The sequence below is a fragment of the Cupressus sempervirens genome, chromosome 11, assembly GCF_028749045.1.
Source record: "Cupressus sempervirens isolate cs-2001-9-10 chromosome 11, ASM2874904v1, whole genome shotgun sequence".
In the NCBI taxonomy this organism is placed as follows: Eukaryota; Viridiplantae; Streptophyta; class Pinopsida; order Cupressales; family Cupressaceae; genus Cupressus; species Cupressus sempervirens.
In genome coordinates, this window is record NC_143128.1 from 140,431,604 (window position 1) to 140,503,692 (window position 72,089).

Genomic DNA, 72,089 nt, shown 5'->3' on the forward strand with positions numbered 1-72,089 from the left:
CTAAGGGACGTAACTCAAAGATCATGTATGCTATTAGTGAAATTTTGAATTCTACATGATGGTGATACCAAGGTATAAGAAAAGAGCTCTTAGTTTGGAGAGATCACATTATGTTTGGATTTGGCACAGTGATATCTCTCAATGCCAAAACTTGTAGTGTACCTTAGTTCATTGGTGCAACACTGTGTAACTTTCAAAGTTTGCACATCATGGCACCAAATTATAAAATTCATTAGTTCTAGATGGTAAGATGAAACCTAGTAACACACATATTCTAACCATAGAGATCCTCAAACATCTATGACCACCTTATATCAAAGCATTCCTAAGATGCTTCAATTGTATTTCAAGATCAATCTTCTGAGGGTTGTAACTCAGAGCCTGTACAAGCTATTAATGAAACATAAATTTCTAAAGGATGTTAATACCAAGGTCTACAATATTATTTTTCAATTTGGAGAAATAACATTCCATTTATATTTGTCTCAACGATCTTGCCTATTGCAAAAAACTTGTAGTCTATCATAGTTTATTGGTGCAACACTATGTAACTTTCAAACTGTTGATCATGGAATCAAATCATTAGTACCATTAGCTCCTGATGGGTGGGTGAAAGAAAGTGACACACCTATTTTTACCATGGAGAACCTCAAACATTCATGTCCACCCCATTCTGAAGCACTTGTAAGATGCTCCAACTACATTTAGAGATCCAAACAAACTCAGGTTATCAAGAATTCACTTCTGCATATGATATAAAACTTTTCATATACAAATTTTACATATTACTTAAAAATAATCTCACAATATATGTTTTCATAAATACCATGCCTTTACACAAATTGCTGCTAGATTGTGATGGGACTCAAAATTACCCTCCCAATTTGAGTACCATTCCAAGCTTTTGAGTCGTGAAAGTATATTTAATGCATGTGAACCCCACTATCCTTTTGAGGCCTAAGAAGTGTTTAATTTTTCTAACACATTTCATTTAGCATATTCATGTTTTCCACTAATGAAAAATTATTATTCCAAGTCATTTTGCAAAGTTCCATTTTGAGTAATGTTCAAATCTTCATTTTGCATAAGTGTCAAGCAACGATAGGAAACCTAGTTTGCATGTGAATATCTCACACCCAGTAATGTTTCATGAATCACTACTTTGGAGTGTTTAGAATCCATATTAGAGAACCTATGTTATAGATTTCAAGTTGTTTTGACTAGGTTTTGAATCCCTCAAAGCTGGTTGTTTGTTATTGTCATGTAAATTGTTCAAAATTTTGGGAGGCCCTATTTGAATTGTTATAACTTTGACTTAGTTGACTAAAATGAGATAATTCCTTTTGTATTACATTCTAGAGGTCAGATACTTTTTTATTTTTTTTTTAGTTTATGAAAAATTTGTTTGATCAATTTTTGAATGCAATTCCATATGCAATTTTTAAAGTTTTACTAGTGTCAAGAGATGTAGATTGATCGGTACCCTATTCGAAATGTCATAACCTTGAATTTCTGATAGGTGAGATTAAATATATTGTATCATTTCATTTTACTCTAAACATTCTTTAACTGTGTTAGTTTTCAAGTCTTGAAAAATCCGTCTGCATAGTTTCCCAAGTCCATTCCATTTGCAAAAATCACTTTTCTGCCAGTGCTCCCAGTTTTTGAAATCCAAGTAGCCCACTTTGATCACTTGCCAAATGTGCCTAGTTATTTTTCATGAGAAAAAATCCAAAATTTATACTCTCCTCATGACCATAAACTAATGTCCTAGTTTCTGTGCCCCCAAGTGTCAGTTTGACCTATTTTCAAAGCTAAAATTGAATGTATTTTATGGTTTTCTAACATGTTTGCTTACAGGTAGTTTCACAAAGGCAACTTTGATAGTCAATATCTTTTGACCCCAAATTCATCATGAGATGAGATCTAAAAATGTAAGATAATGTGGAACAAATAATTAGTATTTCTAATTTCAAGGCATGGATGTTAGTTTCAGTTAGTTTTTAAAGACAATCAATGGACGCTTTGGCATGAAATTTATAGTTTGTCAAAGGTTAAAAATTGAGTTAAAAAATGATTCTTTAGTGGTTGATTTTGATTTGAATCAATATGATTGGCTTAGTGGATTAGTTTGATATGTCAGTGGTTTCAGTTCAATTTTTATTTTAGCCAGACCCACTTGGGCACTAGACTAGTTTCGTCAAATCAACGAGATTTTGAGGTAGAAAATGCTATAAATCTCAAGGTCTATAATAAACCTAGTGCATATGTTTGAAGAAGTTCAACATCAAAGATAGTATTACAATCATGATTATAGTGACAAAGATGTACTACAAGGTATCCATGATCACATTTGTTATTTGAAATAAAGTAACAAGGATAACCATGCACAAAAATCATGAAAATATTGAGGACAATATCCCCAATAGGGAATAATGTGTTATCAAATAAAAGTGGAGCATTATTTAAAATTGTTTTAATGTGATAATTTAGTATATGCATTTCATTGATCTGAGCTTTAATGAGTATGCAAGATTGCACTTTGAATGGCAAGTGAGCATTTGATTGCAAGGGCACATAATTTGTAGTAGAGATAGGTATCCAAGTAGGTCTCCCCATTTATTTCCATGAAATATTTTCAAGCAATGAAGAGATGAAGGAGGTCCACTTTCCATGCAAGGGGTCTATTTGAAGACTTTCAAATATTTTCTATGAGTTTAATAGAAAGCCAAGAAGTAGAGCATGAAAGTGGGAGGGCTTTGCTAGTAGGAGTGTTTTGATGTAATATATGAAATGGTAGGGGATTGGCCAGCTCCTCTCCTCATGTATGGATCTATTGATTGAGCATGTTTGGATCATCAATCCTCCACTTTGAGTAGCTCTTATTTAAAAACTCTACACTTGAACGGGGAGCATAATGTAAGTAGGGTCCCTAGCTTTGTCCATCCTGAACTACAGGGAGTAGTGAAGTTTGAAGTGAGGGAGTAAAAACTATGACCCCATAGAATTGTAGGGTCTCTAGCTTTGGTAGCACATCTAGTAGCATGGGTAGTTGCATATCTAGTAAGGGATCTAGATCCATAAGATCCAATGCCACCCGCAAGAGTCTATTGATCCATCACCAATAGCACTAGCTTATCCAAATATGAATACACATGTAGAAGTATAAGAAATGCATGTTATTTTCCAAAACTACCATATGTGATAGCTTCACTTCCCATGCTTCTTGTTTGCTAAGGGGGTTAAAGGATTAGGAAATTATTTCAAGTTGATCCTATTCACTATGTCACAATTTTTGGCAAGGCACGCATTCAGAGATTGAGACCATACAAAGCTAAGTTGGTTTTACCTTTTCAAGAAGTGCTTGCAAGTTTTAAGGATGAACAATTGTCCCTTTGCATTTTGGACCATGAAGTTCATCCTTTTCATTAGGTGATGGAGAATAGAGATCCACCAAAACACAGAAGGAATTTGGTCCCTAATTTGTATAAAGACAACTAATTATTTTGTTGGAAGGTGTTAAAGGTGGAGAAATTAGATCACCGCTCAAGGCTCTTTGATATGTGCAAGTTTTTATTTTATTTTAAGAAAAACCTTTGTCTTTCTTTTCCACATTCACGAGGCTATGAAACCTTTCAATATTTAAATACCTCTACTAGATACAGAAGAGTCTAACAAGGCAAGCACCTTTTGAAGGTAGATCTCAAGTTTCATGTGGGGGCACACCTAGCTAGATGATAGTTGGAGGCAACAGTGAACCAATTTTGAATGAAACTACAACGTGGAAACAAAGGAAAGGTGAAATCACCATGTGACATGTAACATGCAAGAACTTTCTCATGGTGATAACCATGTAGTTAGACCTAACTGTGGTGATGGAGCCATGTAGTTAGCTAATTGCCAGGTGGCGTTTCATAGTAGTTAATGCCAAATCAGTTGGAATAGCCTTGATGGTGCAAAAATGATTATTTCATAGTTTTGCACAAGTTAGCCATGATTATCCAACAAGGGTTTTGAAGCTCCGAAGTAGGATTAAGCACTTGTTCGTAGGATTCAAAGTGTCGTTAAGGGTTAAAAGTGTGATGTTGTGAAAAAACATGTGACAAGGATCAATGAGGTGGCATCAATGACTATGTAGGAGTAGGTCAATAAAAAGCTACCACATGGTGCTCAAGTGATCAACTAGGGGTTTACCTGGATTGAAAATGGGGCTAAAAAATATGAATTTGGGAAATTAATATTTTATGAATTTTTCTGTCAAGTTTTCACGTGCAGTTTATGAAATGAAAAATTTGAGTGCATTAAAAAAAATTTCTATAGTTTTAACTATAGAATTTTTTTATTTAAATGCTCTGAACTTGCAATGGGGACCTAATTTTCAAATGCATATGAACTAGGAGAAGATGAAATTTTTGAATATGGGATCAGAATTTACACAAATATTCTCTAGTACAATCTATAAGAAAATTTGTATTTTTTGAGGCATTCATAGTAGAATGAGAAAAATTCATCACTAAGCATCAAAATCAATTGGAAGATAGATATGGAAGTTTTTTGAGGCTATAATTTGAGTAAACTGACTCTAAAAGCTTTATCTTTCCTCTAGAAGTCATTTGACAGGTGTTTTTCCCTTGCATTGGTCTCATATTGAGCATTAAAATCCATTACACTTTCAATCTCTGAAGATATTTTTCAAGTAGCAATGCAAATATCTAATGTATAGTTATAGAGAGAGTAGAGAGATTTTTTTCATTTATAGATGGAGATTTTCCAAGTGGACAAATGGTAGCATTTGATCTAATCCAAGATTTCTTCCTTTCTATTTAGTCTCTTCTTTTCTCTTTCTTAAGGGTCAGTAGTTTTCACTATGAGACCAGGTTGGTTGGTTGGTTCTAGTTTGTCTGTGAGACCACATTGTTGGATCTAGAGATGTGATTCCACCACATCCATGCAACATTTCTCTTGTAATGAACAACAAGTAATAAGAATGTAGATAGTTCTAATCTATTAGGCAGTTTTATGTTTCAATTTCATTCATCCTTTATGTATTTGTTTCAAGGGAATAAATAAAGTGCAACAACAAGTTAATCTTCTATTAGAATTTGGTCTCATGTTCATGCTATTTGTAATCTTTTGTGATATATGTACACAATGCATATCGTCCAATTGCAATCTATTTCAGATCATATATGTTGATATTATTTTCTTGTGATTCAAGGAGATATGTAAATGCTTAGTTTATCATTGTAGGGTTGCAAATCCCATGAAGGGATAAGTCAAGTATGAGATTCAAAAAGATGCAAATTTCAAATGAATGGATTAGATCAAGAAAGTCCTGATGTATAGGATATGTGAATGAATTCTAGGGATGTGTATCATGGGTTTGTGGGATTTCTCAATAGATAAGACACTGATCAGCTACAAGATCAAGGTGTTATGTTTTTCATAACATTGGTTATGTTGAAATCAACATCATTAATCAAATATCTTTTCTCTTTAATATTGAAGGAACTAAAAACTATTGCCCTATCTTGGCTTATCAAGTTCTTAGGTAATGTTATTAGTTATTTCATGTCTAGGATCTTTGCATAAGAGTTAGAAGATTAAGAGTTTTATCTACTTTGTTAGATTCAAGTGTATGTTTTAGCACTAGTACTATATAAATGAATTTGAGGTTCATCCACCTAGGTTTTGCAAAGCCTAAAGTAGAAGAAGGGTCTAGCCTTATAGTTAGCCTAGTGTCTAAAAGGGTATGTTGTAGATGGGAAGTTGTTTCTCCTAGATGTATTTTGTTCTCATTAGGGTAATTTGATACCATGATGTTTCAAAACACCACCAGGGCAAACTAAGACCAAAATAAACATTTCAAACTTAGAGTAAACATCTAGGATGTTGTCCCTAATTGGTCAAGTAATTATTTTGTAAAAAAAATAATTCCTTTACCTTTCATTTTGATGTTCTTGACATCTTATACATATCTTTTTTGTATTATTTGTACTAATGTCTGAGGTTATAAAAATCATCATCAACATGTATACTATCTCCATATAGCTTCTCTCTCAAGAATAACATCGTATAAACAAGTTATATACAAATTTCCATACTTAGACAATTTTATAAGTACCAAAAAGCTAAGTATCTTTATTTCCTGAGGTTTACCATAAGCATGTACATCATATGTTTCCATTACTGACAACATTTACATATCTACATATAGCCAATTATCAACAATCTATGTGCACATAAATGAAAAAAAAATAAAAATAAAAATACATGTATCCATAGATAAATTATGAAAATATATATCAAAATACATAGATCTGTAAACAAAATGTGGTTGATCATGCCATCAAAATGTTTATAATATCAAAGTTTCTATATACAATGTGACACTAGCCATCTCAAAATGTCTCATGAAACATCCTATGAAAACTATACTATCCTATGTTGTTCTTGGATCATCAAAATCTAGCCTCTTTGCTACACTATGTGGATCAAATGCCTCCTACATAAAGATATAAGAAAAACCCAAAGTTCTAATCTATTGAATTTATATGATTCTACATATCTAGCATTAAATTAGTCAAATACATAATGATAATTTTTTTAAGAAGATTTAAATTTTTTAAATTTTTATCATTTAACTCTCTCTTGACCTTCTATGGCAATTAGAAGTCCTCTCATATATCCTCAATGATTCTCAAACCTCTTTAGTTGCGGTCTATATATATGCTTAAGTATGGTTATGGGATGGATTTATGATTTAGAATATAACATTATAATTGATAGAATACTAAAATTATAACATATAATAAAGAATTCAAACTAAAACTTACCTCTTTCAACCCCTCCTCTAGAAGCATCAACTACATTAGCAAAGACACATAACTCTGATGTCTAGCCTCCTAGGAAAAAATTGTTTCCTACAATATACAAAAGCCTAGTTGTTAATATCATGGAAATTAGTTTTGAAAATATTTAAGAAAATAAGGAAAATAACAAATAAATTATATATATGCATACAATGAGGCTCTTTCTATGAATGGAAATGTTAGAGGGTTTGCAATGGGGAATCTTCATGGACTCATCACTAGTAGCCAAAACCTATAAAATAAATAACGTAATTACATTTCATTGGCACACACAAGCTACTACAAGTATGCATCAATATTTAATCACTTAAAAAATACCTAATTACCTTTCCCTTGTCAATGTACATGTGATACCTACAAGAGAAAAGAAAGATTAGAAACCATGTATGTTCTAGTATTAAAAAGAAAAGAAACAAGAACACAACATATTGTATCATAGATGTCTCAAGGATAAATGTACTAGCCAAGATTATGATATCATCAACCTATCTAAGCTCCTTCTTAGTCACCAAGTGAATGTGAATTAAGATTACATGCATGTATAAGTCAATATGGGTTAAAATTATTCTACTATAAATATTACCTTTACATCAACTATGTCATGAAAAAAAAGTATACACTTATCGACACAAAAGAAGCCCATGGCTTTGTGTGCCCCCCCTCCTCTCTCACCTCAAGGTCTATAGTATTTTTAGGAATTTCTTTTGTATCCTCCTCCCTAAATAGAAACTGATATTCATAATTATCACCAATCATACCAAAAATAATATTCTTGCACATTATGCAAGTATGAGGCACAAAAACATGTGATGTGCTCACCTATGATGAAATCACACAAGAATCATCAACATGAGGAGGAAACATTGACCTAGTTTGGGAGATCAATAGGCTACTCAATATATGTATGGCTCTAATAGTTAGAGATCTAGTCTCTACAATGGTATCAGGATGATACACTAGAAAAAGGGAGGACACATCAGTAGGGGGGACAAAAGTGCTAGCTTTCTTCTACTAGGAAAAGGGTCTATCCTAGGAAGTGTTCAAAATTTATTGGAAAAGTGAGATACTAAGAAGGGGGGGATGAATTAGGATTAGTTAAAATTTTATCCTTCAATGAAGATAAAAAGTTAAAGTTATATTCACCTCTTAATCCATCTCATATCTAGATCATGGTAATATAACTTTAAACTTTAAATGTTGAAATAAATCTAGCTATTCATCACATCCATAAGCTTAAAGATAAAAACATAGCACAAATGATTTTGGTTACCTAGAAACCCTCCAACATAAGGTAAAACTTGGGTGGGGATGACACCCAAAAATCCTTACTACTACAGTAATAATGTTTTCCTATTAAGGCTACAAATGTGATCACATCTGATGAACTACCCTTTTAGGGGACTGTTGTGGTTCCATAACACATGCCCCATTTCATTCATAAGGAAATAGGGGACCCCCTACTCTTTCTTTCCCACTATTGGAGCACTAGTTCTAGGTTTGAGTCCCTTTTTGAGATACTCTTGGTGCCCTAGTTTGCATTAAAACTCGATTGAGTAGCCCATCAGTCCCAAAAAGCTTGATATTTTAAATGGAGACCCTTTGATTAAGAAAAAAATGGGGTTGCACCAGTGAATCTAATTAGGTGCACTGATGTGCCAAATTTGAGAGAAATTTTTTTTTCACACATGCACAGTTGTACAACCGCGAAGCTACAGACCTTAGTGCTAAGGGCCAAAAAAAAGGGGTCCTATAAAGCCCCTTTCACTTTACTTTCTCCTCACTTTTCTCTTACACTCACCTCCAACCACACCTTAAAGCTCCATAGTGCACTCTCTCCTTCTACTAGGTACACCTATTACCTACATGAAACATACACCAAGTCATAAAGTATTGGTGAGCACTGGCACACCTAACTTGGTGTACGAGTGCACACCAATACCCATGTTTAAAAAAAAGTTAACACCAAAACTTAAGTGAAACAAAAACTTTAGGTGTGCACTAGTGCACCTAACTTGGTATGCTAGTGCACACCTGAAATATCAAAAATAAATAAAAAGGGCATAAAAACTAAAAAGACCAAAAAAAAATACAAAACACAAAACTCTAGGTGTGCACTCATACAACTAACTTGGTGTGCTAGTGTGTACTTAAAAGTTTTGGTAGAAATTTTGAATTTTAAGAATTGTTGTGCATCAGGCGCACCTTCCTGGTGTGCCTGGTGCACTATGTTTTTGTTTTGGAAGTTTAAAATATTTTTTTTTAGTTTTCAAGAAATGTCGCTTTCCAAATTTTGTGCGACTCAACTTTAGGGTTTCAATTTATCACATTAAAAAGTAATGGGTGTCCCTTTGTATAGATATAATGGCATCCTCTTTAGCTTCCATGGGCAAGAAAATGGTACCAAAACCTATGATCTTCAAATTCCAAGGCATTTTGCAAAAGTCAAGGTTTCAAGATTAATACTCAGAAATCAAAGATACAAACTTGGGGCATACTGATTAGGGGGAGTTCCTTAGGATTTGTAAAAAACCCACTCAGAGGCCTTTTATGGTCTCTGCACTGATCCAATCAGGGCTAGTAAATGTAGCTTCTCACCCAATGTTGATACAATCTTCAAAGCTCATAATGACACTTGCAGAATGTTTTGTCTCTGAGGAGAGAGTTGTGAAGAGCATTACTGGGGAAATTGTTCTTGATCTCCAACCCACCAACATTGAGAGGGTATTCCATCTTCCACATACAGATCAATTCATCAAGCTTACCTGTGAACAAGCAAAAAGGTGGTACCAAGAGCATATTAAGGAAGCCTTGTAAATTATTCAGTCATCTTATCTTATTGAGAAGACTCCTATAGGAAAGAAGGTTGGTAAAGTTGCCATGACCAGAGGATATATGAAAGAAGACATTGGATATGCAATTATAGTTTTGAGTAGGGTTATGGGTTTTCCAATAGTATGACATTTGAATATCTTTATGGTGAATTTTATCAAAACTATCAAGATTGCAAAGATGCCACTTGATTGGGCCTCTACTTTGAGTGAAATTTTATGTGAACAGTTGGAGGCAGTAAAGAATAAAAGGAAGTTTTGTATGACTTCATATATAGTGTACTCTTTAGCTACAAGGGAAACAAATTATCTAGGGTTGTACAGAAGAGGTAACTTACAGGATCCAAATGCATGGCCATACATCATCTAACCTTAGTTGGTGAAGAAGAATCTCTTAGAGCAAAGAAAAGAGTACTAAATTGTGAATGATGCATTCATATTTTCCATAATTAGATTCATAGAAGGAAATTATCTAATGATGTAGTGACACAGATAATGATAGTTGGAGCATATTATAGTCAATTCAAAATATTTACATATCTAAGGGTAGATGATACCATGGTCAACCCAATGAAGCTCCCAAGATACCCTTAGGATAGACTCGTCCTCTTGGAGATTTCTTGACAAATTGTGTCTACATATGATAGAGTCAAGAAATAACATAAACATTGTTGGACATGGCCTCTAACCATAGGACCATTTGGAGTACTTTGGAAATAAGATATTTCATCTTTTGAATGTGAATGGGATCAATATCCCTTAGAAGAGTACAATTCTTTGAGGCCATATTTTGATAATATCGGGAGACTAAAATATCTAGCAAGCAAGGAATTCCAGCATGAAGAAGTCAGTGAGGATCACTAGATGAATGCTAAATATGACTACAATAACTAAATAAGGGATTATTGTAGAATTACTTTGTACTTGGTGAAAATGGCCTTAAAAAAATAGATCCCATTGAAGATATTACAACAAGACTTAGTGGAGCTTCTTGATCCTCTGTTCAACATAGATAAAATTAGGGAAAACCCAAAGTGAATGATAAGGTTGACAGAGAAGAGAACTCTAACATTGACTATAAGGTGAGGCATGTCATTAAAATGATGCAGGATTGGATCAAGAAACCATTTAAACTTATCCAGTACTCGAGACATTAATTTTCCATGCACAAGCCCTCCTAGCCAAAGGTAGAGGGAAGAAAGTCACCATCCCTAACTTTGTAGCTCAATGACCAATAAGGCCTAAAATGGTATACCAACTTGACCAACTAGTTGGATACTATCACCCTGAGGAGAGAAATGAAAAGGGAAAAAGAAAGAGGAGTTTTCCCCAAAGAGCCAAGCCAGAGGAAGGTGAAATTGCGACACCCCCATAACAAGAAGAAGTAAATGTATAGGGGTCTGAGGATACTAGAGCATCCCAAGTTCAAGATGACTTGCAATTGCCACTAGTTGCTACACCAAACCAAATGGAGATAGAAGTTGAGGTTCAAGAGGTTTCTCTACCTTAGCAGATAGAATAAGCATCCTGTTCTGTGCCCAAGAAAGGAAGAAAGATCAAGACTCTGGTCAAGAAAAGGCAAAGGGTGATTAGGAGGGTAGTTCATTTCCCATCCATTCCAAAACCTATTTTTGAAGAAGAGGAAGAAGAGGATGATGAGGATAATGTATCGTTAAAAAAAGAAACCTAGCTAGTAAGAGTCATAGAATAGGAAAGGAGAAGAAGTTCCACTACTAGACCACTAGCAATCCTAGAAGAACCTCTATAAACAACCACATCAAAGGATGAAATGTAGTAATGGATTAATGAGTAGGATGCAGAGGGAACTGACATCTTTGAGATGTTAGATTTTGATTTCATGCCCATCGGTATTGAATTAGTCGGAGATAAGATCAGGGATACACCAACAAATGAGCCCCAACAGGAAGATAGGACTCAAATTCTACTGGAGTCACAGGGTCCTAAGATAACTCCTTCATCCCCATTGCAAGTCATAGTTGTGGATAAAGGCTCTACTACTCCGTTACCACTAGGAATTGAAGAAGAGAAAGTCCAAAATGAATAGGAGGAAGAACCACAACAAGTATCAACCGATGAAGTGTTTAGGGAAGGGAAAATGGTTCAATATCCTTAGCAAGTTCCCCAAGACACCGAGGTAAGCAGTATGGGTTCCACTAAAATAGAAACTACAAAGGAAAAGCCTCAATAGAGGGAGAGAGCCCCACAAAGGAGTGATAAGGGAAAAGTGGTAGTAGAGCAGACTCCTTCATCCTCAAGAGGTAGACCTTTGGTGAAATGGGTTTCAACATGGTCATGAAAGGAAATGATAAGAAATAAAAAGATACAATTCAATGCTAATGAAGAGGACATGATTGAGTTGATTGCAGTTCTAAGGAAACTCAAAACCCCATCAAAAGAGGCCAGCGCATTAACTTTCATCAATAGTGATAGGAATCAGGATTTATTTGCACAAGTGGCTATTCCTCCTTCAAATGTAGATGTAGAAAATTTGACACCACACAATTATCAAATTAGAGAGGTTTTTCTTAGAAAGTCCACATTGGATACAACCAAGTTAATGGTCACAATGGGGATGAAGGATTATTTTAGAAGTTTAGAATAGGAAGGGGCAGAACTAATGACACTTCATAGGAAAAATGAAATCCTAAAAGGATATTTAGCCAAAGTTGTTGGTCCCTTAGATCTTGAACACCCTGAGGAGACTCTAAATGCTACATTGGAAAGAAGAGATAGGGGAGCAGAATAGTTGGATCCATTTTTGAATGCCCATCAACAATGATGGGAAATTTTTGAGGAAAAGGGTGTTCTCATAATCCAAGGAAATCTAAAGCTACTTCATGCTATGCAAGAAAATGTGGATAAAATGTTAGCAATTTTGAAGCAAGATTTTAGTATTATGGATGAGGTATATGCAAGGGGAAAAGATTTACAAGTGCTATAGGCCATAAAGGGGCAAAGGTATAGAACACTCATAGATGTATATACTGCAAAAGAGCTTGATCTAATTGATCATTGGATAGAAAATATAGTAAATGGTAACAAAGTAATGGGATCATTACACATGGAGATCCATCAGCTCAAGGACGAAGCCTGAGAGAAAATTTTGGAGGTAGAGAAACATTACAGTGATACATGTCTAGACATATTCGAAGATGATGCATGGGAGAAATTAATACTGGTTGAGATAGTAGTCTAGAAGTTTAGAAAGACTTTTGATGAGGCTTCTAATGGTGATGACATCTAGTAGGAATTCATAATAGAAGAAGCCTTGTTAGAGTTAGATACTAGACTCGAGGATTTTGCTAAGACCTGTATAGAGGTAGATAATTACTAATAGAAGGTTAAAGATAAGTATAATGATTTAGATTTACCATAAGTGGAAAATATCACTAAGATTATTGAGAAATTCAAAGACAAGCATCCAGAAATAGCTTTGGTATGAAGATGATAAACACCCAGAAGCTAGAATTTCAATTTTGACACTTGGTGAAATTTTGTAATTTTGGACCTTTGAGGTGCACTGGTGCACTAGTGTGTTGGTGCACTTTTTGGTTAATAAGTGTTGGAAGAATTTTGAAGAAGTTAGAGGTGCACAAGTGCACTGATGCACTTTCTTCTAAGGTGCACTTTTCCAAAGGTGCAGTAACAGTTAATTGCCAATTCCAAAATTAGAGGTTCTCATGCATTGGAAATGCATTCTGACAATAGTTTAACTTTGATAGATGCCAAGTGAAGGATTAGCTTCTATTTTGACACTTCCAAACACTTCTACTTTGACTTATGGCTTTCTTCTTCTTATTTTCTCTCAATTTCTTTATTTCATGACATGTAAAGGTTTATGCATCCAATTAATGAATATAAAAATGGATGGAGTCCTATTAAGCACCTATTGGATTGCTAGTTTGTATATAATTAGTTTTTTTTATTAAATTAAAAGAATATTATTGGATGAAGATATCTCTCACTCTCAACACAAATTGAGGAGATGATTTCTTATAAATATAGGATTGTAATATGTAATCAAGGCCACTGATATTTTGCAATAATATTATGCTTTTGGTACTTGCTATGGAGTGCAGTAATCCTTGCCTAAATGTGTCATTGTTTTGTGAAATTGTGGTTGAGCCAAAAATTTATTACATTATTTCTAGTTGTTTGATCTTTTAAATTTTGTGTTTGCTATAGTTTTATGAATTCTACTGACGTATCTAGCTCAAGAAGAAATCACCAAATTGTGCCTACATAATTTTTTGTCTTGCATGAGTGCACTTTTTGTGGCCTTGTGATTTGATGAAGAGTGAAACATCATACTGTTATTAAGTTTCCCATTGACAAGTGCATTAGTGGAATCAAGGAAGCACTACTCCTGCTTTCATTGGTTACCTATCAATTTCTTCAAAATTTTAATTTGCAGGCACGTTGTTTCTATAGCTTATGTCCATTAGGATTTTACTTTCACATTATTTTCTTTAAAGTTTTTGGTATTTTCTTTACTAACCCCTTGTTAAAATAGGAATTCATACTAGCTGCATTGTTAGATTGCATTCATTGGAAAATAGAAAATATAAAAACATAGTTCTCTTGCATGTTTATTTTGAAGCAATGAATCGATTCTACATCTTATCCGAGATCATTCAAACTAGAAAAGGCCTCCTCATAAGAAAAAAAATTTATCTTCAATTAAATGAATTTCAATAGGTCATGAGATCACCCAGAACCTTGGAGTTGATTCACAAGATTGAATTTTCAAGAGAGGAGTTCAAAAAAAATTTTACCATTTAACATCTTGCATAACAGCAGCTCAACAAAAGTGGCACTAGAAGGAGGGCCACCATTTTGATTTTCAAAATAGAAGAAAAGTCTACCAAAGTTTTGAAATTCTGCACTTTTTACAAGTTCAAATTTTTTTAAAAAGTTTTTTGGAAAATTCAAGTGCATTGCTACGCTGGTGCACTAAATTTTGAGCTACGCCTTATTCGTGAGAAAGTGTGCTTCTACAGAGGTGTGCTTTTTCTAGAATTGATACAAATTGGAGGATCTTGATCCAAAATCTCCATTTTAGTGAGATTTGAGATCTTCCCCAACTATACACAAGTTTCTTGAGCTTAACCAATTCCACAAGCCTCGTAGTGATAAAGGATACCTCAAATTCAACCACTTCCTTTCAACATTTCATCATCTTCTTCAACTTCACCTCCACAACAACCACCCTTAGGTCCACCAAATTCTCTAATGGCCCTTTTTGTAAACACTGTAGACTCACAATCAACTTGAGAGGTACACTCCATGACCTCCCTAAGAATCTCAAGAAGTTTTTCCTAAGGTTCATTTATGGAGAAACATGAACTACTGAAGATCACATCAAAGTATTCAAATAAATTTGCAACCAAAAATAGATTGTCAATGAGGACACGGTCCTTCATTTATTCCCTTACTCTTTTGGGGAAGTTTCCTTTAATTGGTATGTCTATTTGCCACTTGGATGTATTGAACATTGGGATACCTTCAAAAAATTATTCCTAGAACAATTCAAAACCTTTATCAACCTAGCAGTGATACATCAATAATTCATATAAATCAAAAGGGACCTAGCTAAGATAGTTTCACACTTCAATCATCACTTTCATATGGTGTATTGCAAATTGGAAACACCATATACTATATTAGTTGAAGCAACTATTCAAATTTACCTAAATGTTATGGACCCTCTTACTTCTATCTTTCTGAGAAGACTTCCTCTAGCAAATATTGATACATTGGAAAAAGTTTTTGCAAAAGTAATAAATTTTACTAAGCAGGCCAATACTAATGGAGGAGGATTGATGCTTCTGGCCCAAGCTGTCATGGAAATGCCAACATACCTTATCGGAGTACCTACAATGCCTAGCTAATTCATGCCTATGAATCTAGTTCCATTACAACAAGCACTTGCTTTGCAAAACCTCGCTCTAACATATCCAGGGTATGAACCTCCAAAAACTACTTTCTTCAAACAAAAGGAAATAATTCCCATAGAAGAAGATAATAGCTTTATTTTTGAATTTGGTCAAATGAAAAAGACCATGTCACAAATCAACAACGACCTAACTTGTCTAAGGTTGTCACAAGGACAAAGTAACAATTTTCAAAGGAACAATGTTGCCCCCTACAACTACAATTATAGCCAAAATTATATAACAGGAACTTCAGTGGGAACACCAATAGTGGAAGCAATAATACATGAAACAATAATGAAGGGAACAACTTCAATCCTCTTGATCGTAATAGTGGTTTCCAAAGACAAAACTGACAATGGAACACACATCCAAATAATGGAAGCATCCCCACAGAAAATAATAGTAATAATGTTGAGTATACAAATATCAATCAATATGATGACAGTCAAAATGCATCTAACAATGATGGTTCATATTCTGATGGAAATCAAGAAATGACTCAAAATTCGCAGGTAAAGAACAATGCTCCTCTTGTGCAATTTAATGTTATGCTATTATAATCCTATGATTCTACACAAAGCACATAGGTAGAACAACCAGCCAATGAAGAATTCTCATTCCCATTTAGCCAAGAACTTGACCTTCGAGATGAAGAGATGTTAGTTATTTGCAATGATAATCAAAATATGTATAACTTGAGAAGTAGAAAGGAACCTTTGACAGATGGAATTCCCATGGCACTACAACCAACTCCTCCTAATCTGAGAGTGAGTAACAATCTAGTACTAGTTAAACCATCATATGGAGGATAACAAAATTAGAACCAAGGAAATGTACCAACAATATTGAAAAACCTTGCATGGTCTATTGAAAAGTAGAGTGCCGTAGAAGATCTAAAGCAAACAAAGGTCAACATGTCCATGTTTGAAATGTTGCAAAATTATCCACAACAATGATAAGTGCTTATGAAAACCCTGGATCATACAAAGGCCTTCCACAATACAAATACTACCCCTCAAAAGATGGTATCCCAACAAGTTAATGCTATTGAGGCATTGCCCACTATGTTTAAAGACAAGGTTGAGGTGCCCCCATTTTTACTCAGCATCAAAATATATGGGATGAATCTTCACAATTGCTTAATCAATTTAGGAGCTTCATGTAACATCATGCCATTATCCATAGTGTAGAAGGTAGGAGTCAATCTTGTTGGTGTAAATACATATTTACTATTTACACTTACTTAAGTTTACTTAGGTTAATGCATTATTTATTATTTTGCATTATTTTATTATTTTATTTTGTGAGACACTTAGTAGTTTGTGCACCTTTATGATTTTTCATGTTGAAAACACAAAAGTATGCAACTCTATTTCAGCACATGGTGCCTACAACACTGGAGTTTGCATCATTCACTAAGTTGTCATGTAGACAACACAGTTATTTGCACTCCCTTTTTAGCACATGTTGTCTACAACACTAATTTGCATGTTACATCCTTGTAGGCTAATCCTCTCAACATTGCACTTACTTTTGTGCTTAATGGAGGATGGCCCATATCTAGTGGACACGTGCCTAGTTGTATGACTTATCATGTAGCTGATTCCAAGGCATTCTAGATGCATCTTAGAGGCCTTTATATATAGACACTCCTAGTGCACTTTAAAGCATATTGAATTGAATAAATTGTTATTTTGATCATACTCCTTTCTAGTCTACAGTTGCACTTGTGTTTGAGTTCTTAGTTCTTGGGTGAATTTTTTCCTAAGGAAAATTCTGACATGGTATCAGAGATTGGAGATTTTCTCTTCACATAGCCATTCGAGACCATTATTGCTTCAACACCTTGGCTTGAATCTAGAGTATTGCAGAAATTGGGAGTATCTAGAGCTAGAACAAACCTCACCATTGCATCTAGAATGTCGATTCAGTGCAAATTGACTATAAATTTAGCTATCTTAGCCCAAAGTTGATCGTGAGGCAAATTTTTTTGCAAATCAGCACTGAAAGGCACTAATTTGCAAATAGGGTATGATATTTTAGATTTGCAATTAAATTTTATTCAGATCTAATTTTAAATTAATCTCTATGATTACTTTTTGAATTGGGTATTTTAGATTTTCTTTGCCCAGTCAGGCTAGTAGACAATTTTTTTTTGTAGAACTAGGCAGTCACATTCTGGCCCTAGAGAGAATATTCCATTAGAATATTCTTAATCTTATTGGTGGATTTAATTTGTGGGCTATTCACCTAAATTTGGCATTGCAGTACACACATATTTGGTGACTGCTTAGAGATTTCCAAATTCTCCCAACTCATGACTCAATCGATGGACCCTTACAACCCACGATAGCCTATTGTTATTTGCATTAGGTAGGCATTTGTTTTTATTTCTTGCAAAAACCACCCCCATGAAAAATGTTCAATCTTTTTACAGGTTCCTAGGCTTGCACACATGTTGTCCATGTAGGCATATTGTTACATTTACATAAAGCCCAGTCAGCAGGTTGATTCACCTACCACAGAGGACAAAACTACAATGTCAATATTCAACTGAGCAACATTTTCATCCGACTAGTTAGCCTAGCCAAACACCCACATGAGCTACCAACTAGATGTCCATATAGCCACATGCCCTCTACCATACGATGCCACGTGTCACCCATCTATACAACTCTATGTTCTAGTCACCTACCACGTCACCTAGGCAAATTTTTTAGTTGATGTCATCATCTCCTGAGGTTAAATTTGATGGCCATCTAACCATCAGAACTAGGGATTTTTCAAATACTATGATAGCCATTTGACCATCAAATTTAAGCATGCAATTTTACTTCCAGAGCCCTCTCTTGATTTTTTTCAATTTGGGAGCCTAACTTTGAGAGGTCATAACTCAGACATTTGGACTCCAATTTAGGTGTGATTTTTTTTGAAATTGGGTAGAATTTTCTAAAAAATTTAGTGGTGGTGTTCTTTTCTAGTTTTGGTTCAAGGATTTTTCAAAATTTTCATTTTTGGTGACTGTACCTATTCAATCCTACATTTTGCAACTTCAAACACTCCGTACGGGCTCATCTAGACACGAAAATAGGTTTTATTTTTTTTTGAAAAAGTGTTCTTTTTGTCTACTTTCCAAATCTACAATCATATTCTAGTGTTGTGTGGACAACAATGTCACTTTCAAAACTAGGGCTTTTTCTACATTACAAAGATTTGATTACTTTTCAAAATTGTTGTATATCTAAGCTACAGTGCTTAGTTCTAGTTTTAGGCCTCAAAAGGTAGTTGTAAAAAGTAGAATAAAAAAACTCTACTTTTTACATTTTGATAAGTGGCCCATTGTACATGAACTACATATAAAGTACCAAAAGCATCTTTTTTGGGGGGTCTTTTGATTGAGTGAAAGGTGGGGGTGTACTATGTATTGTTTCTCTCTTTTGTGCTCTTTTCATTTTCTGCATCATGGGTTCACTTAAATATCCACTTCTAACTTCACATAATTATTCTACATGGAAAAATATTGCATGGAGTAGATTAATGGAAAAAGGTTATAGTCTTTATGTTGATGGTATAATTAACAAACCTATTGATGCTAAAGAACTCATTAATTAGAAACAATAAGACCAAAAAACTTTAGGAGCTATCAGGAATTATGTACATAGAGATCTGTTCTTTCACATTGCCAGTTGTAGAGAATCCAAACTAGCTTGGGAAAAACTTGCAACATTGTATATTAATGTGGATGAGGAAAAGGGATTTCAGATTGAGGACAATCTACTTCTCTTGGATCCAAAGAACTTTGACACAATTTAAGATTACATCAACAAAGCCAATGAGTATAGGGCACTACTTAAAGATTGTGGAAATCCCATGAAGGATGCCAAGTTGATTTATCATATCTTGAAGAGGCTACCTTTAGAGTATGCCTCCTTTTTTTGAGTCTTAATACTCATAAGTTGATGATGGGAACTGCTTACCAAAAGCCTACATTTGATGCATTTGTAGAAATGTTGATTGTTGAACAATCTCACTTGATAAATATGGAACTTCTCACAACATCGAGAAAAAAGAATTGGTGGCTAGTGATGAGCACCAATCAATTCAAGGAGGAAGAAGTTCTAACAACAACAACAACAAGCAATGGAAGAAAAAATCATATTTTGAGACACAAGAATCCTCCTCATTGCAAGGCAATTCTTCTTCCAACAAGAAGGGAAGTAATGAAAAGAAGGATAAACTTTTTTGTGCATATTGTAAAAAGCCAAATCATGATGAGCATCAATGCAAGACTAAAAGAATTGATGAGTTGGAAAACCTACTCAAGAAGAACAAAATTCAAGTGCTAGGTACTTCCAAGGATTCAACTCCAACCTCTTCAAAGGGTATAGGGCAAGCACTTATCAAAAATTCAAGTTCTTCTTCAGAATGGATACTTGACTCAGGTGCCTCTTACCATATGGGTTCTTCAAATAAAGACTTTTCTTCATTGAAGTAGTCATATGTACCACACATCTTTGTGGGAGATGATACTAAAATGGAAGTTGAAGGAAAATGACATGTGGAAATGGAAAATGGGGAATTCAAAGATGTTCTCTACATTCCAAACCTTAGCTCCAATCTCCTCTTAGTTTACCAAATCACTCACCATGGAGATGGTCATAAAGTTGAGTTCCTTCTAGATTTAGTGATGGTGCAAAGTCTAAAAGATGATTCATTGGTTGCAGTGGGGAAAGTCAATCATTACAAAAGGCTTTATTCTTTCTCCCACTTTGTGCCTAAGTCTCCTTCTCAAGCCTTGGTAACTCACTCTAATTCAAAAATCAAACTCTGGCATGAGTGGTTTGGTCATCTTGCCTTCTGCTATCTTCAACAACTTTTCTTCAAACATATGGTCAAAGGTCTACCTAACATCAACTTTTCTAAGGGTGAGTGTTCATCATGTTCAGTGGACATGCATCTCGAGAAGTATGATAAAGGGAAGTCTTCTAGAGCACCAGTTGCTCTCTAGTTGGTTCAAATGGTTTTAGCAAGACCTTTTATGGTGACTTTAGTTAGCCAAGGCCACTACATCCTTACTTTTGTTGATGACTTTTCACAATTCACTTGGGTCTACTTCCTTCATCACAAGAATGAAGTGGTTGATAAGCTTCAATCTTTTAAGAATCATGTTGAACAAAAATCAAGGAAAGCCATCAAGATTCTATGGATGGAAAATGAGAAAAAATATGTGGATGGAAGACTTAAGGACTTTTGGAAACATGAGGGAATTGATTTTCAAAATCCACCAGCATTTAGTCCACATAAGACAAATGTTGCAGCACTAAGGATTAGGACTCTCAAATCCATGGTAAGTTGCATGATAAAGGCCAAGTCTCTTGATTCTACATTAGAAGTTGAATCCATTTTTAGTGCTACTCACATACTTAACAAATCTCCTCATAATGCCCTAGATGGGAAGAGTCCTTTTGAGGCATGGTGTTGTAGAAAACTAGTTGTGAGTCACTTCAAAGTCTTTAGTTGTCCAGCATGGGAAAACCTATCTTCTAGGGAATCTAAGGCACTAGCACCTAGGCCTTGTACCTTTATCAGATATGAAGACAATGTGAAGGCTTACAAATGTATGGATCCAGAGACTTATGAAATTTTTGTAGATAAGGATGGACACTTTAAGGAAAGTTCACCCAACTTATCCTCTACTCCTCTCTGCACCTCATACATAATGGAAACTAATAGTGACACTAGCAATAGTGCTTCAAAAAATTCAAACATGTGGGGTTCGATTAAAAATTGTAGTGAGAGGTCATGGCATCAGTATAGTCCACATGCATACATTGCCATAGTGATAGATCCAACATGTTAGGGCACATGTTGTCTTCCAGCTCCAGCTTCAGTTGATGACTAAATGACATACATTGTAGGTTTGTTCGTGGAGTCACACACCATAGATTTAGGAGATAACCTTGATGATTTACATCTTCTCTTTGATGAAGATGATCCTTCTACAGTTGTTGCAAGGGCTTACTTTGACCCTCATGTCCATTCTTTACATGATCAATCTTTATAGGTTAGCATCATTGTGGATCCTTATGAATAGTAGTTTTTGGAGGTTATTTTATCAGTAGAGGAGATAGATGGTTCATTAGAATAGGTTCAACAAACATCCTTGCTAGATTTGCATTTTTTCTTTTCAGCATAGTTGGAAGGGGTAACCATCAACATCAACATAAGGATACTTGACTAGGTTTTAGGGCCACCATACATCTTTAGGATTGTACCTTTTCCTTTGATTCTTCCAAAGGGGAGGAACATCATTCTACACTCTTGGACCAACTTCTTCCTTGGAGCAGCTTTCACTGACAGACATTCTTTATTTGGGGGGGGGGGGGGGGGGGACCTACCTTGTCTCTCTTCCTCTTCTTTCTTATGGGGGGACTTTTTCCTCTTATGAGGTCTTGTTCTTTTCCTTCTTAACTTTTGTATATACTTGATATATGTCATAATGTGGGGGGGGTTCTTGATTACTCCATCCATCCATGCATCTTGCTTATCATCTATCTTTTTGTGGGAGGGTTTTTCCCATGAGGTTTTCCCTCTTTCTCCACTTTATGAGAGATTGCATTTCATTGTGTACATGAGTACCTAACATGGCCTATTCACCGGGACCCATCTTGCATTTCATCTTAGTTTTCGTAAGCTTAAGGGCATTCCCTTAAGTTGAACTTAAGGGGGGGTGTTGGTGTAAATATGTATTTACTATTTACACTTACTTAAGTTTACTTAGGTTAATGCATTATTTTATTATTCTATTTTGTGAGACACTTAAGAGTTTGCATAGCTTTATGAGTTGTCATGTTGACAACACAAAAGTATGCAACTCTATTTTAGCACATTGTGTCTACAACATTGGAGTTTGCATCATTCACTGAGTTGTCATGTAGACAACATAGTTATTTGCACTCCTTTTTTTGTACATGTTGTCTGCAATGCTGATTTTCTTGTTACACCCTTGTAGGCTTATTCTCTCATCATCGCACTTACTTCCATGCTTAATGGAGGATAACCCATATCTAGTGGACATGTGCCTCATTGTATGATTTATCATATAGGTAATTTTGAGGCATTCTAGATGCATCTCAGAGACCTTTATATACAAGCACTCCTAGTGTACTTTAAGGCATATTGAATTGAATACATTGTTATTCTGAGCATAATCCTTTCTTGTCTACAATTGTGCTTATGTTTTAGTTCTTAGTTCTTGGGTGACTTTTTCCCTAAGGAAAATTATTATAGCCCTCAACCTACCAAACAAATAGTGATATAGTTGGATTTAATAGAAGTGAAAGTCATTGGCATATTAAAAGATGTTCAGATACAATTAACAGTTGACCCATGGATTCAAGATGTCATTGATATACATGATATCCCAGAAACATATGGATTACTCCCAAGTAGATAATGGACAAAATGCCTAAGGGGATGGTTTTCCATGGATTTTACTCAACTTTGGTTACCATGGAAAGGTTTGAACAATCAAATCAAAATAGATGTAGAGCCAAAGTTAAAAAAGATGATTACAAAATATAATTCTCCTAATGAGGTAGCCTTCTTACAAACAAATTTAGGCTCCTACAAAGAAATAGTTTTTGATATAGTTGTCATCAAAATATTAGATGATCAAGATATGAAATCCACAATTTCAACCCAAAAAGATGATGTTATAGAAAAATTCATAGACCATATGATAGCTAATTTACAATGTCGAGGAGGAGAAGCTGACCCTAATATTCTCCTCCTTCCAAGATTTTGTCGATTACATAAAGTTAGCCATTCAAAGTTTAAATATTCATCATGTTAAGAATTTTCTAAGGTGTTAATAAAAATTATAGGAGTAGAGAAAGTCAACAATCCACAAAATGAACCCACAAAAAACCAAACTCTTACAAACATGCTTGACGTTGTTGAAAAGATTGAAGAGGAAACCAAATATTGAAATGTATCATATAGCGATTCTTCTTTAGATGGTGGAGGTTTGTGTTCTCCTACACCTAGAATGATCAAAGTACAAAGAAGAAGACAATACATAAAAAGTCAGGGGTGGACTTCGATAGTCATCCATCCTAAACCCAAAGTGGATGAAATTAAAGATTTGATAGGTGAAATTGAAGACAAATAGGAAAAACATATGCTCCTAGTTTCAAGGAATGACAATGGAAAATCAATAAGCTCACCCCGTGAAAGACTACAATGGGTACCCAAGAGACAATCCTTCCAGGTTTAGGTAAAGGAAAAATTGGGGAGAAATAAGCATAAGGTTAGAAAACCCAAGGAAAACCCAATTTGGACACTTCGCTTTGATGGTTCTAAATGCAAATTAGGAGCAAGTGCATACATTGAATTGATTAGTCCAAAAAGTAAGTCTATCTATGCAACATATTGATTGTAGTTTAGATGCACTAACAATATTGTAGAATATGAAGCATTTATTTGAGGACTTCTTTTTGCACTCAAGAAAGGAGTTATAACTCTCATAGTCAAAGGAGATTCTCAATTGGTTATTCAACAAGTAAAATCATTATATTCCTATAATGATAAGAGGTTGTTTGCTTATAAAAAAAGGGTATGGGATCCACTATATGATTTTGAAGTTTTGAACAAAAAGTCTATTCCAAGAAGGAAAAATGTGGTAGTAGATGCCCTCACTATTTCAGCAAGTGCATTACAACTAGTCAGCAGAAAAAAATTAAAATGATTTTCAGTCAAATTGGTTGTTGCTCCATCTATTCCTAATAATATCACAAACTTTTAATTTTTTAAGGATGATCAACATATTCTTGAATTTACTATGTGTAGCTGCCACTTTAAAGGGCAAGAAATTGATGATGCTCTAGATGACACACCTAAGGATGATGCAAGCCAAGATGAAGATGGAATCCTAAACCTAAAAACTAATACTATTCCTAAGGGGATGATCAAGTTGGAGTGCATTTTTGATCATGATGAATTAGTGATTAATAAAAGGACTAGTGAAGAGAAATGGACTAAGGAATGTGATTCATTCAATTTAGGTATAGGTGAAGATCCCAAGATGGTAAGAATTGGGAAAGAATGCAATCCACAAGAAAGGGAAGACATGCTCAAATTTCTTATAGAGTACAAGGATTTCATTTCTTGGAGCTATGAAGAAATGAAGACATATGATCCTTAGATTATTACACATGATATCCCACTCAAACCTGATGCCAAACCTTTTTGACAAAGGTAAAGACCCATCAATCCTATGCTTGAACCTCTGATAATGAAGGAAGTCAAGAAGTTATTGGATGCTAAGATTATATCCCTTGTGGGTGGCTAATCTAGTTCCTATATGAAAGAAGACAAGGGAGATTCAAATTTGTGTAGATTTTCATAATTTGAACCTAGCATCTCAAAAGGACAACTACCCATTGCCCTAGCTAGATGAGGTCTTACAAATTGTGAATGGTTCGAGGATAATGTCTTTCTTGGATTGATATGTAGGATATAACTAGGTAATGATAGGAGAAGAAGATAGGCTAAAGATGACCTTTATGACCAAATGGGGAACATTCACCTACAAGAGAATGCCGTTTGGGATGATTAATGCAGGGGCTACATTTCAATGAGCCATGGATGAAGCTTTTAAGGGATTGATTAATAAATATATAGTTCTCTACATGGATGACTTGACTATCTTTTTGAGGGATCAAAGTACTCAGATTACTGATCTAAGATAGGTATTCAATAGATGTCACAAATATGACATATCTCTCAATCCCAAGAAATATTCATTTGGGGTCACTAAGGGAAAGCTCCTAGGCCATTTCATTTTTGAAGCTCACATCTCCATTGATCCTAATAGAGTTGAAGCCATTTTGAAGTTATCACCTCCCAATAGTCAAAAGGAACTCAAGTCTTTCTTTGGAAAGATAAATTTTGTGCAAAAATTCATAAGTAGATTTGTAGTAATAGTGCGCCCCTTAATGATTTACTCAAAAATGGGGCTAAAATAGAATGAGTTCTTGAGATAAAGATATTATTTGAAGATATCAAAGTAGCCATTTTAATGGCTCTAGTACTAGTAAGTCCTGATTATGAGCTTCCTTTTAAGATAAATTCCTTCACTTCAAAATATTCATGCACTGGGATCCTAACCTAGAAGAAGAAGAAGAAAGATGAAAGACCTATTGCTTTTATGAGCTGCCCTCTAAGAAATGCCAAATTGAACTATTCCAACTTTGATAAAAAATATTTTTCCTTAATTAAAGAAGTAAATAAGTTCCACCATTACATACTAAGGAGCAAGGTGCATGCTATTATACTCAATCCAATAGTAATGACATTATTGATGCAAAATGAACTTAGTGAAGACAAGGTAAATGGATGGTGATATTGCAAGAATTTGATTTAGAGATCTAACCCATGAGGTTACTCAGGGGTCAAGGACTATCAAGAATGATTGTTGATAACCAAATTGGAGACAAAAAGAAATTTAAGTTTGACAATGAAATAAATGACAATAAATAGAAGGGGATGATAGTATCTCAAGTTGATATTGGTCAAGGTATAGTGATAGATGTCTAGTACCAAGATATTGTTTACTATCTTTTATAGAACTAGTGCCCTAGTTGGATGAATAGTTCATAGCCTAGGGGACATAAAATTAAGTGAGAGTCCTATAAATTGCATGAGAAAAAAATGTACAAAAGAAATTATGAAGGAATCTACCTAAAATGCTTGGGATGTAAGGAAGCAAAGGAAGTTTTAGAATAATTTCATGATAAGTATGGTGTAGGGCATGGTTCTGTAGATGTGATTACTCATATGATTTTAAGATTAGGTTATTTTTGGCCCACGATATTCAAAGACACCTTTGAGCATGTACATTCCTATCATGTTTGTTGAACTAGTGGCAATAGAGAAAGACACCTAGCAATTCCATTACAACCAGTATATGAGGTATGGCCCTTCACAAAGTGAGGGTTGGATTTCATTGGTCTAGTAAATCCACCATCATCTATTGGACACACTTATATTCTCATAGCCACTGATTATTGTACATGATGGATAGAAGTAGAAACTTTCATAAATTGCACTACTAAGGTGGTAATAGATTTCTTGGAGGAGCACATTGTTACTAGATTCAAGATGCCATTCACCTTAGTATGTGATAATGGATCTACTTTTGCATCAGTATTCTTGATTCAATGGGCATTTGAAAATCAGGTTATTATCAAGTTCTCATCAAATTATTACCCATAAGGAAATGGAGTAGCTAAATTTACAAACAAGAACTTGATCACAATAATAAGATGGTTATTGAATGAGAATCCTAAAGATTGGCATATGCAACTCAAATATGCTCTATGGATAGATCGTGTAAGGGTCAAGATTGCTTCAGGGACTTCTCCATACTTTCTTGTCTACAAACAAGAGCCAGTATTCCCACTTAATTTTAGAATTCTTGTTTTAAAATTCACGAGTGGGTATGTTGAAGATGCTGACAAAATACAAATCAAATTGATGAATATTTTAGAGATGAATGAGAAATGTATAGCTGCATTGGAGCACATGCCTAAACATCAAGCTATCATGAAGAGATGGTTCGACAAGAGGACCATGATAAAATCCTTCAAAATTTCTAACCTTTTTCTACATTGGGATAAGGCAAAAGAAAAGCTAGGTAGCCATGTAACATTTCAATGCTTGTGGATTGGTCCTTATTAGATAGTGTAAATTCTCAAAGAAAATACTTTTAAGCTCAGCTCCTTATAGGGGGAATTAGTTCCATTGCCAGTAAATGGGGAATTTCTAAAACATTATTTTGAAGCCTAGAAGACCCAAGAAAAAGAATTAGATAGATTTAATTTCTGCAAGTGTGTTTTCTTTCTAGTTGTGTGTTTTCTTTCAATCATATGTTTTCTTTCAAATTTGTGTCATTCCTGTGGGTAAGGTGCACTCGATATTTTATCTTGACATATCTTACTAACTACACTTTTGGTTCTAATTTCAAGAAGAGGTATTTCTTTGTCAAAATATTTTGATGATTGTGTGTCTTATATCATCTAAAGAATGAGTGTTTCTTGCAGTAATACAGGGACTTTTAGTATTGAATACAGGATTCTAGACCAAAAAGTTCTCAACACTTTGCAAATTTTAAAATTGATCATCTCAAGTGTTGTCAAACCAAGGTTGAAAGCAACAAGGGATGGTCCAAATCCCAATTAGTTTAAATAGAGGGGTCTTCTCACAGGATTGCTAAGATCATTGTTTGGCATGAGAGTTTCTAAAAAGTTCTAAAAGAGGAATGTAAGGGATGTTCACAAAAAGATCAAATCCAAGAAATGACACTGATGTATTGGCTACATAGTTTAAGAATAGTCAGAATAAAAAATGAAATAAAAAGAAAAAAGGAAAAGAAAAGAAAATTAAAAAAAAAAAGAATGGTGTTAAGACTAAAAGATTCTAAAAGATCTAAAAGGGGCAAATAGATACACATTTAGAATAAGATATCTAGTATCAAAACAATACTTCATCCAAGAATAAAATGGTCACATTATGGACTATATGGAGCACATATTCAAAATATTTTCCAAAAAATACAAATAAAAAGAAAAGTGACACCCCACTAAGAGCCCTCGAACTGATTTTCTCATCTGGTCAGACAAAGGATTGACAAGCAACCTTCATGATGATTCTTGATGAATGAGCCAAAAGGGGTGGTAGATTATTTTCATTTTGTTGAAATTTTTTGATAAGGCTACATCCTAAGATATCATAGGAAATGAACACACAAAGCACACATTGAGCTTGGAGGTTTTAGATTCTAAAGTTTTGACTATGAAGTCATTCAAAATATGCTTGGAATGTTTGAGATTTAGTTGGTGTTTCACACATGTCAAAAGAATATTTTCTGATAAAGAAATGCCTTTGTCATGTCTTCCTTTTGGCCAGGGTTATTTGTTGTGGTTCCACAACACACACCCCATTTCCTTCTTAAGGAAATAGGGGACCCCCTACTTTGTTTTTTCTACTATTGGAGCACTAGTATGGGATCCGAGTCCATTTTTGAGATACCCTTTGTCCCCTATTTTGTGTTAAAATTCAACTGATTAGCCCATCAGTCCTGAAAAGCCTGATATTTTACATAGATACCCTTTGATTAAGAAAAAAAGGGGGGCTCACTAGTGCACCTAAATAGGTGTACTAATGTGCCAAATTTGGGAGAAAATGTTTTTTTGCACATGTGCAATTGCATAGCTATGGAACTCATTGCTAAAGGCCAAAAAGGGGGGCCTATAAAGCCCCTTTCATATTCCTTTCTCCTCACTTTGCTCTTACACTTGCCTCCAACTACACCTTCAAGCTTCATAGCACACTCTCTCCTTTAGCTGCGTGTGCCTATTACCTACATGAAACATACACCAAGTGATAAAGTATTGGTGTGCACTGGCACACCTAACTTGGTGTGCTGGAGTCCACCAATACTCATGTTAAAAAAAATTAATGCCAAAACTTAAGTGAAACAAAAACTTTAGGTGTGCACAAGCACACCAGACTTGGTGCGCTAGTGCACACCTTGAATATCAAAAATACACAAAAAAGGCATAAAAACTAAAAAGACAAAAAAAAATGCAAAACACAAAACTTTAGGTGGACACTCACACACCTAACTTGGTGTGCTAGTGCTCATCTAAAAGTTTTGGGTAGAAACTTTGAATTTTAAGAAGTCTTGCACTTTAGGCACACCTTCCTAGTATGCCTAGTGCACTATATATCTATTTTAGAAGTTTAAAATAAGCTTTTCTAGTTTTTGAGCAGTGTTGCTTTCCAAATTTTGTGTGACTCAAGTTTAGGGTTTTAATTTATCATATTTTGAAGTAATGGGTGTCACTTTGTGCAAATATAATGGCATCCTCTTCAACTTCCATGGGTGAGTAAATGGCACCAAAACCTATGATCTCAAAATTCCAAGGCATTCAAACAAAGTCAAGGTTTCAACATGACTACTCAAAAATCAAAGATAAAAACTTGGGGCATACTAATTGGGGGGAATTCTTGAGGATTTTTAACAAACCCACTAAGAGGTCTGTTGTGGTCTCTTTGTTGACCTGATCAGGGCTAGTAAATGCAGCTTCTCAACCAATGTCGATACAATCTTTAGAGCTCAAAATGACACTTGCAGAACACTTTGTCTCTTAGGAGAGAGTTGTGAAGAGAATAAATGGGGAAATTGTTCTTGATCTCTAACCTAACAACACTGAGAGGGTATTCCATCTTCCTGTGGAGATCAACTTATCAAGCTTACCAATGAACAAGCAAAAAGGTGGTACCAAGAGCACATTGAGGAAGCCTCATAAATTATTTAGTCATCTTACCTTATTGATAAGACTCCTATGGGAAAGAAGGTTGGTAAAGTTAACATGACCAGAGGATATATGAAAGAAGACATTGGATATGCAATTATAATTTTGAGTAGGGTTATGGATTTTCTAGTAGTAGGGCATTTGAATATCTTTATGGTGCATTTTATCAAAACTATCAAGACTGCAAAGATGCCACTTTATTGGGCCTCTACTTTGAGTGAAAATTTATGTGAGCAGTTAGAGGCGGTAAAGAATAAAAGTGATCCAGTGGATATTTTTAGTGAAAATTGAAGTGTCTTATTTCTCTCCAAAATTTGTACCATTAGAAAGATCTTGGCATCCTGATTTCAATGCAACTTGAACGGACAAAAATGAAGTCTGGATGTAGAAGTTACACTCAGTCAAAGTTTTGGTCAACAAGTAGACCAAAGGGCTAGATAAGGGGAAAAATTAGACCATCTCGAAAGTGGTAAACAATAGATTTCAAAATGAAGAGCCCGATGAGAGCTTTCCAAGGGTGTTTGTTTCATCAAAAACGGAGCTCGTATGAAGAAGTTATGACTATTTGAATTTTGGAGGCAAAAGTTTAAAATAGTGACATCAGCATGATGTCACAAAATCATAAAGAGAGGGAAAACATTCAAATTCAAATTAAAGGAATGAGATAATGGGAGTTGAACTCCTAACCATTGGCCTCCTAAAATTAAGGCCAACCAATGGGCTATTTACGGCATATGAAATGTTAAGAGAAGAGTTGTTATCTATTCATAACAAATCTTCCCAATCTTATTTAATTAAGGGTATTTGTTGAAAACAAACCCTTAATTTTGGTGTGAGATCATAACAAACTAATGGTAAAAGGGGTAAATTTGAAATATGTGACCAAAATGGGAGATTATGTTGGTTAATTGTTTTAGCCCATTTTTGGCTAAATTTGATGTATAAAATGGGGGTAGTAGGCTTTGGAAAAGCATTCAGGTGGTGAGAATAGGAGAATGCTTAGGAGATTTTTGAAGACTATTCTACACGTCTAGGGCATGTTATGCTGATGTGTTTAAGGGGATAAGTCTTGGTGCATTTGTAATTGATTTTTGGAGATTAATTGGATTGGTTGTACTCTATTGGAGCCAACCCGGAGGCGTAGTCTCATTTGTGGCAAACTCTGAAATCAAACTTGTTTGCACGTTCTGTCTCCTTCTCTCTCAATTCTATTCATTTCACCTTAAACTCTTAATTTTTTTATGCTTAATTTCATTTATGTATAACTGTAATAAGACTTCTGCTAATTTGATTTTATTTAAGCATTCAATACTACAATTAGTCTAGATCCATCAATTAGATCAAGTGGTATCAGAGCCAGGTTGACTATTATTGCAGTTATTTTCTTGAATGCTAACAAGATCCAAGATTCAGAAGGACAAAGGAAAGCTTGAAGAATTTAATCCTGAGATTGGGAAGTGAAGAACATTTTCAAAGATGTCTATTTCTGGAATGGAGGTTCCTGATAAGATTAGTGAGCAGGAATTTTGAAGAACATTCCTCAAGATGAAGGCTAAGGTGGACATACTTTTTCAAGAAAGACAAGAGTGGAAAGAACGTGAAGGCAAAAATGGGAAACATCATGGAGATGGTGATATGAAATCGGATCCACCCTCTTCTTCTTCTCCTCCCTCTTCTCCTTCTTCTCCATCTTCTCCTCATTCTACTTCTTCTAATCCTTTCAAGAGTGGGTATAAGCCTAAGATCAAACTGGATGTAAAATTTGACTTGCCTAAGTATTGTGGTGAACTTAATGCTGAAAAATTGGATGATTGGATTTAGCAAGTAGAAGTCTACTATAGAGTCCATAACCTATTAGATGATGTTGATAGGATTCAATTAGCTACTCTTCGGTTAGGAGGTACAACTTTAACCTGGTGGGACAGTAAGACTAAGGTAGAAGTTTCATGACATGGTAGAGTTAGTTTAACTTGGGTAGAGTTTGTTAATGCTCTTAAGAAGCAGTTTTATCCCCTAGGACATATGCAGTAGTTAATGATGGACTGGCAAATGTTTAGGCAAGAGAAAGGTCAAACTATCCAAGAGTACACCCAGGAATTTAGAAAAAGGGCTATTGCTTTGAATGTTCCTTTGTACACCTAGGATACTTTGTTAAAGTACATAGGAGGTCTTCATTCCTACCTTAGACATTCTATTTTGGTATTAAACCCTTGTAATTTGGATGAAGTGTCAGTTCAAGCTACACACTTAGAGTCAAGGGGTAAAGGATCTTTTATTGATAAGTTTGATAATGATGTAAAGAAATCTTCTAAGAATGCAAATATAGAGAAAGGAAAGAAGGCATCTATAGTCAAGAAGGATGAGAAATTTTTTTGCACTCATTGTGATAGGAAGGGTCATGATAAAGAACATTGTTGGAAGTTGCATCCCAAAATGAAGCCTAAGTGGGCTCAAAGATAGACTTAGAAGAAAAAATGTAAGGAGAAAGCCACAAATGTTGTTATGGATCTTGGTTTAGATTTAGATAATGAGACTAAGATAACAGCTATGGGTGTAAAAGGTAAAGCTCCTATCTCTGGTGTTTCTGTTCATAGTTGTGCTTCTTCATCTAAAGTTAACGATTTCCTTGAAGATAAGAAAAGGAATGAGTTATTTCTTTTAAGGGTTGTTGCTAAGAACACTAAAATTGATGCACTCATAGATAGTGGTTCTCAAGTGAACTTGATTTCTGAAAGTATTGTAAAGAAACTTGGGATTGAAAACTACATTACATAAGAAACCTTATCCACTACACTGGATTTGTGAAAATGATAAGTTGCAAGTAACAAGACAATGTACCTTAAGATTTGCAATCACTAGTAAGTTTGTAGATGAAGTACAATTTGATGTTGTTCCATTGGATATCTGTGGGATAGTGCTTGGTACCCCTTATCTTTATGACCGAAAAGCAATTTTCTATAGGGAGAAGAATCATTATCACTTGTTTAAAGATGGCAGTCAATATATTGTACATTCTCATAAGATTAAGACTGATCATTCTTTTGCAAACATAAGGCAGTTAAAGAGGGTAATTAATGCAAGTAAAGAGTTAACTCTTATGTCTATTAGTACATGGGGTTCTACACTTGAACTTGGAGTAGCTAACCAGGGTCAAATTTTGTAGGATGCACCTAGAGTACAGCATGAGGGAATGATGAATGAAAGCATTGATGGTTCCCTGGGTAAAAATGTTCCTGTTGTGAAGGATCGATATATTGTTGATTTATTCTCTTTCATTTTTGCATTATTGTTTAGCTTGATGCTAGTCAATGTTTGTTGGTTAGTGGCTACGACAATTGATGTAGATGCTTATGAAAGTGATAAAATAATGTTTATGATCAACAATGTTGTTGCAGTCTTCATTATACTTGTGAGTCAGGTATTCAAATGTACAGATGATATAGGACAAGTGGGGAGGCCAAGTCCTTACTTAATGTTAGAGTAAATGTCACTTTTGGAGGTCCAAAAGGTTTTCAGTAGGGAGGATTGATCCGGTGAATATTTTTAGTAAAAATTGAAGTGTCTTAATTCTCTCCAAAATTTGCACCATCAGAAAGATCTTGGCATCCTGATTTCAATGCAACTTGAACGGACAAAATAGAGTTCGGATGTAGAAGTTACACCCGATCAAAGTTTTGGTCAACAGGTAGACCAGAGGGCTAGCTAAGGGAAAAAAATTAGACCATCTCAAAAGTGGTCAACAATGGATTTCAAAATGAAGAGCCCGATGAGAGCTTTCCAAGGGTGTTTGTTTCATCAAAAACGGAGCTCATATGAAGAAGTTATGACTATTTGAATTTTGGAGGCAAAAGTTTAAAATGGTGACATTAGCATGATGTCACAAAATCATAAAGAGAGGGAAAACATTCAAATTCAAATTCAAATAGATATTTAATTCAAATTAAAGGAATGAGATAATGGGAGTTGAACTCCTAATCACTGGCCTCCTAAAATTAAAGCCAACTAATGGGCTATTTATGGCATACAAAATATTAAGAGAAGAGTTGTTATCTATGCATAACAAATCTGCCCAATCTTATTTAATTAAGGGTATCCGTTGAAAACAAACCCTTAATTTTGGTGTGAGATCATAACAAAATAATGGTAAAAGGGGTAAATTCAAAATATGTAACCAAAATGGGAGATTATGTTGGTTAATTGTTTTAGCCCATTTTTGGCTAAATTTGATGTATAAAATGGGGGTAGTAGGCTTTGGAAAAGCATTTAGGTGGTGAGAATAGGAGAATGCTTAGGAGATTTTTGAAGACTATTCTGCACATCTAGGGCATGTTATGCTGATGTGTTTAAGGGGATAAGTCTTGGTGCATTTGTAATTGATTTTTGGAGATTAATCAGATTAGTCGTACTCTATTAGAGCTGACCCAGAGATGTAGTCACGTTTCTGGCAAACTCTGAAATCAAACTTGTTTGCACGTTCTATCTCCTTCTCTCTCAATTCTATTCATTTCACCTTAAACTCTTAAGTTTTTTATGCTTAATTTCATTTATGTATAACTGTAATAAGACTTTCGCTAATTTGATTTTATTTAAGCATTCAATACTACAATTAGTCTAGATCCATCAATCAGATCAAAAAGGAAGTTTTATATGATTTCATATCTAGTGCACTTGTTAGTCATAAGGGTAATAAATTATCCAAGGTTGTATAGAAGAGGTAGCATGCAAGATCCAAATGCATGGCCATACATCAACTACCCTCAATTGGTGAAGAAGCTCTTGGAGAAAAGAAAAGAGTACATAATTGTGAATGATGTATTCATATTTTCCATAATCAGATTCATAGAAGGAGATTATTTGATGATGTAGTGGTACAAATAATGATACTTAGAGCATATTACATTCAATTCAAAACATTTACATACCTAAGGGTAGCTAGTACCATGTTCAACCCAAAGAATCTCCCAAGATACCCTTGTGATAGACTTATCCTCTTGGAGATTGCTCGATAGGTTGCATCTACACATGACAAAGTTAGGAAATAACATAAACATTTTTAGACATGGTCTCTAGCCATAGGACCATTTTAGGTACTTTAGAAATAGGATATTTCATCTTTTGAATGTGAATGGGTTCAATATCCCCTAGTAGAGTACAATTTTCTGAGGCCATGTTTTGATAATATTGAGAGAGTACAATATATGGCAGGCAAGGAATTCTAGCATGAAGAAGCCATTGAGGATCACTGGATGAAAACTAAAAATGACTTCAATATTCAAAAAAGTGATTATTGTAGAATGAATTTGTACTTGGCTGAAAATACCTTAAAATAAAGATCCCATTGAAGATATTGCAAAAAGACTCAAGGGAGTTGCTTGATCCTCTGTTTGACACAAATAAAATTGGGGAAAGACCCATAGTGAATGTTGAGGTTGATAGAGAAGAGAAATCTTACATTGACCATAGGGCAAGACACATCATTAAAATGATGCAAGATTGGATCAAGAAAACATTTAAACTTGATCCAATACCTGAGATAGTAATTTTCCATGCAAAGGCCCACCCACCCAAATGTAGAGGGAAGAAAGTCACTATCCCTATCTTTGTAGACCAGTCACCAATAAGGCCTGAAACAATATATGAACTTGACTGACTAATTTGATACTATCACCCTTAGGAGAGAAAAGGAAAGGGAAAAAGAAAGAGGAGTTCTCCCCAAAGAGTCGAGCCAAAGGAAGGTGAAAGCCCAACACCCCCACAAAAAAAAGAAGTAAATGTATAGGGGTCCAAGGATACTAGGGCATCACAAGTTTGGGATGACCCACAATTGCCATTAGATGTTATACCTAGCAAAACAAAGACAAAATTTGAGATTCAAGAGGTTTCTCCACCTTGACAGACAGAACAAGCATCCCCTTTTGCACCCAAGAAAGGAAGAAAGATCAAGACTCCAGTCAAGAAAAGGTAAAGGGTGATCAGGAGGGTAGTTCCTTTCCCATTCATTCTAGAATCTATTCTTTAAGAAGAGGAAGAAGAGGATGATGAGAATAATACACCTTTAAAATAGAAGAACCCAACTAGCAAGAGCCATAAAATAGGAAAGGAGAAGAAGTTCCACTACTACACTACCACCAATCCTAGAAGAACATCTACAAATAACCACATCAGAGGATGAAATGAAGAAATGGATTAATGAGAAAGATGTAGAGGGCACTAACATCTTTAAGATGTTAGATTTTGATTTCATTCCCATGGGTACTGAATTTGTGGGAGATAAGATCAGGGATACACCAACAAATGAGTCACAAAAGGAAGACTGGACTCAAATGCAACTAGGATCATAGGGTCTTGAGATAGCTCCTTCATCCCCATTGCAACTCATAATTGTGGATAAAATCTCTGATACTCCCTTGCAACTAGGAACCAAAGAAGATCAAGTCCAAAAGGAATAGGAGGAAGAGCCACAACAATTATCAGCTAATGAAGTGTTTGGGGAAGGGAAAATGGTTCAATATCCTTAGCAAGCTCCCTAGGACGCCAAGGTAAGAACTATGATTTTGACTAAAATAGAAAATATAGAGGAAGAGCCTTCACAAAGGGAGAGAACCCTAAAAAGGAGTGATAAGGGAAAAGGGGTAGCAAATAAGACTCCTTCATCCTCAAGAGGCAGGCCTTCGATGGAATAGGTTCCAAGATGGTTGCAAAAGGAAATGATAAGAAATAAAAGGAAACAGTTCAATGCTTATGAAGAGGACATGATTGAGTTGATTAAGGTTATAAGGAAACTCAAATCCCCATCAAAAGAGGCTAGAGCATTAGCTTTCGTCAAATCAAAGAGGTTATGCTTGGAAAGCCCAAATTGGATATAGGCAAGTTGATGGTCACAATGGGGATGAAGGAGGTGTTCAGAATTTTAGAATGGGAAGGGGTAGAACTAATGACACTTTGTAGGAAAAATGAAATACTAAAAGGATATTTAGCTGAATTTGTTGGTCCCTTGGATCTTGAACACCTTGAGGAGACTTTGAACACTGCATTGGAAAGAAGAGATAGGGGAGCAGTACAATTGGATCCATTTTTTAATGTTTGCCAACAATGGTAGGAAAGTTTTGAGGAAAAGGGTTTTCTCATAATCCAAGGAAATTTGAAGCTACTTCATGCTATACAGGAAAATGTGGATAAAATGGCAGCAATTTTGAAGCAAGATTTAAGTATTATGGATGAGGTACATGCATAGGGAAAAGATTTACAAGTGTTATAGGCCATAAAGAGGCAAAGGTATATAACACTCATGGATGTATATGCTATGGAAGAGATTGATCAAATTGATGATTGGATAGAAAATATAGTGGATGTTAACAAGGTAATGGAGTCATTACATGTGGAGATCCATCAGCTCAAGGACCAAGCTCGAGAGCAAATTTTGGAGGCAAAGAAACATTACAGTGATGCATGTCTAGACATATTTGAAGATGATGCATGGGATAAATTAATATTGGTTGAGGTAGTAGTCTAGAAGTTTAGAAATATTTTTGAAGAGGTTTCTAATGATGATGACATCTGGCAAGCATTCAAAATAGAAGAAGCCTTGTTAGAGTTAGATACTAAACTCGAGGATTTTGTTGAGACCAATATAGAGGTAGATAAGTACTAGAAAATGGTTAAGGATAAGTATAATTCTTTAGATTTATTGGAATTGAGAAATATCACTAATATTACTAAGAAATTCAAAGGCAAGCATCTAGATATAGCTCTAGTATGAAGAGGGACAAAACCCTGAAGTTGGAATTTCAATTTTGACATGGAGAAATTTTGTAATTTTGGACCTTTGAGGTGCACTGCTGCACTGGTTCGCTACTACATTGTTGTGTTAGGTGCATTGGTGTGATTTTTGGTTACTAAGTGTTGGAAGAATTTTTCAAGAAGTTAGATTTGTGCAAGTGCATTGATGCAATTTCTTCTAAGGTGTGCTTTTCCAGAGGTGCGCTAATAGTTAGCTACCAATTCCAAAATTAGAGCTTCTCATGCACCAAAAATGCATTTTGATAGTAGTTTAACTCTGAAAGATGCCAAGTGATGGATTAGCTTCTATTTTTGACACTTCTAGATGCTTCTACTTTGATTGATGGCTTTCTTCTTCTTATTTTCTCTCAATTTATTTGTTTTATGATATGTAAAGGCTCATGCATCCAATTAATTAATATAAAAATGGATGAGTCCTATTAAGAACCAGTTATATTGTTAGTTTGTATATAATTATTTTGTTTTATAAAATCAAAAGTATATTGTTGGATGAAGATATATCTCACTCTCATAACAAATTAACAAGATGATTTCTTATAAATACAAGATTGTAATATGTAATCAAGGTTACCATTATTTTGCAATAATATTATGCTTTTGGTGCTCACATTTGGAGTGTAGTAATTCTTATCTAAACGTTTCATTTTTTTGTTAATATATGTTCATAAAATTTTGATTGAGCCAAAAGTTTATTACATTATTTTTGGTTGTGAGATCTTTTAATTCTGGTGTTTGTTATGGTTTTATGAATTCCCTTGACATATCTAGCTTAAGAAGAATTCACCAAAGTGTGCCTACATAACTTTTTGTCTCACATGAGTGCACTTTCCATGGCCTTGAAATTTGATGAAGAGTGAAACATCATATGGTTATTAAGTTTCCCATTGATTATTACATTAGTCGAATCAAGGAAGAACTGCTTTGACTTTCATTGGTTACCCATCGATTGCTTTGAAAGTTTAACTCCCATGCATGTTGTTTCCATAGCTTATGTCCATTAGGATTTTACTTTCATGTTATTTTCTTTAAAGCTCTTATTATTTTCTTTACTAACCCCTTGTTAAAATAGGAATTCATACTAGCTGCATTGTTAGATTGCATTCATTGAAAAATAGAAAATACATAAACATAGTTCTTTTGCATGTTTATTTTGAAGCAGTGAACAGATTCTACATCTTATCTAAGATCATTTGAATGAGAAAATGACTCCTCATGAACAAATATGTTTATCTTCAACTAAATAGATTCTAGCATGTTGTGAGATCACCTAGAACCTTGGAGTTGATTCACAAGATTGACTTTTCAAGAGAGGAGTTTGAAAGAATTCCTATCATTTAGCATCTTGCATAACAACAACTCAACAGGGACTACCCTGTCAAGATATTTATAAGACTATTAGATCTACCTTAATTAAATGATTTAAAGTATACAATGAAGTAAGAACTTTGTTAAGAGATTTACTTGGGCCTATTAGGACCACTCTATTAAAAGATTTACTTTGATTCGCTTGCTAAAATGTCAATACCTAATCCTTTGGTTTGTACTTGCAATGCTAATTATGGATATTCTCTTTCCACTATTTGATCTGATCTCCTATCTGATATATCTTTTCTTGTCTCTTCACTACTTTATCTAGTTGTTATACTCTATCACTTCAAAAAATATCTTGCAACCTCCAAAATACAAAATCTTCACATATAAATTTACAACACTTCATATCCTTATTAAAAAAGGGTTTGTATTTTCCCTTAAATAGACATCTCTAGAGTCTTCTAGAATATAATGAATTTTCTAGATGCTTCTCTTTTTCCCTCTTAATTTGATTGGCTAAATATCCTTCATAGGGATCTGTGATCCATGTCAAAATGTGTGGTATACTTTCTAACAAGCTCTACAATCCTTAAATGTTATTTACATGACTGCCCAAAATGGTTTACCTCATATTATATGCCATTCTTATTTAAATAGTGTTACTACACACTTACAATTTCTAATGCTTAGTCATAACTATTCTTTCTATTGACACTAAACCTCAACTAGATCAGTTGACATTCATTGAACTCAACCTCCATAGGAACACTTGACAACCATATACTTTCTCAGATCCTGTAGAGCTTGACATATACAAGATTATTTACAAGTCTAACAAATACTTAACTCAGCCTATATAGAGTGACTCAGTCGCAATGATTACTGACAAAATCTTTCTTCTATATGACTAAGTATTTGACACTAATAGATGAAAATCCTTAAGAGGTCAACAATCTTTCCCTTTGACGTTAGTGGAAAAATTACTTTCCATAATTACATAATTGTAGTACTATACAAAAAGGATACAACTTCCCCTATGTCTATGACTCAATCCATATTGGACTACAAAGAACTTTTACATATATGTATTTTAGTCCAATATGGATTGAGTCATATACATAGGGGGAGTTCTATCCTTTTTGTATAGTACTGCAATGATTTAATTATGGAAAATAATTTTTCCACTAATGTCAAAGGGAGTGAAAGATTTTTGATCTCTTTTATATATATTACATGACTCAAATAGTCTAATGTAGCTTTTTCATACCTTTGATATTTCCTTAGCTTCTCATCTATTCTCTGAATGGTATCATTTTTTTGTTTCTTCTTTCAATTATTCTCTCTATCCCCCTTGATTTCATCACTCATGTCTTTTGTTTGGGTTGGGAGGATGGAATCAAACCATAGTTCTCTATAAATGTCTAAGGAGTTTGTATGATCATGGAATCCTATGTGGTTCTAACTAATTCCAAGACTTGAATCTTGATCTCCACATTTGCATCCAAGTTAGTCAAGCTATTAGTAGTAGAAATATTATGATCTAATTGTACTAGATCCTTTACTAAAGCTAACTCATGTTGCATTACCTCCAAATGAAGTATTAACATGGACTATATGGAGACAAGTTTAGCCTTCATTCAATTGTATACTATGTGTATCTTGAATAGTCTCTATTGCGAAAAGAATAGTCTTTTGTAATACATTTAACTTGATCTAGTAGATTGAGAGATAGAGTTAGCTAGGTAGATCATAAAAAATATTGCAAAGATCTTAGATTTTCTTCACAAGCTCTTCTATATTCTTTACAAGTGCCAATAGTTAAACTTTCCTCAATGCAATAACAATAGAGAACTTTCAAGTACCTTCTTTTGAAATCTCTTTTGATGCTAGGCCATCAATTTTTTCATTTATCTCTACATCCACAATGTTTACTTCTTCAACAATGTGTACTGAGAGATAATAGGAGCTTGTTCATCAATGTGATGAATATCAAGTGAATCAACAAATATATCTTTGATATCATATAAAACTTGTTTCTATTGTATTTCTCTTCTCATTTCTTCTTGTCTTTTTCTTTCTTGTCAAGATATCTTGCAAAATGACTATCTACTTATATGAGAGATTTTTCAAATCTTAGTCTAGTAATTCAATAACTTCATCCAAGATAGAAGATTTACTAGGAAAGCTTTTTTTTTCTTTTTTCTTTCTCTTTCTGGGTGTATTGTTTCTCAGCACAACTAAGGCTAGAGTGTGTGAAGAGGTTTCACTACAAGGTCTATCTTGACCGTAAGTGCTAGAGGAAATACTTATAATAGTTGACACATTTTTTATTGTAGGGACTTGCACCTATTGTCTAGATGTGGAATATGAAGTAGCTGGTGGTGGGGTATGGGCTCTCACACTCAACTCTATTTAAGATACATCATTCTTAATTTACTTCTCCTTTTCTTTTAGCCCAGTCTCCTTATTTCACTCTAATAGAGGTCCTAAGAATTGTGGTCCTTTCTAGCTTGTATTAGATAGATTTACCTTAGACTATTTGTCTTGTTCTTTCTTTTCTTTTGATAACTTGGCTAATTCACTTTCCTTTATTGGCTCCTCAACATCTATTACGAATGTTTTTGTTGATGAGGATAATTGAAGTTGGTGTTGAATCTATTGGATTTGTGCATTCTCCTATCTTACAATGGTCCTTTATTTTTTGTATTACGAGATTTTTAGGCATGGTTGAATGAATAGATGATAGATTACCCTGTTCTTGTGAGCTTGGCACATGTGTGTCTTCTTCATTAGCATGAACATCCTATGTAGTTATAGTATCTTTTTTACTTCTTTTCACCTTTTCTATAATAGGTTTTTCAAGTATATCCAGGTCAACATATACATCCTATTTAGTGACCTATTGAGCTTCCCTAGTACCCTTACCTTTATAATTCTTGTTAATCTCATTTCTAGTGGCCAGTCCAAAAATACTCTTCCATAACAATACATTATGTTTTACAACATCCTCAATTTTATGTTGCAAGACTTGAAATTCACTATACTTAGGAACAAATCTATTCTTGTACTTCTCCAACAAAATTTTGATTTTCTTATTTGTTAGCTTGGGCATTATATTTTCTAATGCTCCTTCTCTAATTTTTTTCAGTCTTTATTTCATGTTGCTACTTGGCATTAATTCTATTATACAACTCATTAGGAATGGTATTACCTATCTATATAGGTGTAGTTTTAAACTTAGCCATCATATCTAACATGGATTCTTCTATTTTATTCTTATATTTTTCACTCAATTTACCAAAATTTATAAACTTAAATCCAGATAAACTTACAAAGTTCCTAATATTGTCACATACCTTGTCAATTGATTTAGGCTTTTTATTTATAGCTACTGCATAATGACTAGGTTCAATAGGTTCTATCTTCTTTGCATCTTTCTCATCATCATCTTTTTGTGTGATCAATTCTATTCTTCTCTATTAACCTTTAGTGACTAGCAATTTTCTATTTTGTCCACTTGTGCCACTAGAACCTTCATTGGGTTTAGTAATTCTTGCAACACTCTTTCTCAATGGTGGCTCAAAAATTATTTTTGTAGCTTTACTAGTTCTCATTGTGATTAGTATAGGAGAGGAGAGGGGTTTAGGTATAGTTGTCTTTATAGATTTCTTCACCTTAGGACCTATAATTGTTACTTTCTTACCCTTTTTATCCCATGGTGAGACAAGTTTTAGGGCTTTATCACTCTTCTCTACATTTTTTTCCTCTTCCTCTACATCTTCATCATCACTCTCTCTTTTTTCTAAAAGACCTTGTGTAATCATTAGAGGTCCACCACCTTCAGCCTATGTGCCTAGTTTCTCTTATAGGTCTTTTAACATCTCCTTCCTTTTTCTATTAGATAAAGAAATCTTAATATTTACTATTATTCTTTCCTTTTTTCCCTCATATTTGCCAAAGGGATCAGCCTTTGCATCAATCTCCTTGGCAAGCAATGCAATGATTATTTCACTCACATAATCAATATCAATTTCATAGGGAAATGATTTAAACTAGGCTACCCTCATCTTAAGTGGCTAAACATATATGTTGTTAGCGTCCACTAGAAAACACACATCATTGTGATACTTTTCTACTAAGGATGTGGGAATCCTTTTTCTTTTCACCATTTTCTATTTGAACTCATCAAAATATCCATCTAATATATTCTCAAAATTGTCTCTTAGATTTTTAATATATTCACTTATCTATCTTGTAATAAGTTTTCCTTTATCCCAAACAACATTTCCAATAGGAGAAAAATAATTTTGAACATAAAAGAAAATCACATTATCAATGATCCAAACTTACACATTGAATTCTTCTCTTTCACAATTGATAGAAGATTCTCTAACAATTGCAACCATTGGAACTCTTCAAGATCATACTCATGATCTTTCACCACAATCTTCCAAGCTTGGTCTACTACTACACATGACACATTGTTTATTTAGGTTAACTAGTAAAATTTGTGTGCAATGACAAGTATAGAAATGTCTATCAATGCATTAATGATTCTTGAAATTGGCATGCCATGTCCATTCCTCAAAAACATCTTTTCTTTGGCATCTCATGATCTTCTCCTTATCAAATATGAGATACTATATAACTTTATGTATAGTCTTCTTCATGATTTTTATGAGTCCATTCTTCAACCATAACTCCATATGATGTATTCAACTCAATACTACTTTAGTCCATTCAATCTTGAAATTTCTTTAAATTCTAGGGCAAGTATTAACCCTTTCTTCTCCACAATCTTGTACTCATCTTTTAGAGTTTCTTCATTACACAATTTTTAATAAGCAATTCGAATCTTATAATCTCCAATTTCATTGATCTTACACATATAATAACTATGCACATCATTTATCATAATAAGCCTTGTGGTATTGATCATAACACACCCATTCAAACTTCTTTCATTAAATTTCTAGAATGACTCAGTATTTAGGTGGAGGAAAAGTGCTTCTCTTCACTTGTTGAACATTAATAACCTCTTCACCTTGATTCTTCCCCACTATCAATGATCTAGATGTCATTTTCATGTTTAGGATTTGAGATTTTCTTCCTGACTAACTCAACATAATTGACAATAAATTCTTAATCATGCTTTAACAATAAATTCACTCGCAATCACCTTTAGAATCACTTCACAATTCACTCAAATTGCCCAGGCTCTGAAAATCTAGATTAAAAGTGTGTGAAATACATTTCAATTTGTAAATATACCTTCACTCATTCAATATTAGGGCACTCATAAATGTTTTTTGCTTCATTAGATAAAATCCAACTATCTTGGTTAGTATTACACCTTTGTTAACTCAGTCTCCACTACACAACTCAACTAGTATCATTTAACTCAGCCAACACATCAGCTTGGTCATTTTAGGAATTTAGTCCATATTGCAATGCTTGGTCAATACAAATAGTATTACTAATGCTCAACACCTATAGTGTATTTGGTTTCATTTCTTAGTTCTTTTCATAAATATATCCCAATGCATCTTAACTTATGCAAATATGAGCTTTGGCACACTTTGTGTGAGGAACTGTGTTGAAATCTAATTGAAAAGATCACTATTGAAGAGGCAGATTGTTGAAGAAGGGAGTTTGTTAATAAAGAATGTTTTCAATCATTGTTTTATCACTGATGTCAAACTTGCTATTTGCTGGAATGAAAATTACTTATAAGATCCAAGTACTATTAGCTAGTTGATTGATGAAGAGGATTTAATCAATAAGATGTAACAAAAGCACCTAAGGGAAAGGTTGAGTTATGGTTTTGTAATGAAGTACAAGGATTAGTTAAGACAATGATAAAATGATGTATTGATAATATACTTGAAGATACAGAGGTTGGTTATACTAAGAAACTATAAAAGAATAAGTTGTAACATAGTTGTTAATAAAGCTTGACTAAGTTCATTAGTGGGTGTTGAGCAAGCTAGTTCATGCCGAGAAAATTATCAATAAGTGCCAAGAAAATGTAAAATCTAGTGTGTGCCAAGTGAAATAGAAGGATCTAAGCTATTTTAGGTTCCAAGCTAGACAAAAAAGTAATTAGTGTCAAGCATCAGTAAAACTTAGTCGATGTCGATTGAATCCATAGTAGGTGTCGAGTATTAGTAAAACATAGTTGGTGCTAAGTAACACAGTATGTGTCAAGCATCCGAAATTCAATAGTGCTAAGCTATTGAATTATTTGAAAAGTCAAAGAGTCTATAGATCTGAGTCAACAAGTTTGTTACCTTGAATTTTTGAACCAGATGGAGGATAATAATTATGAGTAGAATTTTAGGTAAACCATTTTTGGGCAAATATAGGAGGAATCTTCATGATGTTTCTAGAAGAAACAAGATTAAGGGTAGATTCACTAAATCTTACCTAATCCATTCAAACTAAAATTAAGAGTGGAAAGATTAGAGTGGGAAAAGTATTCTAGACTTCTCTTTAAGGAGTTAGAGGTCAAGAAGAGAGAGTATGTCTTGTTAAGGAGAAGGCATTAAAAGGGAGGAACATAGTATAGAGGCTCTACTTTGATAGGTGACCACAAAGGTGATTGTACTGGCACAACAAGCATGGAGACTCAAGGAGAAGAAGCTTGAAAGGAGGACAAGCTATTAGAGCTGTAGAGACTAAAACCTAGGCAAATTTGTGAGCTGAATTGAGATCTAAAATCTGCGAGTTATGTTGTGAGTTGTATCAGATCAAAAGCCCTTATTGTTACTCTCTAGAAATTGTATCAATTAGGGTTAAATCATATGGACTTAGGTTGGTTTAACTACCATTTTGTAAATCCTTTAATAGGGTGACATTCCAAGTAAATGTTCTAAAGTCCTTTAACCAGGTCACATTTAATAGTGTGTTGTAGCCTTTAATAGGGCATCACTTTAGAATAGTGAGAAAGAAGTAGCATGTTATTGGTGGTTTTTCCCAAATTGGGTTTCCACATAAATCACTGTGTTATTTGTTGATCTTTCATGTCTTATTCCTACATGTTAATTTTTTAGTAACTTGCTAGGATGAATGTTTAGCTTGGATGCATGGTTAGTTTAATGGGCACACTATACTTAGTGAAAAAGTTTTATTAGAACATTTGGACCTTGAATAACTAATTCACACCCCCCTCCCCCCTTAGTTATTCTAAAGCATTTCCAATGATTGGTATCAAAGCTCTCTGTTGATTTGGTTTAAAGGTACTAGAAGTAGGAAAGATTAAGATGTCCAAGAGAGAAGTTCCCAAGCTCAACAGAGATAACTTCACTTCATGGAAAATTTTAATGAAGCTGCACCTTGGATCAATAGGTGATCATGCACAAACCTTAATTGAAGTGGAACATGTAGATCCAACTAGTGTTTCTACTATAGAAGATATGAAGAAAAAGGAGCATAATCAGGCAATGTTAGAGATTACCTTTGCCCTCAACTATATTGAATTTAATGACATCAATGGATGTGACTCTACATTCAAGATGTGGAAAGCCTTTATTGATATTTATGGAGGAGATCAGATTGTCCAAAGAGAAAAAAGAGAAACCGTCAGAGGAAATTTTGAAGACATGAGAATGGAAGAAGGTGAGAACATTGCTCAATATGCCTCTAGAATAAAGGAAGTAGTAAGTGCAATAAGAAGTTTGGGTGGTCATTTAGATGATGAAACTGTTAATAGAAAATTCTTAAGAACTTTTCTCCTTATCTATGCTATTAGAGTGTTAGTCATCCAAGAGTTAAGATGCATACCAGGAAACAAGCTAACTCTTGAAGGCATAGTGGGAAGATTTGCTGCATTTGAGTTATCCAAATTTGATAACTACATACCTAAGAATCTTGAATCTACTTTCAAAGCTAAGCTATTGTTGAAAGACACTAAGGAGGTAGAACCAAAGAAGAAGAAGAGAAAGGTAAATTATGAATCCAATGATAGCAACATAGATGAAGAAGATGTGGAACAATTGGAAGCATTGCTAGCCAAAAGATTTCATAGAGGCAAAGGTAAATTCAAAGGTAAGCTACCTATCATATGTTTTAATTGCAATGAAGTAGGACATATTGCTGAAAGATGCACATAGAAGAAGAACTACAAAGAAGGCAACAAGCACAAGAATAAAAGAGAAGATGATAACAAAGCCTACAAAGACAAAGGAAAAAAGTGCTACATTATTGAAGAAGAAGATTCTAATAAAAATGATGATAAGGTAGTCTATGTAGCCATGAAGGATGAGTTAGATGAAGATGAGGCAAAAAAACTATTAACCTATGTAAAACAGAATGAAAAATGGATCATAGATAGCAGTTATTCACATCACATGATAGGAGACAAAAGTAAGTTTATTAGCTTTACTTAATATGATGGAAATAGTGTTAGATTTGGAAATGATGCTCTATGGCTAATCAAAGGAAAAGGTTCCATTAAGCTTACAAAGAAAATTTCATGTGATAATGCATAATATGTTGAAGGATTGAACTACAACTTGCTGAGTGTGTCCCAGTTAGGCAATGTAGGATGCAAAGTAGAATTTGGAAACAAAACTGCCAAAATCTATGATATTGATGGAAATCTAATAGGAAAAGGAGATCAAACTAGGAGTAATCTATTTTACTTAGATATGGAGGATTTTACATGTCTTATTGTAAGATGTGATGATGTGAGGCTATGGCATAAAAGGCTATGTCATATCAACTTCAATAATCTAATTAGCATTGACAAAATGAAGAAAGTTAGAAATTTACCTAAACTGAAGAAGCCTGAAAATACAATGTGCAAATAGTGTCAACTAGGAAAGATGACCAAGTCAAGTTTCAAAAGAAAAACCTATACTTCCAAAGAAGTATTAGATTTGGTCCATACAAATTTATTTTTCCCAATAGAAGTGCAAAGCTACAAAGGAGATACACACACACACACACACACACACATAATGTTGTTTGTAGATGACTATCATGTTCTTAAAGAAAAAATCTGATGCATTTCAAATGTTTAAGTGGTATTTGGCTAGGGTTGAGAAAGAAGCAAGAAAGAATTTGAAGTGCCTAAAATCAGATAGAGGAGGAGACTTCACATCAAAAGAATTTGAGACATTTTGCAATGATAAAGGAATTAAAAGAGAAAAATCAACACCTAGAACTCCCCCACAGAATGGCATTGTAGAAAGAAGGAATAGATCAGGAAATTGACTATGCTAGAACATTAATGGTGGAAACAATGTTGCTCTAAAGTACTGAAGAGAAGATATAAGTACAACTATCTACACCATGAATCGAGTAAAAGTCAAGAAAGGTAAAAATGCAACACCTTTTGAATTATGGTATGGTCACTTACCCAATGTAAAACATTTCAAAGTGTTTGGTTGTAAGTGTTATATTCTTAAAGATTCTTGAAATGGATATTTTGATGCAAAGAGTGATGAAGGCATATTCCTTGGATACTCCACTAAAAGTAAAGCATATAAGTGTTTAAATACTAACACTAACAAGATTGTGGAGAGTAGAAATGTAAATTTTGATGAGCGTATAAAAGTTCAAGTTGGTGGAACCAAGAAACCAGAAGAGTATAGATCCTTTGTATACTTCTATGAAGGAATGCTTGTTGAAGAACAAGCTACCAATCAAGTTGGGAATCAACAAAAAGTTTTAGTATTATCCAAGTCACAACCAGTAAATGCCAAGCTGCATTCAAAAACTGAGTTACAAAATGAAGAAAATGCAAATTCTAATTCTTAAATCAGTACACATGAAAGAGATGATGAATTACCTGAAAGAGATGTGCACAGTGACTCTGAAGCTGAAAGACCTAACATGGAAACAAGGATAAAACCAGGGCTACCCAAGTCTATGAAGAGACATCACCCTATAGAAAAAAATTATTGGTGACAAGAAAGATAGACCAATGACTAGGAACAAACTAAGAAATGAATCATGTCTTCTATGCAAGATTGAACCCAAAATAGTGAAAGATACACTGCAAGATGATAATTGGTGTAAAGCTATGGAAGAAGAGATTGAGCAGATAGAGAGAAAAAAACTTGGACTTTAGTTCCAAGACTAGCTGATAAGAATGCGATTGGTACCAAGTGGGTATTTAGGAACAAGCTAGATGAGAATGGTGAGATCACAAGAAATAAAGCCAGAATAATCTATAAAGGCTATGCACGAGAAGGATTGGACTATGGGGAAACATTTTCCCCTATTGCAAGGATGGAAGGAGAAAGAACACTACTTGCATATGCTTCCTACAAAGGTTTTAAAGTCTACTAAATGGATATAAAGTCTACTTATCTGAATGGTGTACTAGAAGAGGAAGTCTACATAGAACAACCAAAAGGATTTGTTGATGAAAAAAGTAAGGATATGGTTTGCAAACTAAATAAAGCACTCTATGGTTTGAAACAAGCACCTAAAGCATGGTATGAGAGACTTCACAAATATCTTGTGAAGATAGAATTTGAGAGAATAGATGACAATAGTAACTTGTATATCAAGGAAATAAAAGGTAAAGACATTCTAATATCTGAGATATTTGTTGATGATATAATATTTGGAAGAAAAGATCCACTATGCATAGATTTTGTTGATCAGATGAAACATGAGTTTGAGAAGTCAATATTTGGGGAAATCAAATTCTTTGTTGGATTACAAGTACATCAACTAAGACATGGTATATTTGTGACCCAATCAAAATATATCAAGGAGATACTCAAGACATTTTCCTTAGAGGATTGAAAAGTAGTTAGAACACCAATGGTAATATGACATAAGTTATCCAAGAATGATGAGTCAGCTGAAGTAAATCAGACAATATATAGATCAATGATTGGAAAGTTATAGTATGTTGTACACAGTAGACCAAACATTGCATTATTTGTTGGAATAGTGGCAAGATGTTTTGCAAAACCAAGAGAAAATCACCTTATGGAAGTAAAAAGAATAATGAGGTACCTAAAAGGAACAAATGACTTTGGCTTATACTATAAGAGGAGTGAAAATTTTAAGTTGAATGCTTACATTGATGTAGATTGGGGAGGTAATATAGATGATGGAAAAAGCACCAGTGGAGGAGCACTTTTCTTAAGTAAAATATTAGTCACTTGGACTAGCAAAAAGAAAAGTTGTACCTCACAGTCCACAACTAAAGTTGAGTATGTTGTTGTTGCTATCAGTTGCACCAATATTGTATAGATCAAGCACCTATTGAAAGGAATGAAGGAAGAGATGAATAAACCTATGATACTTTATTGTGATAACACAAGTGCCATCAACATATCAAAGAATCCTATGATGCATGCCAAAACAAAGCATATTGCAATTAAGTATCACTATGTAAGAGAATTGGTGGAAGATAAACAAGTGAAGATGGAATATGTCAACTCAAAGGAACAAATAGCTGATATCTTCACAAAACTACTACATAAAGATGCATTTGAGTATCTTAGAGGTAAGTTAGGGGTGGTACCCCTATCCAAGGTTGTTTGAGTAACATCAAGATTGCCCTACATCAAACAAGTTGATTACTGAAATGATATAAATTGATGCAGAGGATACTTACTTTAGGTTTTTCCTAAAGTAATTAAAGTACTAAAATTCCAAACAAATCACAAGAAAGGTGACAGAGGGAGAAATTGGAGTTCCTACAAAATACCACACCTACATGATAAGATGTTGATATAATATGTCTTTGGCATTGTTGTCGAAGAGGGATAAATAGTAAAACTAATCAAAGTGGAAAGCTACAAAAAAGAGGGAGAAATAGTAGCTTAGAGGGAGAAAATATTGTAGAAAAGAATCAATCAAGATGATAAGATCAGAGAGAGAGTAGAACAAAAAGGATACAAATTTTTTCTTTTTGGCATTTGAATAACTATTTTAACCTAGTTAGCATTTTGATAAATTGGTTGATTAGCTTGGTTTTCCATCAATTCCAAAGAGGGATATTGTTGAAATATAATTAAAAAGATCACTATTAAAGAGGGAGATTGTTGAAGAAGGGAGATTGTTGATAAGGAATGTTTTCAATTATTTTATTTGTCATTAATGTCAAACCTACTCTTTGCTGGAATGAAAATTTCTTATAAGATCCAAGTACTATCCCTTAGTTGATTGATGAAGAGGATTTAATCAATAAGATGTAACAAAATCACCTAAGAGAAAGGTTGAGTTATGGTTTTTTAATGAAGTACAAGGATCAATTAAGACAATGATAAAATGGTGTATTGATAATATACTTGAAGATACAAAGGTTGACTACACTTAAAAACTCTAGAAGAATAAGTTGTAACAAAGTTGTCTAAAAAGCTTGACTAAGTTCATTAGTGTGTGCCAAGCAATCTAGTTCATGCTGAGCAGATTATCAATAAGTGCTGAGCAAATGTAAAATTTAGTGTGTTTCGAGTGAAATAGAAGGAGCAAAGCCAGTTTAGGTGTTGAGCTAGATAGAAATATAATAAGTTCTGAGCATCAATAAAATTTAGTTGATGTAGAGTGAATCCATAGTAGGTGTTGAGTATTAGTAAAACATAGTTGGTGCTAAGTAACATAGTATGTGTTGAGCATCAGAAATTCAATAGTGTCAAGCTACTGCATTATTTGAAAAGTCAAAGACTCACCAAATCTGAGCTGACAAGTTTGTTACCTTGAATTTTGTGAACCAAATGGAGAATAAGAATGATGAGCTGGTGGCACAAAATCTTAGGTAAATTTTTTTGGGGTGAATACAGGAGGATTCTTCATGATGTTTCCAAAAGAAACAAGATTAAGGGTAGATTCATTAAATCTTACCTAATCCATTTCAACCAAAACTAAGAGTGAAAAGATTAGAGCAAGAAAAGTATTCCAAATTTCTATTTAAGGAGCTATAGGTCAAGAAGTAATAGTGGTTGGTTAGAGAGAGTATGTGGTGTTAAGGAGAAGGCATTGAAAGGGAGGAAAAAATTATAGAGACTCTACTTTGATAGGTGACCATAGAGGTGATTGCACTGGCACAATGAGCATGGAGACTCAAGATGAAAAAGCTTGAAAGGAGGAAAAGTTGTCAAAGCTATAGATACTGAAAGCCAAGAAAATTTGTGAACTAAATTGAGATCTAAAATCTGCAAGTTATGTTATGACTTGTATCAAATCAAAAGACCTTATTTTTATTGTCTAGCAATTGTATCACTTAGGGTAAAATCCTATGGACTTAGGTTGGTTTAATAGCCATTTTGTAAATCATTTAACAGTGTGACATTCCAAGTGAATGTTCTGAAGTCCTTTAACTAGGCCCATTTGTAATAGGGTGTTTGACATCCTTTAACCAAGTCACATTTAATAGTGTGTTGTAGCTTTTAACAGGGTAAGCCTTTCATAGGGCATCACTTCAGAAGAGTGAGAAAGGAGTAGCATGTTACTATTAGTTTTTCCCAAATTGGGTTTCCACATAAATCACTATGTTATGTGTTGATGTTTCATGTTTTATTCCTACATGTTGATTTTTCAATAACTTGCTAGGATGAATGTTTAGCTTGGATGCATGGTTATTTTAATGGGCTCAATATACTTAGTGAAAAAAATTTATTAGGACATTTGGACCTTGAATAACTAATTCAAACCCCCCCCCCCCCCCCCCCACCTCTCCCCCCCCCCCCCCCCCCTCCCCCCCCCCCCCCCCCACAGTTATTCTAAAGCATTTCCAACATAACTGATGTATGATATGATATTTGAATATGCAGTTCCTTACGTATGTTTCTTGATTAGTTTGAGGTAGAGTGATCATCTTCTCCATTAGATTGGGTGACCTTGACTTCACTTGTTCCACTACTCCTAGCTTCAACATTCTTCTTTCAATTTTGATTCATCTTCTTCTTTATTTTTTCTACATCCACTGTACTTTTTCCCTTTATTTTTTCATTTTTTCCTATTGGTGCACATGTCCTACAGTTTTTGCTCACACATCTAGTCTTGTGACAACTAGAAAAAACTATGCTTCCATTCAACCATTTCTTATAATTTCCTTTGAAATGTATCCTAATGCACTTTTCTAGAATATGACCATATTCTCCATAGTAATGATGATTATACCATGTGTTATTATCCCATTTTTGAGACTTACATTACTTAGGTGCATGCCCTTTCCTTTTAGGCATGCAGTAAAATTTTGTCTTTGATCTCTATTCTTATATTCTATGTCCATAATTTTGATAGTTGTGGTAATATCCTTCAAATATAGGCACAATAGGTATATTTCTAACCTTTATCTTACATTCATGTGCTTCATGTCCTTGTTTCTTGCATTTAAAACAATGTTCATTAAAATTGGGTTTAGAATTTTTCTTACCAATCTTGCTTATACAAATAAATGTTATGTATCCCAATTTGCCACAATGCCAACATGTAGGTTTGTCTTTTGATTTTCTTTGTTCTTCACTCTTGGATGATTCTCCTTCTTTGATCGATGAATAATGCTTGTCATATATTAGACCAAAGGTATCACTAGGTGTTCTTGGTGATCTTATTAGTTCTCCAAAGTATCTTATGGATTCACTAAATTTTTTCATCCTCTCCATTTGTTCTTTCTCAGATCTTAGCTCATTCCTTAGTTGATCATTCCATGATTTCATATTTGCAATCTCTATGTCCTTTCTATTTAGTTCCCAATTTGTAAGTAGAAATTGATTCATCATGTCCAACTAATTATTTCTAATCTTCTACCCATTATATGTCCTTTCATCAAGTCTGGTAGCCATTTTTATTTTGTGTTCTTCTGCCATGAATTTGTCTTCTTCGTCTTTCATCTTTTGTTCAGTCATTTCACATAGCCTTGTTGATTGAATTTTTAATATTCTCTCTTCAATCCTCTAACTTCTTCATGTATAATATTATTATTTTCTAGTATATTTACTATAGTTGTATTAATTTCATTAGATTTACTAATGTCAAACAATCCTTTAGTATCCACTTCTTGATAGAGTGTATCATTTTGGTGAATATCCATATGTTTCCTTCTCTTTAAGGACTTCTCCAATTCCTCTCTTTCTATTTCAAGTTGTTGCAATATGATCTTGATGTCAATCATTTGATTCAAAATAGTCTTTCCCATTTTATAGGCCTCCATCTCCAAGATCTCAAAATTTATCCTTAAAATAAAATAACAACTTGAATGTATTTACCACTTAATCCATCTCATATCTAGATAATAAATAATATAACTTTAAACTTGAAATCTTGAAAGAGATGCAACTATTCATCACATCCATAAGCTTATAGATAAACACATTGTTCAAGAAAGAGGATTTTGAGAATAGATTGATACAAGTATGATCAATATGTTTCAATCATTGTTTTGTCACTAATGTCAAACTTGTTATTTGCTGGTAAGATAGTTGCTTACAAGATTTAAGTAATATCACTTATTTGATTGATGAAGAGGATTTTATCAAAAGATGTAACAGTAGAACCTAGAGTAAAGGCTGAGTTATGATATGTAAAGGAGTACAAGAATTAGTTAAGACAGTGATAAAATGATGTATTGATAATCTGCTAAGGTTACAAAGGCCAGTTACACTAAGCAAGTATAGAAGAACAAGTTAAACAAATTTTATCTACCAAGCTTGATCGAGTGTATAGTAGGTGTCAAGAAAAGTTAGTGCAGGCTAAGTAGAAAATCATTTGGAGTTGAGTAAAAGTCTATTCTAGTGGATGCCAAACAAAATAGTGGATGCCAAGTAAAGTTTAGTTTATGCTGAGCACCAATAAACTTTAGTTCATGTTGACTGATTTTACAAAGGATTCCAAGCAATGCAATATGTACCAAGCATCAAAAGCAAGTTAATATTGAGTGGCTACATTACTTGAAAGATCATGAATTTGATGGATCTAAGCCAACAACTTTGTTTTCTTGGATTACATGAACTAGGCAAAAGATAAGATTAATGAGCTAGTGGTACAAAATTCAAGGTAAACTATTTTGAGGTAAATTCAAAGAGAATTGAAGGAGAAGTTTATAGAAGAGATATGTAATATGAGGTAGATTCATTTTATCCTACCTAATCTATCCTAACCCTAAATTGGATGATGGAGAATGAGTGGAAAAATATCTTGATTTCCTATTTATAGGTTTGGTCAGTCAAAAGAAAGGGTTGACACATGCAAGAACCTAAGGAAGACAAGGAGTTAAGGGTTTTACTTCATCAAGTGATGAAAGAAAAGAGTCTACATGAGCATGTTAAGAAATAAGGCTTAAGAGTATGAATGCTTGAGGGGTGAACAAGCTGTCAAAGCTGAAACGTGTGAAGGCCAATTAGAATGGAGGATTGAAATAGAGATCTGTAATCTACAAAAGGAGTTGTAAGTTGTTATTAGACCAAGCCTTACTATTATTCTCAAACAATTGTATCAATCTAGGGTAAATCCTTTGGAATAAGGTTGACCTAATAGTCATTTTTAAATCCTTTAACCACCTGACATTCCAAGTGAATGGTCTAAAGTCCTCTAACAAGGCTCACTCATAACAAGGTGATTGAAATCCTTTAATAGGGTCACATTTTATAGTGTGTATTGTAACCTTTAACAAGGTTGGCCTTTCATAGGGCATCACTTAAAAATAGTGAAAAAATGTAGTATGTTACTGGTGGTTTTTCCCAAATTGGGTTTCAATGTAAATTATTGTGTCAATTATGTTGCTAAATCTATTGTGTTTCATGTTTACATTTTTGCAAATTGATTTGATAGTAACCTACAAATTTTAAGTGATTGCATAATCTTATGGATGCATGCATGATGATAAATGTTTTATGGATTCAATGAGTTGTGAAAAGTTTTATTTATACATTTATACCTTGGATAATTGATTCACCCCCCTCTTGGTTATTCTAAAGTATCCCAACAAAGTAACACACAATATTTTGGTTTATGAAACCCTCCAAGGTGAACATAAAATCGGGGTGGGATGACACCCACAAATATTCACTATTATAGTAAAAAAGTTCTCTTATAAGGACAACAAATGTGATCACTTTTGATGATCTACCTTGATCAAAGGATTTGAAACTTACAATGAATTAAGTGTAATATCCAAAAATTCGCTGATTGCAATGATAACCAATTCTGGTCTATTTTGATCAAACCTAAGGTCCTATTTCACTAGGCAATTCTCATTCTGATACTCACTACTTGACTTAATTGCCAGATGTAGAAAACTCTAATCTGCATTAATCACACTATTTATTTAATTCTTAAAGTATAGACTCAAAATAGCTACATTAAACCTATTGATTAGATTTAATTTAATTTAAAGTGTTTATACTTAAGTTAAATTAAATGATCTCCTAAAGCTAATATACTACCGAATTAAAATTATTTAATTTAATAATGCTCTCATTTTAATTATTGAATGTGATTATTCAATTAATTGAGATATGCATTTATGAGGTCATATCTCATTTTTATTAAATTAAATAACCTTCTAATTTCTTCTCTTAAGTTCAGGAATGGGAATTCCAAGTGATCTATCCCTCAAATTGGAATTGACTTAATCCACTTATTCTCACACTCAAGTGAATTTTAGTTAACTATCCATCATACTCAAGATCTAAGTTAGTTAACCTCACCTCCATTGGGAATTGTCCAACCTAATTGGATCTCATCTTCAATCCTAACCATTGATCTTAATTAATCTCAATAGTTAATTGATTTTAGAAATTCTATATAAGAGGTTTCTAATTCCTCATTACAAGGGTTGGCATTTTAATTGCATCGAATTACTATCGAATTGCATACTCACTTGTTTAAAGTTATCATAGCTTGTCTTGCTTAGTATCAATATCATTTAGTTTAGTATAATGCATACACATATATTAAATGCTTTTCCTTATTCCTAGATTAAATTACATCTCTCATCTAGATTAATTGCACTTTCATTTAGCTACATAAATCCTTTGTACTAAAGCTCTGGTTTCCCACTTCTCAGTCTAAGAACAAAGCAAAATCCATCTAGTTAGAAGGCAACAAGTCACTCTATTGGACTTCTCAGATGAACAATTCAATGTTTATTCCAGGATGATCTATTAGGTAAAGATCATGTTGAAGTGTGTGTAATAATTCAAGGCCCATAATTCACATGTACATTTCTGATGTCCACTGTGGGGCTGAGAAAATCATTTTTCTAGCCTCATCTACTTTATTTTCTATTATTTTAATGATTTTGTCACATCCTACTATATAGATTTCCAGATTTTTGTAGGAGCAATCTCATTTTTGCATGAATATTTGAAGATTTTTCCCCTTTCTTCACACTTCCTCACGTGAAAAATGCCTAATTGCACGATTTCTCATGTGACACCTCATTTTCTTGCATGGGCTTGTGCAATATTTCAAGTGAAATTTTGCTACAACACATGCAAAAGTGCATTTTTTCTAGAATTTAGTTTATTATTTTGTTTGACTAACATGTTTCATCTGAAGCACTTTCTTTCAAATTTCTGGTTTTCCTATAGCATAACAATGGTTTGCAAGATGTTTTGATGAAGACATCTTTTATTCAAACACTTCAAACATGAACTAACTTTGTGATTGCAAGACATTGTCAAAGATACAAATGTCAAAGACCAATTTTAAATCCACATTAAACATTGTGTATTTTTCTTGCTTTCCACATATAGTATAGTTACGGTTTGTGAACTTCATAGGTTGCAAGTTAGGGGAATAAAGGAGTATGCTCTTTACCACTTAGAGGTCATGACCAAGGGTAAGTCAAAAAATGCCTCTAAAAGATAGTTTCCAAGGGAGGCAAGAAAGGAATCAAAATCTTAAGAAAGGGATAAGTCTAGATCGATTAAGCTAACTTAATGATTAACATGTTTTGTGTGTTTGGGTAAGGTGGTCATGAGATAGAGGAGTATACTCTTCCCCTTGAGGGAAATCAGAAACTTGGACCCTTAGATTTTAACCACCAACTTGAGTCAACCCTTAGAGGGCCTATTGGAGTGATCCAACCTCCAGGAATTACCCAAGTGAGCACACTCCTTTTGCCAGAGATTCCAACTCACTATAATAAAGAAGCTTTGTAGAGAAAAAGACTTCAAAGCCATATTAATTTCTTCCTCTTCATTCCTAATATTACATATCAAGAGGAGGCTTTATTTTTTGCACTGGCTGGTGCTAGCCCCAGTCTTGCTAGTTAAGTGTGTGCACTTTTAGATGCTGGTATGGGATTTTGGTCTCAAATCTACTTATGGAGCCACTAGGGATTAATATGAATAGAAGCCAAGTAAAAATATTTTAGTTAGTTGCTGCCCAGTTTAGCTCTAAAAGGGGGCATAATCTTTGTGCAAGGAGGGGGAAGAATCTCTCCTGTCAAACTCACCATAGGCATACAATTGGGCATTGGAAGGTGGAATACATGCTTGACCCCTACCACAAGGGTGTTCATTTAGTGTATATGTTATTAAGCCCTTTGAATACATCAAAAACATGGGCACCCTCTAGGGGGTGACATGGCTATGTGAGGTGCATGCATGCAGATAAGTTGTGGGACAAAGGTTTTTCCTTCTCTACCAATTTTTATTTTAGGGATAAAGGTGTGCTTTTTATTAAGTCTTAAACTTGTCCAAACCTATCTAAAATAATTAAAAGTCAAGACTCCCCCATCCCTTCGAGTTGCTTTGTCCTTGGTTGGATTGTATTTGACTACTGCTTGATTCCTATATGTTTCTAAAAACAACTTGTCTTGTTTAAAACCAAATTCTATCTAACAATTTGAAAACCAACCTTGTTGTCTATCTAAAATCTATCCAGAATAGTCTAAAAACTTTAAACCCTCTTCAAAATCCAAATTTTTTTGTCAATCTATTCCCAATTTTTGCGCTCAATTTTCCAACATTTCACATGAAGTCCTTTTTTCTTGGCACTTCTTTGCATAGGCCTAGACAAGTTTTTGCTTGGCCCTATATAAATCTTTGCATGAGATCTTGCAACCTTGTTCCTTTATCAAAATCTTGTCTTTTTATCAAGTTAGCACATCCTCATGTAGCTTTAAACAAGTACTCACGCAAGAAACTAGGTCCAAATTTGTTGTTCCAAGTCTTCACCTATTTCTTTGTGCTTTCTCATGTGGCTCCCTAGGAATCTTCATGTAGCATCTTGCCTTGGATTTATCAAAATTGTCTATCAGAGTTGTTTGTGCTCTAAGTTTGGTCTATAATTCCAACTTGCTACCTCTTTTCTATCTACAAACAGTCTCAAATAGTGGCATCTTCCTTAGCTAATGACTTGTGACCTACACTTCAGCTAGTCTTGTCTCTCATTCATCTTGTTCTTTTCCTTTAGTTCTTATTATACTCTATGTCATGATAGTCATAATCTTTGGCTATTCTAGCCTTTACTCAGACTACTTGTACCTTAGTATACAACACTCTTATCTTATTTCTTTAAGACTACATTCTAGTGTGGTCATTGTCTAGGTTTTTGCTTATTGTCCTTGTCTATGACTATGGCAACAAGAAGAAAAAACATTTTTTATCCCTGTAGACTTAGATGAGGTAGGGCTAGGGGTCATAAGCATAGTAGAGGTTGCTTTCTAGTTCATACACAATCTATGTCTAGTTCATCTAGAGTGAGGAGTCTTCATGATCTCCTTCACCTGTTAGACCGCCTCATGTCCAGAGAACATTCTCTATCAACTTAAAACACACCAAGAACCCCTTGTATCAAGAGGATCCCAAAACCTACTGGGTCCTATGTCTCACCATCTCCTACTATGGTGACTGTGGTGGTGCCTATGAAGCCTACACTGGTGCCTAGGGAGCTTGCACTAGCTATTTGGGAGCCACCATTCCCACTAGATCTATAAAGAATGAGAAGTGATCACTCACAAAATATGCCTAGTAAGCTAGTGTCATCCCTTCATCCATCACTGTTGGTAGGTAGTCCCACTATGCAATAACCAAGTTGTGCATATCTATCATGGATCTCCCTAGACCCAACCTCTCTAACCACCCATGGCTCAAATCTCTTGCCAGTCATGCATACAAGAAATACTCCTAGAAGATGTCTTGAGGACACCCATACTAACACCACATGCGAGTAAGTGTAAATCTCTCAACTATCTATATAAAACAACCTATCAGTGGTCATGACACAAACATATAACTCAACTCCCAGGGAGCATCATCCTAGTCCTCATTCTTTCTCTAGGGCCACCATGTTATAGATACTAGGTCATCAAGATGTGCCCTCCACTGCTTAGTCTTCCCCAAAGATATCTAGGCAAGCTAGCCTCTATATCTACAAATATAGGGCCCCATGGGCTACTTCTCATCCTCAAAAATGGGCCTCGTAATTTGTAGATGCTCCCATGCCTAGATCTAGAGAACATAGACCCTGATGGCTATGCTATTTTGCTCATGATACACTATCTTGTGTATCTCATGGTACATATGTGGGAGCATGCACTATCCCCTCCCATATCTCTTTGGGTTCTCCAACATCATCTAGAACATCTTGCCCCATCTGCACTCTAATCCATGTTAGCCTCTATCAAACATCAAGAAACAACTGATAAAGATCCCCAAAACTAATGCTAATCTATGAGTATGACCATAAGTATGCATGAGCTCATCCCATGTGATTGCTTTGCCTATGATCAAGTCCTGCTGAAAGATAGCCTGCAATGCCTCTATGCCTACCCTCAGAACTATGCAATAGACCATTCTCAGCCTATGGAATGATATATGGAGAATCCTATAGACATCCTCTAGTGTCACTATCATCTCCCCCTATGGCAAGTGGAAAGTGTTCATTTTTGAATGGAAATGCTCCACTAGTGCTATAAGCAAGGCACGATTCACCAACACTGGTGGAATTTGACATAGATACGATAACCCTAATCTATCTATATGTGTCATATCAACATCATTGAGGCTTTGCAATAGTGTTCCATATGGTGGATAATGGGATCAAAATCTAATATCATTAAAGGTAACCTGCAGACATGAACAAGTACAACATGCAAACAATTAGTTTCTGCTCAACAAATGACTATGGCGAATGAAAAATACAAAATTGCAACAAAAACATCAAAATTATAGCTTTTAATTTTGCAATTAGCACTAGATTCTTGTGCAAAATTTCATTTCCTCATGTGAGATTACACATTTCAGTGTGAGGAGCGATTGGACCACAAGAACAAAGTGCCTAAAATGTAGGGCTTCTCATGCAATGTGTGGGCATCTCTCATGTAAGAAACCCACCGTACTAGATGAAGAAACACAAGGCTAGTGCATCTTCATGTGAGGAGTGACTGACTGTATGCAAGGAGAGACATCCTTGTGCGAGAACCAACAAGACAATTCAAAAAACAACCAAAAACATGCTAAAAGGACATCATAAAGTGTAAAAAATTAAATGCAAGACAATGTTATCAAACACTCACTAGAGGTCTATACTCCACTGGCTAGCTATATCATCAGGAGCACTTCAAATGATGTGTAGACAATGGGATTATAATCTTTGCCTTAGAGCTATCTTCTTCACTAAAGACAAAAGTGCAAATGATTTGAACATGACCTTGTGGGCCCTTATATAGGTTTTGCCCTAATTTTTAAAAGTGCTTTCATTGGCACAAAAATCACCCTTGGCTAATTTGATTGCTTTGAATCCATTTTTGACATCAAAATCGAAATTTGACACACTTAAATAGCTCAAAAACATATTTTAAATTTTTGGGACCAATGCGATCGAACGCTTGTGCAGTCCATTTTTCTAATACTTTGTAAATTTTGGAATCTTCTCAAATTATAATTTCTTCAATTTCTTCAAAATTTCTAGAAAATGTCAACTTAAGTCAACTCAAGTCAACTTTGGTCAACCTTTGGTCAAATTGGTCTTCTAGACCTCAAAATCACTATAGTTTGACTCCAAATTTTCTTCTGATCATTCTAATCTCTTCTATAATCTTTTTAATCTTTGATTTCTTCTATGTCTCTTGATATATCACTCTACATCATATTTTTGGTGTGTCATCTTTCAATTTCTCTCTCGAGGGGGTAGGAAGATTACATCATTGAATCTAAGTCTTATGTCCTCATCACTTAGGGCATCTCATCACTAGTGGCATCTTGTTCCCCTATATTTGGAATCATTTTTCATCTATCTCATCTTTTCATTAGCTGATAACATCTTATAGCAGTCTTTATCAGAGTTTGATGGATAGGTATCGAGACAGTCTAAATCCTAACTCCTAAGGATCAAACCCCATTCTAGGGATGATTCTTTGACTCATGGTTGGATTTTTTTATCTTTTATCAATTTAGGTATCTAGGTATTCTATTTGGATCCCTTGAGATTAAGAGCCATTCTAGAGATAATCTTTAAAAACTTGTCACTTTAGGTATCTAGGTGTTCTACCTAGATCCCTTAAGATTAAGCTCCATTCTAGAGATAATCTTTAAAAACTTATCAATCTTGGTATCTAGGTGTTCTATCTAGATTCCTTAAGGTTAAGCTCCATTTTGGAGATAATCTTTAAAAGCTTATCAATTGGTCTCTATGTCATCAATTGTGAAACTAATCTCATTTCTTGATTTTTGGATCTTACTTTTTAATTTTCTTTGAATTGAACATGCTACTTGCACATTCATTCAAAGAGGGGCAAATGTAATACCCCAAAATTGGTTCATTTCCCTGATAACCAATTCTAGTCTATTTTGATCAAACCTAAGTTCCTAATTCACTAGATAATTCTCATTCTAATACTCGCTACTTGACTTAATTTCCAGATGTAGAAAACCCTAATATGCATTAATCGCACTATTTATTTAATTCCTAAAGTATAGACTTGAATTAGCTATATTAAACCTATTGATTAATTTAAATTTAATTTAAAGTGTTTATACTTTAGTTAAATTAAATGATCTCCTAAAGCTAATGTACTAAGGAATTAAAATTATTTTATTTAATAATGCTCTCATTTTTATTGAATTAAATAACCTTCTAATTTCTTCTCTTCAGTTCAGGAATGAGAATTCCAAGTGATCTATCCCTCAAATTGGAATTGACTTAATCCACTTATTCTCACACTTAGGTGAATCTCAATTAACTCTCCATCACTCAGGATCTAATTTAGTTAGCCTCACCTACACTAGGAATTTTTCATCCTCATTGGATCTCAGCTTCAATCTTGATTGTTGATTGATTTCGAGAATTCTATATAAGAGGCTTCTAATTCCTCATTATAGGGGTTGGAATTTTAATTGCATCAAATCACTATCAAATTGCATATTCACTTGTTTAAACTTATCATAGATTTTCTTTCTTAGTATCAATATCATTTAGTTTAGTATAATGCATACACATAGATTAAATGTTTTTTCTTATTCCTAGATTAAATTGCATCTCTCATCTAGATTAATTACACTTTCATTTAGTTGCATAAATTTTTCATTCTAAAAGGTCTAGTTGCCCACTTCTTAGTCTGAGAGCAAGGCAATATCCTTCTTGTTAGAAGGCAATAGGTCACTCTGTTGGACTTCTTATATGAACAATTGAATATTTATTCCAAGATGATCTCTCAAGTAAGGATCATGTTGAAGTGTGTGTTAGAATCTAAGGCCTATAATTCACACGTACAATAAGCACTTTGTTCATATATTTACTTAGGCTTGTTAGGACCACTTTGTTAAGACATTTACCCTAATTCACTTACTAAAATGTATCAATACTTGCTCCTTTAGTTTGCACTTGCAATTCTAATAATGGATCTTCTCTTTCCACTCTCTGATATGATATTTTATTTTATATATATATTTTTTTTCTCTTCATAGCTTTATTTGGTTGCTATACTTTTTCACTTCAAAAGTTCGTGTGCAACCACCAAAACACAAAACCTTTCTATATGCATGGACAATACTTTGTATCTTTATTAAAATAGGGTATGGATCTCCCCTTAAATAAACATCTATAGATTCTTCTAGAATATAATCAATGATCTGGATGCTTCCCTTTTTGCCTCTTAATTTGAATGGATAATTTTCCTTCATAGGGATCTATGATCCATACCAAAATTATTTTGCCTCTTAATTTTATTGGATAACTTTCCTTCATAGGGATTTATGACCCGTAGCAAAATGCATAAAAAACTTTGTAACAAATTCTATGACCATTAAATGTTGTTGGGTTCATAAAAAGGTTAACTATATCATCTATGGTTATGTTTAGGCCTGCAACCTCATTATAGTCCAACCTATCATTAAAAAGGGCATGTATTTTATGAGACTACAAAAGAAGCATTTTTTTTATTGATGAGTGTTTGGGTATTATCAAATATGGTGTTTAACATGTATAACATGGGAGCCAGTGTAGGTATATTGTTATATGTATCTTAAAATCCCCTTAGTTTGATAATATTTTCTTATAATATTCAATTTGAGGAGATTTTTGAGGGGCTAGTGGTTCATTTGGTCAAGGTTGAGGATTGGGAATGTTTGGTAGAGGGTTTTGAGGAACATTATTTTACGGATCATTGCTATCAACATTGTTTGGCCCAACCATACCTATTAAATTATATCAAATTCAAAAATAACTAATTGTAATGATAGTTTATAATTAAAATGATAAAATCATTAATTTCTATGTGTAAAAAAACTTTCTTTTAAATTGAATTCAATGAAAACAATTAAAAAACCAAAAAAATTGACTTGCACAAGATTAAATTAGCTTGGGAAGGACCCTATACACATTCTTAGATCATATACATGATATGGGGAAAAATATCTCAAAACACCAAGTGAAAATAATTAGAACCCAACACTCTTAGGTTTTTTATTTTTATTTTGTGGACACAAGTTTTAGGTACATATTATCTAGAATGAGTACATTTCTAAATAATCTCTAATAGTAGTACAATCCTACCTATCACCTATGGATTTGTCCCCAACCAATGAAAAGAATTTGCATACTATTGAATCAAGAGTCTTCCCTATGGTAATGTTTAACTACACCAATCAAAAATACTAAGAGCATCAAGAAGCTCTTATCTTGAAATATCCAATTTCTCCTTAGGGTGGGTGCACCAAGATGGTGTACAATTTAGTGGAAACCACAAAAAAAGACTAAAATAACCTAATTAGGTCATATGAAATTTCAAAAAGTGGCTAGGCTTGGTTACCAAGCCTAGAAAAATACATAGAAAAACAAACCTGATTGGGTTTTGAAACTTGATTAGGTTTCTAGGATGAAAAATCTAGTCAAAACCTAGTTGGGTTATGCAAAACTTGAATGGATTGATCAAAACCAAATCAGGTTTTGAAGAAATAAAAATAGGTTCCACTCAAAAAGCTATAACTTTCAAATCTAAACTCTAATTGACTATGTTCAAAATGCATTGGAATGATATTGAAGATATCTACAACATAATGCAACTATAATAATAGTAGGAAATTAAGCTTTCATTTTCCATCCATATAATTAATCATAGTCTAAAATAAGTAGTCATTATTTCCCAAACATGGAGCAAATAGGTAGGTAAGAGTATTATCCTAGCTTTTATCTTTCTATCATCTCTTTCACTCCCTCTATCTATTTCTCACACATAATATTTAATGCAGGAGCATCCTGGGTGTGAGGGAAATCTTGGATCATCCAAAAATATTTTCCTTTTAGTCTTTTCTATTTCATTCATGACTAGTAGACAAGGGGTTACTATTTCTAGAAGCCTACTATTTTTAGTAAGGATGTCACATGAGCTTAGAATGTTCTTATTTTCTACATGAAGGTTCATTTTAGAATTATAAGCCTACTATAAAAATCTCATTTCTCCAACTTAAGTTCTAGAGAAGTTATTGCAGATTCTTGGTTGATAATTTTAAAGAAAATCTTTGAACTCAATTTTGTAGGTGTGTACATCAGGAGTTGGCATTTCCAAAAAGTGGTTATAATAGCCAATTGGAGCAATTGTTTGAGAGTTATGGAATTCCAAAGTTAGTGTACATGAAATTTCTAAAATAATTTGTCAAAGGTGTATTTGGTCAATCTATATCTATTGTTAGGGTATGTCAGCTCTAGGTATTGAGTCTCTAGAATTGTCTCAAGTGGCATAAAATTTCCTTTTTAAGAAAGGCCCAAACATTGTCTAGGAGAATTCTACATGATGGTTTGCATCATTGTTTTGCATATTACTATAATGAAGGTTCCCATGTGGGTTAGCATATTGTAATTATGAATTATGCAATTCTGCATTTGCAGTGATAATAAGAAGCCCCTATTTTTTCTCACAATTATTATTGTTTCTTTGTTTATATTATGTGTTTATGGTATTAAGGGCAGAACCCTTCATCAAGTGGTATTAGAGCTAGAGTTCTTGAGTGTGTCAAAAAATTGTCAACTATGAGGTATTTTACACCAAGACTTTGGTTTGGGCTAAGAGTATAGATAGATCACCAATTGTGAAGTAGTTTGCACTAGGGTTTTAGCATAAGTGTGAAAAAGACTCTACAAAGAGAATGTGGTGGAAGAGTTGTAGGTGTTACACCTAAAGGTTTTAGAGTCCTCCAAAGAAAAATGCAAGCATTGGAAGAACAAATACAGAGAGGAATAAACCTTTCTATAAGAGATGAAATTGAGGATGACAATGAAGTATAAGAAAATGCCCAAGTAGAGGTAGTTCTAAACCTAGAGGAAGAGAGTCTTTTTAAGGCCATCTCTAAGATTGGAAAAAGAAACAAGTTTGAGGTTCCAACAAATTTGGAAAATCTTAACCTAGAGGAGTTGATCAATTGGATCAATGAATTGGAGAAGTACTTTTAGTATGAAGATATTGAGGATTGTGATAGGGTCAAGTTTGTGAAGGTGAAAGTCAAGGGACATGCAAAGATCTAGTGGTAGGAGATTCAATTGGAGTGAAATAGGAGAAAGGGAAAAATCACCAAATGGGACCAAATGATAGTTAAACTAAAGCAAAAATTTATTCCCATGGATTATAAGCTTGATCTATTGAAGAACATGCAAGGGTTGAAGCAAGTAGAAAAACCTATTCAAGAGTATATCAATGAGTTCTATTGAATAATCATTAGAAATAACCATGTAAAAGTTGATAAGGAGAAAGTGGCCTATAATCTTAATGGGTTAAGGCCAAGTATTCAAGATGAGCTAAGTCTAGATTGAATGACCAATATTGAGGAGGCAGACTAGTTTTTCCTAAGAGTTTAGGAAAAACTAAGCAATAAGTATGACAACAAGAATAATGAAAGAGGTCACAGTGGAAGATCTGGTGGATGATCTAATGGTATCCAAAATGATGATCCAAAGAATAAGGATGAGAGTATAAGTAGTAGTTAGAACTTAAGGGGAAATAATTCCAATCATTTCCATGATCAAAACAATAAATATTAGAGAGGAAGATGTAGAGGACAAGGATCTAGAAGGGGAGGCTTCCGTGGGAAATGTTTTCACTATGGAGAAAAAATGCATAGATAATTTGAATTTTTTAAGAACCAAGGAAGGATAGATCAAAGAACTAAAGGCCAGGCCAGAGTTGAACATGTTGATGAAGATGCTAGATCATCATATTCTGAAGATGTTGAAAGAGGAGAGGTCTTAATCAATAGATTAGTCCTATTTAGTGGTGATAATGAACCACAATAATGATCAAAAGAATAAGGATGAGATTAGAAGTAGTAGTTAGAACTTAAGGGGAAATAATTCCAATCATTTCCATGATCAAAACAATAAAGATCAGAGAGGAAGATGTAAAGGACAAGGATCTAGAAGGGGAGGCTTCTGTGGGAAATGTTTTCACTGTGGAGAAAAAATGCATAGATAATTTGAATGTTTTAAGAACCAAGGAAGGATAGATCAAAGAACTAAAGGCCAGGCCAAAGTTGAACATGTTGATGAAGACGTTAGATCATCATATTCTAAAGATGTTGAAAGAGGAGAGGTCTTAATCAATAGAATAATCATATTGAGTGGTGATAATGAACTTTATTGATGAAGGAGTTTGTTTTGAAAGGTGAAAATGTAAGAATAAGTATTGTTACGTGACCATTAATGGTGCAAGAACTGACAATGTGGTGCCAAAAAATATGGTCACAAAGTTGAAGCTAAATAGGTAGAAACACCCACACCCATACCATATTACCTGGGTGCAAGACGACCATAAGGTCATGGTCAATGAAAAATTCTTAGTGAACTTCAAGATTGGAAGCTACCAAGATGAGTTATTGTGTGATATCATACCTATGAGCATATGTCATATGTTTCTAGGTAGGCCTTGGTAGTTTGATAGGCATATTGTACACAATGGGAAAGAAAATACCTACACCCTAACTAAGGATGGAGTGAAACATAACTTGAAGGTCATTTAAGGAGAAAGAAGAAAAGGTATGTAGTGCTATCAAAATATGTTTGATTTATGCAAAGGAGTTTCTCAAAGGTATGTTGCATGAGCATATATGTTTTCTTGTAATTCCAAAAGATGAGAAGTAGAAAAGGAACTTGCTAAAGTTGTAGATATGTTGGGAGAGTTTTTTGACATTGTATTAGATAATGTACCTAATGGATTACCCCAAATGAGGAAGATTAGTCACTAGACAAATTTTATTCTAGGAGCTAGTTTTCCAAACAAGGCACCACACAGAATGACACCAACAAAAAGTGAAGAGTTGAACAGACAAGTTCATGATTTTTTATAGAAGGGGTTGATTCAAGAGAATCTGAGTCCATGTGTTGTACTAATATTATTATCAACAAAAAAGAATGGATAATGGAGGATGTGCACAAATTCTTGCACTATAACAAGATCATAATAGATTTCCATTGCCAAGCATGGATGATACTATGGACTACTTGAGTGGGGATGAGTATTTCACAAAGATATATCTAAAGAGTGGGTACCATCAAATTCACATCAAAGAAGGAGATGAATGGAAGACTACTTTCAAGACAAGGGAAGGATTGTACAACTAGTTATTCATACCATTTGGGCTAACCAATGTACCAAGAAATTTCATGAGGCTCATGAATGGGGTATTGAAGGAGTTTCTGGGTAAGTTTGTCATTGTTTACCTAGATGATATTTTGATCTTTAGTAAGAAATTGGAGGAGAATTTTATTTATACTTGAAAGATGTTTGATAAGTTAATGGAAGAGAAGTTATTGATAAACCTGAAGAAGTGTATTTTTGTGAAGGAGTTGGACCATGGTGTAGTTGGGATTTGTAGCCTCAATAGGAGGTCTAAAAAAGGACCTAGAGAAAGTGAAGGCTATCCTTGAATGGCCTACTCCAAGGAGTGCAATGAAGTTAAAGATATTTTCATAGACATGTTAGTTTTTATAGAAATTTCATAAGAGGTTTTAGCAATATTTGTGAACCCTTGAATGAAACAATGAGAGGGGATATGAAATGATTTAAGTGGATTGTAGGCATATATAAGAATTTTAATCTATTGAAATAGAAATTTAGTGAGCAACCTATTTTATCACTTCCAAATTTTAACAATGTGCTTCAAGTAGATTGTGATGCTAGTGGTATTGCAATAGGAACTATTTTGAGCCAAGAAGGTAGATCTATTGCTTATTTTAGTGAGATGTTGAATGATGCAAAAAAAAAATTTGTTTATGATCAAGGATTTTATGCTATAGTTCAAGAATTAAAGAAGTAGAGACACTATTTTCTTCCTAAGTAGTTTTTTTTGTATACTAATCATCAAGCTTTTCAATATTTTAATAGTTAAGGAAAATTAAACCAAAGGCATTTGAAGTGGGTTGAGTTTTTGCAGAGTTATACATTATTTTTGAAACAAAGGATTGGAAAGTCTAATAGAGTTGTAGATTCTCTTAGTAGAAGACAACTTTTGCTGACAAAAATGAAAACTGAGGTGGTTGGATTTTATGATATAGGATAGTAAGTTATTCAAAGGAAGCCAATTGTGTATTCCAAAAAGTTCAATGAGAGAGAATCTCATCAAGGAGAAGCATAGTGCAGAATTGGCTGGACATATTGGGAGAGATAAGACCATTACTTTGGTTGCTAAGAATTATTACTTTCCATAGGTGCAAAAAGATGTGAAGAAGTTTTAAAAAAATTGCAGAGTATGTTAGATGGCAAAAGAAGTGAAGTAGAATACAAGGTTGTATTAGCCATTACATGTACTAGAGAATTTATGGGAGGATGTCAACATGTATTCTGTTCTTGGGTTACCAAGGACTCAATGAGGGCCTAATTTTATTTTTTTTGGTGGTTGATAGGTTTTCAAAGATGACACATTTCATTCTTTGAAAGAAGACTAGTGATGGTATTCATGTGGCAAAGTTTTTTTCAAAGAAGTGGTGAAACTACATGGTCTGTGAAAGAGTATAGTTTTAGATCAAGATACCAAATTTGTTGATTATTTCTAGCATACATTGTGGAAGAAGTTGAAGATAGATTTGAAGTTCAATTCATTCCATCATCTATAGACTGATGGACAGATAGAAGTTGTGAATCAATTTTTTGGAAATTTATTCAAATGTTTTGTTGGAGACAAGCCAAAAGGATGGGATATGATTTTACCATAGATGGAATTTACATATAATAATTCTATCAATAGGAGTACTAGTAAATCACTATTCTAGATTGTGTATGGGAGTAGTCCCAAAAATGCTTCTAAATTTCAATAGTTTGATAAAGGAGAAATAAGAAGTCATAAAGCAGAAGATTTTTTTGAATATTTGAAGAACATCCATGAGGAGGTGAGGAAGCACATTATAAACATCAATACATAGTATAAAGATAAGGCAGATGTGAAAAGGAGGTATAAGGAATTTTATATTGGAGATGAAATCATGGTTCATTTGAGAAAGGACCATTTTCTAGTGGGTACATATAATAAGATGAAAATGAAGAAGTTTGGACCATGCAAGATAGTGAAAAGGTATGATTTTGGAAATTTCTATGAAGTGAAGTTTCCCATTGAATTGAATATTTAACTAATATTTGGTATTTTAGATTCAATAGAGTATTATGAAGGAGGTGATGGAGATGAAGTTATAGAAGCACAATGGAGTATTCCAGTAGCTATTTTAGCTACAAAGGAGATTGAGGAGATACTAGACAATCATCTTGGAAAAAGTACAAGGAACAAAAATTATGAAGAATACTAGGTGAAATGAAAAGTGGCATTAGTAGAGGATTCATCATGGCTAGCAAGGGAGGAGGTTTACCATCTTGGTTTTCCTTTGAACACCTGAGACATGATGGTGCCACTTCTCAAATTACCCCAGATGTTTGATATAGGAGCATCTTGGGTGTGAGGGAAATCTTGCATCACCCAAAAATATTTTCTTTTTAGTCTTTCTATTTTAATTAGGACTAGTAGATAGTAGGGTTACATTTTTTGGGAGCTTGCTATTTGTGGTAAGTTTGTCATACAGGCTTAGAATGTTCTCATTTTCTACATGAAGGTTCATTTCAAAATTATAAGCCTACCATAAGAATCTCATTTCTCCAGCTCAAGTATAAGAGATGTTATTGTATAATTTTGTTGAAATTTTTTGGAGAAAAATCTTTGAACTCAGTTTTGAAGACCTTAGAGGCCCTAGATAAGGTCTAAAAACTTGACAAAAGGGTGCTTGTGTAGTTTTGAGCATGTCGATCAGGAGATGACATTTCTAAAAAGTGGTTATAATAGCCAATCAAAGCAATGATTCAAGAGTTATGGCCTTTTGAAGTTTATCTACCTAAAATTTCTAAACTAACTTGTCAAAGGTGTGTTTGGCTGAATCTATATGTATTTTTAGGATTTTTTGGTTCTATGTATTAAGTATGAGTGTCTAGAATTATCCTAGGTGGCATTGAATTTCCTATTTAAGAAAGGCCCAAACATTGTCTAGGATAGCTCTGGGAGATGGTTTGCAGCATTGTCTCGCAAATTACTATAATTAAGATGCCTATGTGGGCTA